The sequence below is a fragment of the Lates calcarifer genome, linkage group LG9 (genome assembly GCF_001640805.2).
Source record: "Lates calcarifer isolate ASB-BC8 linkage group LG9, TLL_Latcal_v3, whole genome shotgun sequence".
Lineage (NCBI taxonomy): Eukaryota > Metazoa > Chordata > Actinopteri > Centropomidae > Lates > Lates calcarifer.
Genome location: NC_066841.1, coordinates 17,016,409 through 17,087,552, shown reverse-complemented (window position 1 = coordinate 17,087,552; position 71,144 = coordinate 17,016,409). Strand labels below are relative to the sequence as shown.

At 40.6% G+C, this 71,144-nt stretch overlaps 4 protein-coding genes across 10 annotated transcripts; 2 read left to right on the top strand and 2 right to left on the bottom strand.

The window, feature by feature from the left end:
* Positions 1-6,370: 6,370 nt before the first annotated feature.
* Positions 6,371-7,887, bottom strand: foxd1 (forkhead box D1). The gene has a single exon (XM_018674651.2). It carries the CDS (start codon positions 7,492-7,494, stop codon positions 6,430-6,432), a length of 1,065 nt encoding a protein of 354 aa, XP_018530167.1. The 5' UTR covers positions 7,495-7,887; the 3' UTR covers positions 6,371-6,429.
* Positions 7,888-14,165: 6,278 nt separating this feature from the next.
* Positions 14,166-19,209, top strand: btf3 (basic transcription factor 3). Of its 2 annotated transcripts, none has more exons than XM_018674448.2 (6): positions 14,166-14,256; positions 16,501-16,569; positions 17,036-17,149; positions 17,233-17,434; positions 17,711-17,767; positions 18,684-19,209. In XM_018674448.2, exons 2-6 carry the CDS (start codon positions 16,501-16,503, stop codon positions 18,728-18,730), a joined length of 489 nt encoding a protein of 162 aa, XP_018529964.1. In that variant the 5' UTR covers positions 14,166-14,256; the 3' UTR covers positions 18,731-19,209. The 2 variants fall into 2 exon arrangements, with proteins under 2 accessions (XP_018529964.1, XP_018530046.1); XM_018674530.2 differs by having other exon boundaries at positions 14,183-14,319.
* Positions 19,210-19,919: 710 nt separating this feature from the next.
* ankra2 (ankyrin repeat, family A (RFXANK-like), 2) lies at positions 19,920-23,614 on the bottom strand. 2 transcript variants are annotated; one of them, XM_018674244.2, is made up of 9 exons: positions 23,504-23,614; positions 22,893-23,259; positions 22,613-22,771; positions 22,451-22,516; positions 21,843-21,940; positions 21,606-21,731; positions 21,388-21,454; positions 21,179-21,259; positions 19,920-21,066 (listed from the first exon to the last, which is right to left on the bottom strand). In XM_018674244.2, the coding sequence occupies exons 2-9, from the start codon at positions 23,191-23,193 to the stop codon at positions 21,011-21,013; spliced, it is 954 nt and encodes a 317-aa protein (XP_018529760.1). In that variant the 5' UTR covers positions 23,194-23,259; positions 23,504-23,614; the 3' UTR covers positions 19,920-21,010. The 2 variants fall into 2 exon arrangements, with proteins under 2 accessions (XP_018529760.1, XP_018529835.1); XM_018674319.2 differs by having other exon boundaries at positions 22,893-23,248; positions 23,504-23,609.
* A 5,777-nt stretch (positions 23,615-29,391) lies between these two features.
* Positions 29,392-70,126, top strand: arhgef28a (Rho guanine nucleotide exchange factor (GEF) 28a). Of its 5 annotated transcripts, none has more exons than XM_018673770.2 (36): positions 29,392-29,436; positions 32,789-32,843; positions 38,964-39,108; positions 39,205-39,582; positions 41,811-42,000; positions 42,903-43,092; positions 43,511-43,580; positions 45,027-45,073; positions 45,251-45,323; positions 48,335-48,444; positions 48,552-48,826; positions 48,913-49,096; positions 49,220-49,331; positions 49,837-49,923; positions 51,137-51,179; positions 52,347-52,448; positions 53,047-53,170; positions 54,166-54,301; positions 54,384-54,439; positions 54,560-54,620; positions 54,809-54,944; positions 55,145-55,260; positions 56,161-56,301; positions 56,496-56,746; positions 56,836-56,961; positions 57,078-57,195; positions 57,352-57,606; positions 57,711-57,787; positions 57,959-58,137; positions 58,313-58,404; positions 58,524-58,712; positions 59,309-59,547; positions 60,254-60,301; positions 61,056-61,574; positions 63,309-63,594; positions 68,060-70,126. In XM_018673770.2, the coding sequence occupies exons 2-36, from the start codon at positions 32,811-32,813 to the stop codon at positions 68,233-68,235; spliced, it is 5,364 nt and encodes a 1,787-aa protein (XP_018529286.1). In that variant the 5' UTR covers positions 29,392-29,436; positions 32,789-32,810; the 3' UTR covers positions 68,236-70,126. The 5 variants fall into 5 exon arrangements, with proteins under 5 accessions (XP_018529286.1, XP_018529210.1, XP_018529451.1 ...); XM_018673694.2 differs by lacking the exon at positions 29,392-29,436 and adding an exon at positions 29,449-29,888; XM_018673935.2 differs by lacking the exons at positions 29,392-29,436; positions 49,837-49,923 and adding an exon at positions 29,449-29,888.
* Positions 70,127-71,144: the final 1,018 nt, after the last annotated feature.

The following is a 71,144-nucleotide window of genomic DNA, read 5'->3' as shown; positions in this document are numbered from 1 at the left end:
AACCTACACCCCCACCTTACCCATTTACACACACACACACACACACACACACACACACAACACACATATGCATGCACAGGTTTACAGGTTTGGATATATCCTACTAACGCTCTGTGTTTGCTGTACAGATTGCTGGCAGTCTGTGTTTAGAAGCGGGTCCCACTCAGAGGAAATGTTTGGGTTCTGCCTTGTGTCAGCTGCAGCCGTTGGTGTGGATTACCTGTGGGTGTCACCATGATGAACGGGCTGCTCGAGCTCAATGAAGTGTTTATGACCGAAAGGCGTTGTTGCATGTAACTAATCAGGCCTGAAGCTGGTAGTCACAAGCAGTGCTTCTTTGGCAAGCCCCTCCGAACGGTAACGCAAGTGATGCTTAATGATGTGTAGGATGGAAATGGTCAGCGGATGTTGCGGTGACATCACACAGCTGCCGGACCCAGAAGTCTTTGGAGTGACTGGGACTTAATGGGACTTTCCAACTGGCTGAGATGCCCTGGCTACGTGCAGCCAATTTTTTGTTCTATTTATTGTTGTAACCTAAGTAGGAGATGTCTAGGTAACCTCTGTACTTTGTTTCAAGTGGACAGAATAATAAATTCTGCTGTAACAAATGGTTTGTTTCAAGCCGCCTGTTATTTTATCATCACATTCTGCACAAGCGTGATGGATAAGCTATGGGCCCCAGTTGTTTGTATGAGCGGATAGCATGCCAAAGCAAACACGTGCTGGGCTAAAAAAGTGAAAAATGCAGTGAAAGGCAGCAACATAATTCTGCAGCAGATCCCAGATCTGTGGGTTCACACTGAGGTGAGACAGGCAAGATGTAGAACAAATAAAAACACCCCTCAAAGTCTTCAGCTAAATAAATTATGTGCAAAGATGCGTATGTTTGCACTTCACGAAGTGGTGAAAGCTCAGTGTTTCTCCCTGGCCTGTCTGGAGTGAGGTGGCCCGGAGCCATGTTCTTTAATTCCTCTGTCAAACACCACTTCATGCATCTGTACAGCTGTTACTGTAACTGTAGGTCTCATCATGTGTACTCATCACGGCTATACGCTGACGCACTGCACTTTGATCAACACTCTGTCTCTGTGGAGCTGGATCTAAAGTGCTAAAAAGCTTTGTTCTGCTTTTTGTTAAGAAAGAAAGAAAGAAAGAAAGAAAAGAAAGAAAGAAAGAAAGAAAAAGATGTAATGGGTCAGAAAAAAGAAAGAGCAAAACGATGGCATTACAAAAGGGGAAAAGCAGAATCTATCCCAAAGCCACTCTTGTGTAGCAGGTCCTTGCAGTTCTGAGCAGCCTCTAATTAGGGTAGTATTCAGGGGTGGCATTAGTTCCCAAACTTTTTAATGGGGTGGAAAGCGGAGCTCCTTTTAGAGAGAGGGGATAAGTGTAGTGACTGTTCCATACACTGAATAGCAGATGGAGGGATTCTGCACCTCCCTGGGAGGTATTCACTCTTTTTTTTAATTCTTTTTTTTATTCCATTCCTTGTACTCTCCACTTTTCCAATTGCTCTCTTTTTCTCATGTTTCTCCTCTGTTTTCATACAGTTTACCTCCATCAGATGCTCTGAGGCATATATGCAGAATTTTTTAGCCTCAAATTGAAATAAACTGATCCAAGGGACAGAGCTGTTAAACATTGGTCTTTTTGCCAACACTGGCACATTTCACAGTGCTGTAGATCAATGTGCACTGTCCCTGTAGTACATTTAAAAAATCAATAATTCATTAATAAATTCATAGAATTGATTTAAAACTCCATCTTATTTATTTTTACATTCTTCTTGAGTGCGGATCAAACATGAAAGGAGAAAATACATTCTTGTCATTGTTTAATTTTAAAAGTAATAAATAACTTCAGAATATATTTGAAACGTGCAGATTCACATAAACATACCACTTCTAATTTGATTTTACCGTATTTTTGAGACATCTTTCCTTACCTATTTATTGCTTGTTATTTATGTTGAATTTTAAAAGTTTTCAAATTTAAGACACTGTAAATATTGACTTCTCATCTAGTATGCTGTAAAAACATTGCACCAAATGACTTTGTATGATTTTTGCTATAAATAATAATTACTATGATGATGTTGGTAATCGTTGTTAATCTCACTGTTATTCGTTATTATATAGAGCAATAAAAAACACATATAAATAATTTGGATAATCTCACTGTGTACTTCTGGTTACACTGCACCTGGGGTTATAAATAATGAACACTTTATTGAGACGTTATTAGGCCTGAAATTTTACATTTTTACTCTTACAGTGTTTTTAGTGAGAAAATAAAAGCTCACAGGTCAACCTACAGTCATTGATTATCAGTAAAAGGCTAAAAGTGCAGCTGTTGATGTTTTTATCATAGTGTTTGTAATTTTATTTCCCATCAAGTATTTCTTATTGGAGGAAAAACAAATCTTATTACAAAATCCTGTTTTACAGCCTGAGGTCATAAATAATATGAATAGCTCAAACTGTGTTGATGCTAGTTATTCAAAAAAAAAAAAAAAAAAAAAAAAAAAACTCATCAAATTAAAAGCCTGAAAAAATGAGCATAACACTAACAACACTATTTATGGTAGGTCATAAACTAAGTATATAGTTCTTTCAAATTTTTGTGTATATTTTTCAGTTTTCTTTTGTAGCTGAACATATTCTAAACCACACACAAATCCCATTTTTCATAGACGTGTCTTACTTTTCAAAACACTGGTATGACCATCACATTTATTGGCCTTAAAACACAATTCTCCTGTTAGGTCAACTGATGACTAAAGGTGAGGCCATGTTGAGACGTCTTGTTCAGTAAAGATAAAAATAACCTGTTTACTGTCATGCTGCTTAAATCAAAGTTGCTAAGTCTTTATGACTTTCTTTAAATGCCTTAACACATTTACCCAAAGGCCAGTGTCTTTTATGGGCTGAGTGTTGTGCTTTATCCCCTCTCCTCATGACCTGTGACCCAGCAGGATAAACTGCTAACTGAGCTTCAGTCATGCTCAAGGAGGCTGATGTCCACATGATCCGTGACATTTCATGAAAAGCCCCCTTTTTAACTGCAGGACTAACTTCACATTTATTCTGCTGTTTTTGCTGAGGCTCATGACAAAGCACTACATCAACCAAACTCAGAGTTAGCTGAGGTTCAGAAACTGCACTAGTCTTACTTGGTGAATTCAGCAAAATCAGATCTCTTAAACATCGCCTACTTTCATTAAAAAAACAACCCACTGACTTTTATATTGATCTATTTTATATAAATGTGGAATATTTTTGATATCTATTTCTAGTGCTATGGAAATACTGAAAAATACTGATGGATACGAGATATAATTGTAGTAGTGGTAATAATAATACATGTTCCAGGGAGTTTTTCTCAGAAGAAAAATCTGCGAATTAAATCTGCGGAGCCGTCAGACACTTTCACAAAAAAAGTAAAGATTGATGATGTTTGTTATTCCAGTTATCACAAGGTCAGAGACATTATAACGCTCTGAGATACATTTTTGACGAGCAACCGAGTAGATTTGTTTTTTTTTTTTTTAGATAGATAGATAGATAGATAGATAGATAGATAGATAGATAGATAGATAGATAGATAGATAGATAGATAGATATGATAGATTGATTGATTGATTATCATTATAGGCCGTGAATTGTTTCTTTGCGCACGCATTGCCTGTGTTTATTTTTCCTTGCGTCTTTTGTATTTTACCACGAACTCTCTGGGGGTACATTATCTCTTTTACAAGAGAGACCTGGTAGTTTAAAGTTGTTTACGCTGGGTCACGTGATAATTATTAATAATATTTTTACAGCATTCACGTGCAACGTTTAGCACAGTAACATAGGGCGTGAAAAGCACAGAGGAGAGAGGTTTTTTCATTTACTTATTTATTTTTTACCAGTAAGTGCTTTGAATGTGACATTTGAATGTTTGGTATGAGCCAATGTTTCCAAATGAAGTCTGTGAGTGATTCCAGGCCCAGAGTGTGTGTTCTGGATACATGTGTGCGTATCAGCCTTAACGACCCTCAGCTATCAGCTACTAATATTTATCAAATGGGCTATTACCAGAGCGGTTACACAGAGACAAGAAGTTAAAATAAATAAATAAATAAATAAAAAACCTGACTTTAAACTTAGCATCAAATCCTATAGAATATCACAGGACCAAGGACACACTACACCCCATAAAGGCAGTACTTCATATGTACACACATGAGATTAAAAAACCCTAACGTAGTCTATGAAAGGGTCGTGGTAGTGTTCACTGTCAAATATAACAATATTAGTGCATCAAGCTGCATTAAATACCCAGACACTATTAAAAAAATACTATAATTTACCTTTTTTAAAGTCACTATTAAAAGCAGACACAGTGTAAATCCATATGGGACACTTATTGTGATAGATGGGGGGGAAACCCGCGCGACTCCACAAATAATTACAGTAAGTCTTATTGCATTAATTATTCTCTTCCCTGTTTAGCTTTCTGGTAATTGTACACAAGTCCATACAGTACAACTGACCTCCTTCCCTGCTGCTCTTCATCTCTCCCTCTCTCTTTCCTCAGTGTGTGTGTGTCTGTCTCTCGTTGCGTGTTACATCATCACGCAATAGCTGTCCTCCCGTGGCCTAGTGAACTGGCTCCAAGCGCTGCACCAATTTAGCCATCTACTACACACACACGTTGCTTTGAATCAGGGGAGGGCAGACAACACACGCAGTCGACGGGCGCACACATCCAGTCACGGAAGCAGCGTGGCTATACAGTACATACAGGCAGCATATACACAAGTCATGGAGGATTAAATAGGAAGAGCTCCCTGACACACATCATCGCGCAGCATCACGGTAACACAGGTGCTGCAGCGTTGAGCTTCACCACCTGCTTCACAAAAGATGAGTTTTACAAATCTGCAGGTTTTTCTTTACTCCAGCTTCACATGGCAGCTTATTATCTGCAACTGGCTCTGTGCTCGTGCGTGAAAACAAGCACAGCGGCTGCCTGCACGTTACAAACGACATACTCTCTCAAACAAAGGCCAAAATAAAAGCGGGTAAACACATACACCAAAAAAAAAAAAAAAAAAAAAAAAAAAATGGTGAGTGGATTAAGGTGGTTTTAACCTCCCAAAACATCCCTGGACTCCGTGGACTTCAGGAGCAACATTTCATTTTCTCTGGGGAAAAACTGTGTCAAAATAAGAGCAGATAATGAAATATTGAATGGGGGGTGTTTTCTCAAGAGCTGGCCAGCTGTCGACATCAGCACCGGTATAATCACCGACCTGAAGCAGGCAAAAATACAGCCCGTCTCTCACCCCGCTGACACCTTCCTGTCCGCTCACCGTAATTACGAGGATGAGTGTGAGAGAGGTCAGATGGACACGCAGGCCCGGTGTGCGCATGTTCCAAAGCCTACAGCGCTGGCATCAGAGAGCGTGCAGCATCTGAACTCACTGTACATTTTGTAAACATTATGGGTGCATAAATTAAAAATTGTTTGTGGGCCGTGAGGCGCGCGCACACACGTTTCCTGATATGGAGGCAACACTTTTTTTGTCCCTCACCAATGGCCATACACTTGTTATTAGCTCATTAATACACACAGTCAGAATGTAAAGACCCCATAAAATCATAAACACCTCCAACTTAATGCTTTCTGGCAGCATTATTTGTAGTATATGTAAGTATAAAGCCTGGATTAAGTTAAGTTTAAGATTGTTGGGTTAAGTTAAGTTTAAGATTATTTAATAAACGTATTTCCAAACAAATTACCCTTTTTTGCAAAACGAAATTTATTCTTGTTTAAAACAAACTGTGTAAAAAATATCACACTTCAATTACACAATACTTGCCAAAAAATGTACAATGTTTTTATTACTGAAATAAACACACACTGCATATTATTATAAATGTATGACTTTGCTCTCTGTGTCTTTTAATACAAAGTTCAAATCAAAACTTAAAAATGTTTTGATTTCCCAAACTAATAATAATAAAAATAAAAAATAAAAATAAAAACATGGATGTGTTTGACACAAATACATTATTATCCTATTTTAAACATGTGATCATTCATAACCTGTTCATTAAGTCATTTTTTTAAATCCTGAGACGCCCTAAACAGTGACTGAAACGAATCACTTCGATGGAAAGTACAAGAAAGTTCGTGGTCAAAAAGTCTGATTCACACCGAAAAAAATGAACATAAATATATATATTTTTAAACAGCATGAATATAGGCACAAATAGTGTTTTCATGTCCATCATTCAGCTGCGTGCTATCAAATAAACATACAAAAATAATCCTACCTTCAAAGAGGGGGCGTTTTTTGTTTTTGTTGCTGTGTCTCTTTCTTTCTTTCTTTCTTTTTTTTTTTTTTTTTAAAGTTTCTTGAAAAGTTTAAGACATTTAGCAGCCGCTGGTGCCGCTCACCACTCTGCTCGGAAAGTTTTCAGCCGGGTGTAAAACAGTTCCGGGATGGACGGTCTGCGGCTGGGTGACCGCTGGAGGCCCCAGAGAGGACGGTAAGACCGGGACAAGGACCGGAGAAGTCCTGGAGGGGCTCAGTGACCCCCCTATGATACTCTCTATGGAGAAGGGAGACCGCTGCACCGGAGAGCTGGACTTCTGCGCCGGGGTTGTAGCCTGCACGCTGGCTGAGCTCAGGCTGGAGCTGAGCTGAGGGTAAAACCTACTCCTGGCTAAGTCCGTGGTGGTGGGCATCAAAGACGGTGCAGGGATAATGGTTCCCGTGTGTGAATGTGAATGCCTGGAGTGCTGATGTTGCTGTTGCTGCTGCTGCTGCTGAAAAGCAAAAAGCGCAGAGTGTGTGTGGTAGGACTGGAGCTGGATGCCGTAACCTCCGCAGCCGTACGGTCCGTACCCGTACGCGGCAGCAGCGGCGGCGGGGATAAAACTGTTGTGTTCCCGCAGCAAGTCCTGCGTCTGCTGCCGCTTGAAGCGTTTCCTCCGCCTCAGAAAGCTCCCGTTGTCAAACATATCGGCCGACTCCGGGTCCAAGGTCCAGTAGTTGCCCTTCCCAGGGTTCCCGGGCTCCCTCGGTATCTTGACGAAGCAGTCATTGAGGGATAAGTTGTGTCTGATGGAGTTCTGCCAGGCCGGGAACTTCTCCCTGTAGTACGGGAAGCGGTTGCTGATGAAGTCGCAGATCTCGCTGAGGGTGAGCCTCTTTTTCGGGCTCTGCAGGATGGCCATGGTGATTAAGGCGATGTAGGAGTAAGGGGGCTTCACCAGGGTGTTCTTGCCCGCTGGCTTGTAGGTATCCCTTGTGGTGGTGGAGCTGTCCAGGCACGGAGGAGGAGAGCCGGCCAGGAGGATCCCGTCGTGCATCTGCGCCACCTCGTCCACGTAGGAGCGCGTCTGGTTGTCCCCATCCTCCCCTTCTCCGACCACATCGATGTCGGTCTCTTCCGAAAGGATGGAGGCATCCGACATCTCTGAGCTCAGAGTCATGGCTCCACACACACGGCTGTGCCCTCTCCCGACGCCAGATGAGGAAGACGATGAGATGCACAAGCTGCCCTGCCCTCCCTCTTCAAAAACTCATATGAGGAGGGGGAGAGGAGAGGAGCACGTGTCGCCGCCGCTGAGAGATGTCCCCCCGTCCTCTCGCTATTTCCATATGTTTCCAAGGGGTTTTTTTCTTTTAATTTATCGCCGATCAACGAACGATCCCGTCGATGCCAGGGCAGAGAAATGTTGCCGGGAAACCTGCGAAAGGGCCAAACCTGAATCACAGAGGGGGTGGATCTTCTCTCGGTATTTATACCACCGCCCTGATCACATGGTGAGGAAACGTCACCCAGGCAAAATGAACAGAGAGCGAGAGAGAGAAAAAATTAAATAACAGAAAAGGTCTTTGAAAATTGACTGAGTGTTTTTTTTTTTTTTATTTGAAAAAAAAAAAGTTTGGTGTGGCCTGGGCTACATCCTTTTTAGTGGTCAATCATGGTGGCCTGTAGTCCACATATGACTAATGTGAAGCTTTTATTCCAGCCCAGAGTTTTCCACAAAAATAGATGCAGGAAGATTAAAAAAAAAAAAAAAAGGAAATGTGTAATTACTGGTATGGCCATCGCTAAGATCGAAACGGATATGTTGACAAGTTTTATTTATCTAATTATTTATTTAGGCTTAAGGGCGCACGTGCAAGTTTTGATTTTTAAACAATAGAAAACACTCGGGATAAAAACAAATAAGGTTATGGACAAATATCATTTAATACACGCTGTAAAGGATATCTATGGTATTTAATATGAATGCCCTCTCATAGAGTGCCAGGAGAGTGGTGCACCGTATCCAGGCAGCTCAGTTTGCGTGATCCGGTAGTTATCTAGATTATCCGCGAGCCATTTGTAATGGAAAAGAGTCAGCTGTTAACTCGAATCAGTCACGGGTCACGCAGAGCATGCAAGCCCCAGATATAAGGCCTCTGCCGTGCGTCTGGAGCACGGTGCTGCTGCGAGTGGGTATTTCTATGAATTTTATTTTAGTTGGTTGAAAGGATGGTATTAATATATTGAATAAGTTTCTGTAGAGCAAAAATAAATAAATACATGAATGAATAAAAAATAAAATAAAACAGCAAAAATCCCATTAAAATAAAAAGTGCCAAGTGTTAATTTTCAGTCAGTGTCAAGTGAAAGAGCAATGATTGCACTGCAGTGTGTAATGCTATTAAACACATGATAATATATATCTACTAAGCGACTGCACTGTACATTAAAGTGAACCCTGAATAAAACATGTGAAGTTCATACATTCATGTTTGTTGATTTTACAGTTCTCCATTCTTATCCTGTGTTTTATTCTGAGTTGGCAAAGTATGAATACAAATTATGTTTTATTCTATTTTACCTCAGACCATCATTTTGCTGCCGTTCAGCTTTGCTGTCAAATGTGACTGTTTCTCAGCTGGAAGACTCTTTTCCATTTTTGTCAGAGATAACAGACGTGATCCTAAATTTGGAGCAAAATAATCAAGCACAACACATTCATCTGACTATTGCACTCTGCAGACTTTAATCAGATTAAAGAGAAACAACTTTCCCAAACATTTTTACTTCACCCTCACTGGCAAAAAAAACAGAGCTTATCAGGCAGTTTTCTTAAATGCAGCTGACATAAAAGCGCATTTAGACTTATAATAAAAATCTACAGCGTCTAGCTGTACCTACCATGACTTTATTTCAAACTGATAGATGTATTCAGGTGCTGTGTGGCCATTCAGTAACTTTTCACAGGTTCCCATTTGAGTAGCTCCATCTAGTGGTGAATTTGTCTCATAATTAACGAAACACCTCTGGCCTATAACAGATAAAAACAGTTACAGTTGGAAGGTGTCACAATCAGAATTTTACACGTGACTTACCTTAAAACTAAATTTTGAGTTTTGTATATAGAGAACCTAGTTTGTCTGACTTATCACCCTTACATTAAACTAAACCAGTCTATATAAGTAATATCATAATCATAATTTATAATATAATCAATTCGCTGTTGTAAAATGAATGAGGCATTTCAGAATAAAATAAAATAAATAAGATTTTTTTGCTGACACTGATGGTAATTTAACTTGACAGTAAGTGAATGGATTACTATAGTTAATTTATTATTTATCACCTCTACGTCTTCACACTCTGAAATGTCAGACTCAGAATAATAAACTTTATATTGATTATTGGCTTTTTATTTAAAGACATTAATAGTCTCATGTAAAATCTCGACATAGAAAGTTAGACACTCTTTCCATTACGTAGCTGCCTACAGGTTTTCTTCTTTTTTTAAAATTAGGAATTAAGATGAAGTGAATGAATCAGTCTTGTTCATTAATGTAGACAAAGGAGGAATTGTTGCAACAAACGAGACTCATTCATGCTAAGACTGAAGTTTTTTAAACGAATAGTTTGCCTGATCAGTTTTAGCCACTGGCCAGAACTGATTTTTCCCTTAATGTGCGATTAAGTTTTATATTTCCTCTGTGATGGTCCAACACTCCACCGTGAATTTCTCAAATGAAAGTCCAACCTTCGCTGTGTCTCTTGTCATTTTACTCAGGTAAAGAAAAAGTTATGTCCATTAAATTGTAATATACAACCCTACATTAGTCCTTCTTCTCTAACTGCTTATTTATAATTAAAAACCGTGAATGGTGAGTGACTAACATCCGTAAATCCAAAAACTTAACATCAAACGTTGAGTTCGTGCAGAGAGCTCGTCGACTCATTAGGTCTGTGTCCTTTGTTATTTTAATCGTTGAATGATTTATCATACATTTCTTAAATCTGTCCAAAATTAAATCAAGTGTATTTCACCCTGATGAAGTTCAGACTGCAGACATGAGATCAATGTAAGCGCAGTTGGACTTTTATTCAAACGTGTGTGAATCTAACACCCCATCAGAAAAAAAGCTGCATTACATGAATGAAGACAGGGCTTTTTTCTTTTTCTTTTTTTTTAAAATTTGATCTCACACCTACAACAGCAGCACTAGTGTGTGTGTGTGGTAAACCACTTCTGAAGTGTTTCTAAAATTCCACCTCTCGCTCTCTCTGCGATCCGAGGGTGTTTCCGTGCCGTGGGGTACCAGAGAAAGCACCCTGTCTGCCGGGTCTGCCTCCTGCTCTGGCAAAAACCCCGAGTGTGACCAAAACGGTCTGAGGAGACGGCTGCTGGTGGCATGTGATTAATGTGTATCACATGCAGAAAAAGGCGAGACAAGGTAGCCTACCAGCGGCAGAGATACTGAGCCTGCAGGACCGGAGAGAGGAAAACTAAAGCCACGCGAGGAACATCACACTCAAACAGATGTAGGCTAAATAAATACATCCATTCAGATTTTTTTTTTTTTATTGCTGTGGGTCTAAATCTCCATGGTAATATAAAAAACACACAGAAAAAGCTCAACACGTGTTGCAGTTTGGATTCTTGGATTCTTCTTCTTCTGACGATGGTCTCTGAAAATCTCTAAAATATGGGAAAGCCAATCAGAGTGTCCTATTGCGCTTTAAAGCAGTGAATTCAGTCCTGTTTGCCAGTTTTCAAATGTTCGATGTCACATAACGAGACAAACTCTTCACTTACCTCCAGATCTTTACTGAAATCAACTGATTATAGGAAATCAATCGACTTGATTGTGGTTATAACAACAACGAATGAAAGTCAGTGATATGTCACCATGTGAAAGTTGTGAAGGTTTTCACCTTTGCGGGGTAGAATTGATATTTCAGCGCGGCTTTTTTCGGTATAGCTACGAGTTCATGCGTTTTACTTTCATATTGAATGAAAGTGTCCAAAAATATTCCGAGAAAAAAGTTCAACACATTTCCGAAAGCCCCTGAGGATCCTTCAACCGCGCCCAGGGGCGCTGACGCACACACCCTCAGGTTCATGATGAGTCAAGAGGGACACAAAGTATTATGGAGGTGGGGGATAGGGAACCTTTCATGAAGCTCACATCATCATTTGAATGATATCATACCTTCTAGTGATTAATACATATTTGTACTATTGTATATGTTATCTGCACTTACATCTATTGTAGATGGAGAGCGTGTTCCAGAAGGTTTACACACCTACAAGAGAAGGTATTTATTTTAATGTTTATTATAAATGTATTGCTTGAATAAGTTTCAGTGTCATATAGGATGTAAGAAGGAGAATTTTAGGTGTAGCAAATATGACTGTGATAGTACAATAAAATAAAAATAAACTAAATCCCAGACAACTCTAACCTCAACTTTCAAAGTTATTAACAATGTGGCTGCTAATGGCAGCATTGTAGTAATTTATCTGTTATTTAAGTTGGGGTTTGTTTGGCTTTTGCAGAGTATGTTTAGGGAAATAACAGAGGGTGTGAGCCTGTAGCAAACATACTGTATGTGTCTTTAAAAAAAAGTTATTTTACATTTTGTGATGCTGATGTTATGATGTCAAAGTACTTACAGGCAACAACATCAGTGACAGTCCATCACAATCAAAGAGAGACTGCTCAACACCATACAGAGAGAAATCTTCAGAGATTCATTTGCTTCTCAACTGACAGGACCCTCAGTAGACCAGAAAGGTCATAAGATAGGTTGTGTTTTGAGTAAAGAACCCCTGAGTCTTACCTATTCCTATAACTCACCTCTGCCTGCTCCATGCAACAAATTCATACCCATTCAAAGTGCTGTTGAAAGTCATTCAGGGCCAAAAACTCAGTACCTGAAAGACAAACAGACAAAACTGGTTGTGATAAAAATCCTCTCTCTCTCTCTATCTCTCTCTCTCTCTCTCTCTCTCACACACACACACACACACACACACACACACACGCATGCATCGATTAAATGACAGCGCATAGTTTCAAAACAGCTCTTGGGGTGCACTGGAAGTGGTCCCATACCAGTAGAACGATGATCTGACATGAAGAGAGTACACAAATAAAAACAGTGTTTTCCTGTTTGACCCAACAAATACAGCAGACACTGTCACTGAATGACAGCAGGTGAAAAGAACACACAAGTAAAAACAAGTGAGAGTTTTTGGTTGGAAGACCAGTCTCATATGCACATTTGGATACAATTGACATAATTTCCTTGTATATCTGCTTATATTAAAGGGAAATATAGGAAAAAAAATATGATTTGTCATCATGAAACATCACACAGGTGTGGAGTTACTGTAATGAATAGTTATTTTACCTCACAGAACATGGGAGCTGCTGAAATGCCACTGCCTAGATCAGCTACTTTAGTGCACTTTAGTGGACCTATTTTGAGGGATTTTTCCAGAGTCAATGTAGTAAACATGTTGCATAGTTGTTGTGTAAAATTAGACATCATCCTGAAAATAAAATTAAAAGATTCTAGATTAGATTTTAGATTAGTGGTCAGAGGACCACTGAATGTTGAGTCTCTCACTCCCACAGACTATCTGGTCATCCTGCCTGGAGGTCTCCACCTATTAACACCTCCCACCTATGGATAGTTCTCTTTCAGTGACCCCTCTGATTTGGAAATCACCAGGTGCAAATTATTCTGAAGAGCCTTGAGCTGAGCTTTTCAAGCAGTACTTTCTCACTCAAATCTTTCCTCCTTAACAAGGACTGATAGACCTGCACGCTTAAGCTTGGTGATAGATTTTTTATTGTAGTAAAGGTATCGATCTCATCTTTACTGAATGTCATATATGCATGGGCTATTGAACAGGCTTATCTGCCCCAACAGATAATCGTGTATGAAAAGTCATTCCCATTATTGTTTTTGATTGGAGAGTGAAAAGGCTCTGTCAAATGTACAAAGGTCCTGAAGATGTTACAACAACAAAAGCCATTAATAACACCTTAAAAGAGACAATTCAACATGTAGGCCTAATGTTCTGAATCTGTACTAAGATAATGCTTTACCAACACTAATAATCATAACATGACAACTTGCAGTACAGCCACTTTGAATGCAGCTACTGGCTAAGGAATTACATAGGAATAAGATCATAATTCTTCATCCATTACAGTGTGCTGACAAATAAGCACTGAAAATATATTAGACGTGACATCTCTGAACATTGTGCACCTGCATCTGCTTCATAGTAAAAGCCTTCCAGAAAGCAATGTACTAAGCAAGGAGGAACCACATGGAGACTTTTACAGTGAAACACCTGGATGAGGATGACATCAACAGTCTACACGGAGGTGTAGTGAGGGCAATAATAGAACTAAGTACCCAGGGCCCCAACATGGGAAGGGCCCTCAGGAAGCACTTTGCTGAATCAAAACAGAACCCCCCCCCCCCCCCCACCCCCCCATTACTTGTTGATCAGTTATTTGTTCAGGTGTGACTACGGATGTATTGGAAGAAGAAGGGGTCACACTGAGGCTGCTTGGGCAAGGCCCAAATAATATACCAGTGAGTACGCACTCACATGTTTGAGTTAGCCTGGTATGTTTGCTGCCCTGTGAATGTTAGCCTGATCAGATTTTTCAACACTTTCACCTTCTGAAAAATGAAAAAGTGAAAAATTGAAAAATTCTTACTATAAGTGTGATGTTAAATAAAGGAAAATGTATTTTAAATGTCATAAGTGTTAAGGTGGTAAAGGTTAAGGTGTTGCCTGCAAAGCTAAACTCAGGGCAGGAAAGACCCAATTCACAGTGCACTTTTTGCCGTACGTCACTTCCTTCCTCCTCTCTCGCTTCCATCTTGCTCCCCGCATGTGTCTGCTGTTAGTTTACAGGTCAGTGAGGAGCTTTAAATACCTTCTTCCCTGCACTGTTTCCCCCCGACCCAACGACAAGAGGTAAACGAAAGCCTTTTCTGACTAGATGGCTGAAATCTACCGGAGTTTGAGGCTAATTTTACTGACGGTTGTGCGTGGCAGCTGGTGACAGGGCCGTCCACTCCACAGTCTCCCAGTTAGCTCAGATGCTAGCTGAAGTTAGCCTACAAGTTCTTCCACAAAAGCTAAACCACACCTTGTGTCGGTGCGGCGGTTGGCTGATTAGTCACCAAACGTTGGGTTATACCGGTCTCACGGTAACTGTGCTGCTTTCGGCTTACTTTATTTGGCCTACCATACCCTTTTGTTGTGTGGCTTTCTTCGCTTGTTGCTCATAGCGGAGACAGAGGAGTGGAATCATTAGCCTTTAGCTAATTAAACTAACCTAGCGTGTATGGTGTGAATCTGACAGCTCCCTGCTTGCTTCTACTTACCAACTTGAACCACCGACTGCTACACCCATACTAAAACCTTCACTCCCTGCATGTGTATGTGTTTACATGTGTGTGTCGAGTAGGATTTCTCTCATTTCATATTAATTGTTTACACCTTACATATCATTAGGATGTTGTTGCCAAATATCCTAAGTATGCAGTAAGCTTTTGCGAAGTAGTAAGTAAAGTTTTACACTGATAACTAGTCAAGTTACACACTGATATAGCAGTGTTGATGCAAATGTTTTGTGAGCTGATAATATTTTAAAACAGTTTAATCACGTGGCAGTCCATACATTACCAAAGGCCGTTCATAATTTGCTTAGATTTTACTGTACACTAGCTGTGGACAGTTATACCGGGTTTCCTTTCATTTTCTAGAATAATTTACAGTCTGGTTTTTATAGGATTTGTCTCTAGACTGGCTAGATAATGCAGTTTGTGTACATGTCAGGGACCGTGTATAAAAATGTTATCTCCTACAAAGAGAATTAATTGTGCCAGACTAAGCTAATAGACTGTCTCCATCCAACTGGTATACACAAACTAATATAACTGATGCAGTTAACTAAAATATAAGTTCAGAAGACAATAAGTTCTAAATTTAATTGCGGATCTAGACATAAATACAAATTTCAGTCATATACCCAACACATATAAATATCTCAGCTACTGTGTCTGTGTCAAATTAAAGTATAAGATTTATTTTTTATAGATCAATTATTTGACACCACTTTGGAAAAGAGTGTGGAAATGTGCAAGTATCTGGGAGTTTGTTATTACAGTACCAGAGTGGTAGCAGAAGCTTTGGTTTATGAATAAAAACAAAACATTCTGTTCTGCTGGACTCAAAAATGTCAGGTGTCACACTCGAGCCACACCAGGTGTGCTTTTGTTACCTTCATTCATGTTGTCAGAAGGGTGGGATCACATACACAGCTGTTAATTCTTGAGGCAGTCCTAAAGAAAACGCATTATATCACATTTACCTCATGTCTGTCACCACGACACCATCATCTTTCTTGTTCCATAATGCTTCACACACTGACTGCACACGTGTGCTTGCTGTTGTTTTTGACCGCGTATTTCATGTTTGCAGAGCACATGAATGAACCAGGTTGCGCCAATTGTGTGTCAGTCACGCACCTGCATGCCTCATGTATGGCAGGTGCCTGAGGGTTAATTTTAAATGGAACATTTGCTAAGAAGAATCAAAGTTTTCAGAGAAACATTTCTGTATTCATCTGTTCATACATGACAGTTACTGCTGGAATGTAACACTGCAGCTCTGCACAGTCTTGGTAGAGATGATCACACTCACACTCAGTCTTTGGGGGGGCTTTGAAGGTTAATAACAAGTTATATTTAACTCAGAATTAGTCTTTGAAGAGAAATTTGGTTTAATGAACTCTTTATTATTTGCTGCTGATACTGATTTTTGTTGCATTGGAATTTGACAACTTTACCTCCCATGTTGCATGGTGTGCTTTGTATCTTGGTTTCTAAGCTTGCATTTTACTGTAGTTTGAGCTTTTACAATTCACTTTAATTAGCTCTAACATGCTCTGCTCTCTTGACCCAGTTTTAAGCCATTTCAGTCCATGTAATCTGTAGTTTGCTGTGTTGATGATCTCATTGCAGTATTACATGAGTTAATTGCTACAGAACCAAGATCAGAGAGGGAAGTAAAACCTAGAGACTACTGGTATGAAGATCAGCTGTGCTGGTGATGCTAATATAACCATATGAAATATTCTCTCTTTTCCAGATGAAAGACACAATTATGAATCAAGAAAAACTTGCTAAACTGCAGGCACAAGTCCGCATCGGCGGAAAGGTAATAAAATTACATAACAGCATTATCACACGTTACATGAAATTATCAGTTTTCCTCAAAGTACTCAATCCTCTCTATCTGGGGAGATGAAAGTAGTGAGAGTATGCTGTGCAGGTCTTAAATAGAAATTAAGTAATTAATTAATTATTAATCTGGTGACACTTTTGTTCAGACAGCACAGCTACATACAGCTTAAGCTCTGAAGCAGTTCCCAGCTTGTTTCTATGGACAACCAGCAGTTTTATCTATAGTTTTGCTTCATAGCAACAGTCATTTTTGGCAACAGTGTACTGTGTGCCAGAGAGAGAACTACAATAAATAGACTACAAACAGCCATCAGCTTTTGGGCCAAAAAAGTACTTTATCTAGCATGTATGATATATTGAATACAGGAGATGATGCATTAATAGATCATGAAGAAGTGGAGATTTAAACAGAAACATGTCTGTACGAATCGCCCCTGTAGGGTAGTGCTCGCAGAAAGAAGAAGGTCGTACATAGAACAGCAACCGCAGATGACAAGAAGCTCCAGTTCTCCTTAAAGAAACTTGGTGTCAACAATATTTCTGGTATCGAGGAGGTAGGTGTAAATCTTCATCTCAGTTTTGTCCCACTATGTTTTTAGGTCTGTTACAGTGATGTGTTGCTTTTGTCTGTTGACAGGTTAACATGTTTACAAATCAAGGAACAGTCATCCACTTCAACAATCCCAAAGTGCAGGCCTCCCTTGCAGCCAACACCTTCACCATCACTGGCCACGCTGAGACCAAGCAGCTGACTGAGATGCTGCCGGGCATCCTGAACCAGCTGGGAGCCGACAGCCTGACGAGCCTCAGGAGACTTGCTGAGGCCCTGCCCAAACAGGGTCAGTAACCCATAACATGAAAACTTATTTAAAAGTTTTAGCATGTAGCATGCCAGATTCCTGGATTCTCTGATATGGACACACACTGGCTTCCATCAGTCTTCCTATAGATTCGTATGGGTATTTTCTGTGTGGTTGGACTTAATTAGAGACATGAGTCTTGCCCTCAGGACTTCAGGGGCACAAAATGAATATGCCCTTAAGCTTGATTGTCTCTGGCAGCTAAAACATTTAACCTGCTGTTCAGGTTTCTCACAGGTCTTTCCTCTCTTACAGCTGCAGATGGAAAAGCGCCGATTGCAGCAGTAGAAGAAGAAGATGACGATGTTCCAGGTGAGTGCCAACAGTTTTGCAGCTGTCCATACAGTCTGCTCCACCATTCAAAGTAAAATATTACTTCAGTATCTCTCAGTAAAATGTGGTTGTCTTGCATCAAACTGTTTTGCAGTCTTGTTTGAAAATACTCCTTCACACTTGTCCATTATTGCAGCAGGTTTCTTTCTCTCTCGGTTAAATTACCATGGCAAGTTTGCTTTTCTTTTGGCTCGTGAAAGGGGTCATACCAAGGGGATTCATCAGTTTCTTCAGACGATGGTGCAATGCAGCCTTTCGTGTTTGAATCTCATGTTCATTGTTTATAAGATCTTAAGATTCAGTTTGCTTTTCTTTGTGAGGAAAATGGACCCAAACACATAAGGTTGCCATTACTATAATCTCAGCTTTTCCCAGGACTTCTCCCCCTGTAACCAGAGTTCTTACTAATGTAACAAACGATTACACATGTATTCAGCAATAGGAGCAGTTGAGGCCTGATGGCACAGGGTTAACAGCCATTGCCATTGTGCTGTTATTGGAGTTAAGTTTCCTTTTTGTTCTCCCACTGAAGGAACATGTTTACTCAGACCTTTTGAATTGTTTCCATTTTAACCCCCGACCTTTTGAGCCAAAACTTTGAGAGGCAGATTTCTCACATTTCACAGAGTAATTGAAGCCAACTTTTTGATGCGTTACGCCATAATTTTTACAGCTGCTTTCAGTAGTTGTGAGGGCCTCATGTGCTGAGCACATTGCAGTCTATATAGGAGTAGGAAAGATGAGCAAAGAAGTGGGGATTGCATTACACCTAGTATCATGTTTCAGATAAACACTCTTTTCCTGAATTGTGCTCTGGCACCTCTGAGAGTCATTTGTGCAGATGGACATGCCTTTCCCTACAGTCTGTTCACCGCTGAATCTTTTGTTGTTTCAGATCTGGTCGAGAATTTCGATGAGGCATCCAAGGATGAGGCTAACTAGAGGAAATGGGACTCCTGGAGTGTCAGAACTTGACAGGACCATGTGGGGGCACAAGATATTGTAATGTCTATTTTGAGAGGTGGAAAGTTAATAGTTTAAGTACCTGAGGAGATGGATAATGTGTCAACTTTTGGCTGTGAGCCTTCTGTAATATGTGCAACACCTGAACAAAATACTTGCATACTCTTAAGTGAATTATTTTTGAGTAATTTTTTAGAATAGTACTCCAAAGTATTAAAAACCCGGGTAGCAGTATTTAAGTGTAAGGTATTTTAGTACTCATTCCACCTCTTTGCCACCAGACTCTCCAAATGCTTGTTGTGCTCTGTGGTCCAGTTAGAGTGAGAGATTGTTTGTAAAATGTGGTGTTTAAGGCTCCTGCTGTACATCTGTTTCCTCTATGTTACTGAACCTTAATTCTTAGTGGCCTCACTAAAACCACCATATCTGGAATAAACCTTTGCTACTGTCATTAAAAACTGTTTTTTTTTTTCCTTTAAGTATGATTTCCACAGCTGAAATACTGTAGTTGCCGCCCTGTAATTGGCCAGCATGCTGCAAATGTGCAGGCTAATCTTTAATAAGACTGTTTACCTCATCATGCAGCTCAATTAAAAAAAACTTTGCCCAAAAGACAACTATGTCTGCACACACCGTCTGTGGTTCTGCCCCACTGGGCTGCTAACAGAAATGGTAACAAAGCATCTAATTAATTAATAACTAATTGTACAATAAAAACAGGCATAAATACATTTGTTTACAAAATAATTGTATGATTAGTAATTGATTGATGAAATAATTTGTTACTACTACTAGCAAGGCTAAGTTAAAAATTAATGCTAGCTCCTTATCATTCAATGTTATTTAACCATGCTTTTATTAAACAGTCTTGTGTGGGTCATTTTTATTTCACTTCAGCAGTTTTTCTCAAAGTGGTGCTTTTTTCCAATGGCTTTCATTCTTTAATGCCATTTTTCAATCAATACCAACCCAGCAGAGCCAGCTAAGTAAGTGGCTGTTACTTAAAATCTCAGAGACCTTGGAAATAGGACACTTTGAAATTAAAACTGCTGAAATGAAATAATGCACAGACACTGCACTTTCTGCTGCTGTTGAAAGGTCATTATTAGATTTCTACTATCTATAGCACTCAACATCTACTAAATAACCGTTTTTCCATGACTGTGACTGTTGTTTGCACTTTAAAAAGATCTTTTAATTAAATAACAGCTTCATTTCAGTGACTATTAACAGTGGTTTGACCATTTTGACTTGAAATCAGATAAATATCTGTACAGAATGATGGCTGATACTGAGGTCAATACAAGTTATTTCTTGATACACCACTTATGACTGGTATTAAACACAAGCACCATCATACAGTGGCAAACAGCACCACAATAGCCTTGTGGGACATTAAAATGAGGTGTGAGGTCTTGTAGAAGTAACAACACATCTGGACATTAGTATCACTATACAGAGAAACAAAACGGAGTTAACATCAATATGATAATTTTTATCACATTACAACACGATGTCTAAATTATTCAAATAAATAAACTGAGTACAACCAACACACAGATCTTCAGGCAACAAACAGCTTGGCAGCGTCATAAAAGCATGAAGTCTGTACCACATGCATTCCAGTCTGTAAGAACGTATTTTCAATTCATCCACTGTCAACTTCCTCAGCCTCAGAAATGTGCTCATTATGGACAGTATGAACATGAACCAATTCAACATATTACAATAAAATTCTGTTACTCTTAAAAACTGTTCATTATTACAGTTAATAAGTTAGTTTAAAAAAAAAAAAACACTTATAATGACAGCATGTAATGCAATATTCCATATTATAAGGAAGTCAAAACAGAGCTTCCATGCTTAGTTAAAGCAAAATAAAACCTGCACGGCACTGCTTATTTGGCAGCATACTACAGATGGAATGCAGTGCATGCTGGATTGTAGTGAAGTACTTGACATTTTTGTTTTTTGAAATATGTCAGTGTGTCCTGGTAAAATTTGCTACTCCACATTTGATGTGAAAAAGTGCAGGGTAAAACAGTTTGAAAGAGGAGGAGTAAAATTACAAATTAACACGGCACAAACCTTCATGTGCATCATGCCCACAAAAAAACGTTGACGTGATGCAAAAGCTGTTGAAATATCACTTAATGCAAAAGCAAAAATATTTCTGTCAGACAACAGCCTGGGTGTGCTACATGATTGTCCAGAGCCCAGTGGTGTCCCTCAAGTATTTGTCTTTTCAAGTGTCACAGTTCATTCTCTGATTCCCATCAGTAACTTCAGTAAGTGTGCTTCCATCACCTGTTGAACTAAATGAAGAAATACAGAGTATGTTATTAAACACAGCTGTGTGTCATTTAAAAGTGAATACTAGATGTGCTTTCTGTGTACACTCAGACAATATGTTTTTATTGCACATACCATTCCGGTGGCCCATAGCCACGGCCATGTCCATTGCGTTGAATCCAGAGTCTGACTCTATGGTAGGATCAGCACCACTCTCTGGAAGACATATAAAAATAACATAATTATAGTACAAGCTAACGTTTGACCCAACAATTCCTTAAACACTTCTGTTTCAGAATACTTCTGTCCACAGGTGTTACTTTCAGTAAAAGATTTGTCCTCACCTAACAAGATTTCAACACAGCGCACATGGTTCCCATGGACAGCGTACAGCAGGGGGGCTCCTCCATTCTGAAACCCACAGAGGGCAATGTCACAACAAGCCAAACAGACTTTTGATTCCAGCATTAAATGCCCAGTGCAAGGTGAGTGACATATCACACTTATACCACTTATTGCATTCTACTCAATCAGATCATGAATAAAAGCTTAGTATTCTCACCCAGTCATATTCGTTGACATCAACACCACAGTCAATGAGCATCTTCACAATATCAGTGTATCCCTTACTGCAGGCCAAAGACAATGCACTCTCCCTCCCTTTGGCCAGGAGGTTGGGGTCAGCACCCTACAGTGAAGAATGACACAGAATGATGACCCACATATACATACAGAGGGCATGCTCTAATGTAATAAATCCATGAGATCTGAATGATACAGGAAGTTTGTTTTATCATACATTTTGGAGCAGAAACTCTACAACAGCGATTTGTCCATGTGCAGCTGCCCACATCAGAGGGGTAAAGCCCTCCTCATCTTGGAGATTGATCACAGTCTCTGTTAATATGAGAGATAAAAAGCAGAACAGCATGGTCACCACATATAAATACATCATTTATTATCAATAGCTCCTTATCATTTTCAGGTTGAGGGGCGCTAGAATGTATCCCAGCAGACACCGGGAGAGACTCAACAACAATTACAATATCATTAGTATGAAGAGGATGGTACTCTTCTACTTCACACATGTAGTGATATAAAAAAATCATTAGACCATATATTGACTGTATTATTACATAGTATAACTCTCAAAAGACATTCCAGTTCAGGCAACATAAACGTAAGGATTATGATTGTAAAATCTATGTCTTTGGTCTTTGTAGGTCTAACAAAACAAGATGTTTTCAGACATCACCTATTTTTTAAACTATTTTCTGGCATTTTATAGACTAATTACGTAGGAAATAATTATTAGTTGCAGCCAGAAAAACAGTGGTTTTGAGTGTTGTGTCAGATTACTTCACCACTGCATTACAATGAAAAATGATACCTGGAAGAACTGCCTACCTTGTTCAATCCTGCTGGCCAGAAACACCATTTCTCCTTGGGCTGCCAGCTGATGGATGGACAAAGCTGAGAGGAAATAAATGCATATGATGATTGAAACCTTTATTGGATTCATGTTAGAAACACTTTAACAAATGAAGTTAATACAACTATGACACTTACAATGCACTAGCAGAGGTGTGGAAGAAACCTCATTGCCACGGTGTTTATTGGTGAGTGTGGTGGACTGTTTGATGGGGGAGAAATGTTTGGTGGTGGATGGTGTGTAAACATGGCGCACTTGTATCCCAGGAGAGGGGGAGGTCTGGATATTGCACTCAGCTGAAAGTGAGAGAAACATTTTGGGCTCACATCAGTTATAGCCTTGTACATTAGACATTCTCACAGGATAACCAGATGATCACTTTGAAAACAGATAAACAGTGTTCCACTTCTTCCTTACCTTTGAATAAAACAGAAGCCACCTCCAGGTCAGAATTCACCTGGTCCTGGATGTTCTTGCTGTCCTCTTCGTTGAGCGACTTCACAAATCTTGAGCAAACATTCATGTCAAAGCGGTTGGGCAAGATGAATTTGATGCCCATGGCCACATTTTGGGTGCCTGTGTCATCTGGACTCGCACCCACCGACTGCTCAGTCTTGATGGCACCCAAGTCGGGCATTACACAGATCCCCTCCATGTCCTCAGAGACCAGCGGACACTCTGCTGTCCCATCCGAGGCTGACACGGTAGCGCCGTCCATCCTCTCGTCACTCACTGAGCCGTCACACTGAGATTAAACTGAGGCCACTGCACGCCTGAAATGAGACTATTTATTTCAAAATTACAAACAGATACAGAACAACCCTTTGTCTAATTTTCCATTACAATGAACGTTATTTGAATCACATTCTTAAATACCCAACGACTCTCTTAGCAATCGGTTAGCATGCTAGCTATTGTTATCGTAACCTTCCGTTAGTCACACTAACTGGCTGCGGCTTAGACATTTAGACAGAGAAACACATAAACGTCAACAAAGATAATTTTTCTGAAATGAAAACATATCTCACTCGATAAGGCATTGTTTTTGTTGAATATCCTCATGCACTCGTCTCTCTCCTTACGGGTGTTTTGCTAAATTTGAGCATGCGCAATTGGTCGCGTCCACAACTGTGTGCATTCACTATTAACTTCCCCCTTTTTGTTTTTAGTTCCGGAGCCTTTACATCGCTACGATAGTACTCTCATTTAATTATTAATGAAGAAATGTAGACCGAGGACCTGATATATAATCTTGATACAGCGTAGATTTGTACACCACCCACCTATCTTTGTAGTTTTTGAAAAACACACAATTTAATAATATCAGGATGTGATGCTGCAGTCTCACTAGTGTGGATTCAACTGAATGAAAACAAATGTTACATGCATTATATGTAGAAATCATCAAGAAACATTACATTACATTAGATGTTTTATAGGCTATTTTCAGGGACTTATTAAGGTAATCTTTGAAATCCATGGCTGCCGTAACATCTTCGACTGGCAGGCTAAACAGTATGAGACTGGTAATATTTATTCACAGTGTGAGTATTTATATTATTTTTAAAATTATATTACACACACACACACACACACACACACACACACACACACACAAAGCTTTCAACACATGACTAGAGTCAGTGTCCCCTGAAGGAGTTTATCACAGTGTTCAAACTATCATATATCATATATAACAATATACTTTAAATTGGATGTTTAACTTTTAACTTTGACTTTTGATCTAGTTGCTTCCATGTTTGTTTGTCAGATGAGAAGACAGAGGAATTCACATGTTAAATTCTGGTATTAATATGTCCTAAAAGTTGAAGAAAGAGGAAGAGAAACAAGCTTAATTGATAAATCTTTCATGATATTATGCCTGACAACATGCCCTGGTGTCTAAATGTGGTCAAGGATATGAATATTGTATGCTTATTAATTCAAGGGTACTATGTGAGTTTCCAGTTTTAAACCTCACCATGCACACTAAATCTGCCCAGTCCGTCTGCATTATAGATGCTTACCTTTCTGACAGTCTTTGTACATTCCTTTCTGTCTTTAAACATTCAACAGATCAGACTCAACACTGATGTGAGTATTCCTTTCAGAGACACAGGAGTTGTTCCTTATGATATATAAAAAAAGAGTAATGAATATGGATCAATGTATTGTTTGGGGTTGCTACAGTGCACATTTTGTGTTGATGTCAGAATCAGAAGCTTGTATTTACTTCACCATCCACAGTGAACAGCAGCAGTTCATATTTGTATTTGTGTCTGGTGCATGACATGGCAAAGCTGAAGGTACCTTTCCCTGCCAGATGCAAAGGTTATGTTTGTCTTTGCTAGCAGATGCAAGCACTACATGCATGGGGTGTTAACAGACCTGCCAGATGGAAGGCCCTCAGGGTGAAAGAAAGGCTGATCCACCCAGTGTGCTAAAATGAGGAGACAATGTAACAAAAATTCAGTGCCTTCCCTTCCTGGGATGTTGGCAGCCCTGCCAGATGCAAAGGCTTCTGGGAAAAGGGTCAATTCATCGACTCTGCTGACATGACGAAATGATGGCGATGGGGTCCGGTGCAAAACGTTACCTGGTCACTGCAGCCACCCTGCCAGATGTTTTGGTGTGGTGATGTCTTTGATAGCTGTGGTGTGGTAGTGATGAAGGGCAAATGTGAACTCTTGTGGATGACTCTGGTATTTCAAGAAGGTAAGATGACTTTTGTATGTAGAGATACATGATGTGAATGATCTTCCTCTGCTGACGGTCAGAAACTCCTGCAGCACCTGATGAGTCTAAATACTGATGAACATGTACGGCCAGGCCACTGAAGTTCACACCATCCTGCCGCAGAGCACAAATCTGAAAATTGACTATGTTAACATAATTGTATTGCATCAAACGTCTTGCAGTCTATACATGCAATATTTTCCTGTATTTACAGAGAAAATGCACAATGTCCAGACCCTTTAATTTACAGGTCACCAATTACATAGTAATATCAAGAAAAAAAAGAAAAGCAAAATAATAAGTAAACTCAAATTAATGGGACATATACAGATCTTGTAGATTTGGTATCAGAACTGTGTTGTAATGAGCAGTTATTTGATTGTCGAATTAATAGTTATTTGCACTTGGTACAGTTTTCCACCAATGCCTTCATTCATATTTGGATATGAGCATATTCCCTAGGTTAAATTCAAAGGTGCAGTTCACTTCTTGGTAGTTAATTTGGACATTTGCTACTTATATAGTATAAAAGATTAAATCAGTCAGGTTTGCGTTGGAGGTAGTTAACTATATCCAACACTGTGGAACATGGACTGGCAAGAATTGTTTCATCAAAATGAGAAGTAACAGATATATAAGATAAATTAAAGCTCTAATTAGAATACATTTGGTAATATCAGCAAACTATCACATAAATCCTCTCTTTTATCACTAACTGACTCCATCCAGTATTTTTGAATCTGGCAGATTACCATCACCATTAAAGTTAATTTGGCTGTGTATAAAGAATTGCCAATTGTGTGCCTACCTGTTTCCTCAGACTGTTAATGGCCAGATGTTCCAAATAATATTCAAATAATCAAACCCTATCTTTGACAAGAGGCTTGCATAAGTTCAACAAAGCAGAAAGACTTTGAGCTTGTTTGATTTTCTTTCAGATCAGTTTACCGCATTAATGACGAGGAATTACAAATTCATTCCAGAACTGGTTATTATCTTCACAGCATGGTCAAAGTTACAACATATTAATCTGATTTGGAGGTTACCACAAATATTTCCTTGGAATCTGTCAAATCTTTTCATCGAGGGGCAAAAACATGGCATTAGTATTGTTACTTAATTGTTGTGAATTAAGAGGTGAGGTTTCAATAAACAAAAAGGATCTATCTATAACCTAGAAAGTTATTTTCCCCTCTCAAGTTTTTTGACTTCCTCTGTTTGTTTTGATGTGAGTGTCTAAGGCCTGAAAAGCTGCAAAGTAGAGATTTCCTAATGGTGTGATTAGGCTTTGCAGGATAAACAGTGCTCAAGTCCCTGGAGTATTTATCCCAATCACTAGTCAAGTAAATAAAATGTTTAGCAGGGTTTTTTGTAGGCTGTCTGTATGTCTACATAAAGAACTATGCCCTGTGTCTAAATATCTGTCTTTTACCTGTATGATGTTTTATTTCAGTGATGTTTACAGTTCGTGTTCCACAAAGTAAGAGTAAAATCCTGGCTTCTGCTGCTCCAATTGTGACCATAAAAAAAAGAAAGAGGTCAAGTGAAGCTTTTGAGGGTGAGTTTACTCAAATAAAAAATGACCACACAGCAGTTCATGAACTGTTGATCTTAGACTGTGTATGGAATGTCTTTTCAGAAAAAAAAGAGCTGATTGAAACAGTTTGATGATGGCTGTCCTTTTGTTTTCTGGGTAACAGTGTTTTGTTTACATCACGTACATTAGTGGTTTTGTTTCTTGCTGTTTGTTACGCCATCACACCACCAGGCAGTGCAAAAAAGAGACAGACGTCTGTCCTGAGGCCTCTTTGTGTGCAGCTTTTATGGTTGTTTACTTGTTTGTTTGTTTGTTTGTTTGTTTCAATCTCTCACAAGGAGGTCATGGGTCGCGGCCCTTCCACGATGCTGCTTTGGTGACACCAGGGGGTCTTGAGAATAAATGCTTCCAGGTCAGTTGCAATGAAGAAGTTGCCTTGTTCTGTCGTGATAAAGATCACACGCAACTCTGGTCTCGGCTGCCTCGTTCTGACAGCATGTGTGCCGTGAATCCCACAGTGTGCTGCTCTCGCCATCTACAGGACACTTGGATCAGACACACAGAAATGCACCAGTTTCCTTATAACTTAGCTTTTGTAGATTTGTGGTGAATTTTGGAGCATACTTAGAAAAACAAACATGAGATTAAAAATGAATCATGGGGAATGTTATCTGGAAAACCTCCACAAGATGGCACGACTATAAGCTCACTCGCTTTTTACTTACTTTTATACTTTTGCCAACAGATGGCACCAGAGTCTAATAGAGTACACACTACAGTGCAGGGTTTTAGGGTTTTGTTCTTCTCCCAAATGGCCTATAATCCTTTCATCTCCCCAATTAAGCAAGACAACACTGTCCTGGAGGAAACCGTTAAATTAAGTCAGATTACTGACTGTGTTAAAAGTACGACAGTATTATTGTAGCCTGTCAGCTCTGACATCTCTTAAGATGTTTAATCTGTTGCTCATTATTCAGTGGGATAAGTCCGGGAGCAGGAAGGGTGGGAAAGTCGTCCTGTGGCTTCCTGTTAATGTCACATGTCTGTGTGAATGTCTGTGTCTTCTGTGTATCATTATGGTTGCAATCCAACTGAGAGCTGGAAGATTCTCATCCAACTGAGGAGCATTAGGAAGTGAAGTATCCCATGCAAATTTAACACTGGTATTAAACAGTGCTGCCTTTTCCCCCTCCTCCAAGTCATTTATACTTCACTGTTCACTCTTTGTTTGAATTAAAAGCCTTCACTCTGGTTAGAATTCAGTTAGGAAACAAACACACTTGTAATCCTAAAATAAAATGTCTATATTATAGGTTACAAAATATCACATTTACTGCTGTAGTGATATAACATGAGTTATGAAAACACTTAATACACCTGTTATCAGGGGATTTTTGACTGCTGCTGAGCAGTACCACAGTCACATTTATATTATGCTGATACAGTCTGTAATAGTTGAATAGCTGCATAGTTAAAGTGAGCCAGCATATAGGATAATAGTAAATGTTAAAACACAGTTTAGGCTGTAACAACAAAACCTCTGTACTGTACTGATCAGGGGTTGATTTTATTTCTAATGAATTTCTGCCTCATTTCTAACAGGAAGAATGGATTGTTTATTATCTTTCAAAAGTTATATAGTTTCACTCAAAAATTGTTGAGAGATTGTTTAGAGTTTCAGGTGGGCTATTTCTTGTTTACACTTTCAGTGTAAAGACAATAGAGAAGCTAAGATTTCTACAGTAAAACATGTATTCAAAATCAAGCTGAGCAATGTTACTAGATGCACCTGGTGTCCAGCAACTAACTACTGGCCCCAAACCTTAAATGAGCCCCTCGCTGATGTTATTCATGAAATTCAGTTAATTTGCATCAGGGTTATCTCCAGTGTTAATAAAGTAGTGGGCATTTAGAGATTAGGAGGTTCAAATGAAAGACTTTATTGAACTGAATTGTGTAAAATGTAGGATCTAGCATTTTTAAAGGTGCAATACGAAATTGTTGAAGTACCACGTAAATAAAAAGGTCTGTGAGACAGGTGAACTTCTGAGGTATGTATTATTTTGGACACTTTACACTCAGAAAAAACAGTGGTGGAAATAGGTTGGTTATACCACAGTGTAAAAATACTTTGTTACAAGTAAAGCTACTTAAATCTTTGTCAGTTTTTGTGTTTGTTAAGTTACTGTGCAGAAGTATAATCAGCAAAAAGTCAAAAGTATTCAATAAGCAGAACATAAGTCTGTTCTATACTGTATTGGTTTATTTGTTCTTGTTGTTGTATTTGTTATTGATGTATTAATATGTAAGCAGCATTTTGATGTAGCAGTAGGTTGATGTGGAGCTTATTTTATATACATTATTGTTTAATCCATATATTTTATTTGTTGACCAGATTGTTTTGTTTAAAATTCAAATTTACTAATGACAAAATCTGTGAAATAAAAGTGGTGGAGTCTAAGTATTACGAAGACGGGAACAGTCAAGTAAAGTGAAGTAAAAGTGCCTCAAATTTTATTATAGTCTCCTTTAAACACAGTTTCCACTGCAGCAAAATGCGACGCAGTCAACACGCATCTGAGCGCAAGGGAAAGTGACATCACTCCAACTTGTCTCTGATTGGAGGAAATTGAAATTGTAACTGACCTGTGCTACAACTGAACCTGTGTTTCCCTACAACACCACAAGGTACAGTAAGCTTATCCTATACACATATATAAAGCAGTCAGTGTCACTACAAACGCGCTATATACAGAGGACGTTAAGTTATAGAGGTGATACCGGTGATACTATCACATTATAAGGCTGTTCCTGCCTCCCATGCTGCCGTGCATCCCGGTGTGTGTGTGTGTGAGTGAGTGTGAGGGGGCCGGACCAGAGGAGCAGGCTGCAGAGAGGAGAAACCACTCTAGCGACACCTGCAAACAAAACTCCCAACCGACTACCTCCTGGAGCGAGGAGGTGGGTGAAGCTGAGACGCGACAGTTACGCGAAATAAGGGTGTGAAGTGTGTTTACTTAGTTAGTAAACGGAAAACCGAGAAACAGATCAACTTTTTTTTCCAAGCTAAAAAAGTCGTGGTGTACATCTGCGGCAGATCGGACCGAGTGCGGAGCTGAGAGAGAGAGAAACGACATCAGGTAATGAGGCTGATAACTGGGAAACTCGAGCTTAAAATAGACTGTGGTGAACGCTATTACAGAGCGACACTCTGCAGTGAGATTGTCGTGATAATGTTTATTGTATATATTTACACTGCGGGGTGTGTGTCGTTTCATTGTTTTAAGGATCATAACAAATACTGGTGCGTTCACAGGTAAAACGTAAAAAGTCGTGGCATGTTGAGCTTCAGTGGCTGCACTCATTGTTAATTCAAACTCTTTCAACACACACACACGCACACGCTGTGTCACTATTGTGATCAGTTCAGAACTTTATTTTGCTCTGATGCATTCACTGACCGGATTCGATTGTTTTATGCAGGAGTTTCACTTCCCAGTGAAAGCAGTGAAGGTCATTTATTGTTCCTGCAGGATGTGCTTGAGTGCTGATAATGTGTCTCCAAAGCCTGTTTTCACTTGTTTGTGTGAGGTTATCGACCAGTCCGCCCAGTGTCTTAGCAGCGAGATTATTTTCCATTATTGAAAAGGTGTCTGGAGTTTGTTTACACTGTACCGACTACTAACTAATCCATAATAATTGCTGCTCTTTGTGTTACTGCCACTGTATGATCATTAAGAGGTCTGTAGGAAACACGTTTTTACACTTTTTACACTCACACTGGCACTGTTGAGAGACCCTGATGTGGTAAATGTGTTAGTTTCATCACTGCATTGAGCACATTCTTAGGAGAGGTAATGAGTAATGCGGGTCCTAAATGAAACTCCATGTTCCAGTAAGAATGTGCAGTAAACTAAAGTGAAGCTGAAGGAAGAAAAATACACATTTTCATTTGGCCTGATAAGTGATTGGCAGCAGCTTGTCATGTGAAGGGAATTAAATTACTCAATCATGCATCACCTGAAAAAAAAAAAAAAAATCTAAGGACAACAGGATCAGCTTGCTCATGTCTGAAAATATTTGCATCACATGTATAGAAGTCAAGATGAGTTTCCCAAATGCTTTTTGACGGCGTGCGTTCTCTTGTTATGTGTAATCTCTTTTCTCACGCTCTGTTCTGGTGTGCGTGGCCACCAGCCAGGTCAGGTTTCTCATTCACACTGAACATGTCAGAGGCTAAAGTCAGGCTGAGGACAATGACTGACACAAATTCTGCGACAGACTAGAAAAACTGGACTCCAAACCACAGATTTTAGATACATTCTTAAAAACACTGAGTCTTATTTTGGTTTACTGAGCATGTTAGGTTTATTCTTGCCCACAGGTGATTCAGAGGTTGTTTTTGAGCACAGGAGGCTCAAGTCCAGGAGGATCTCAATTCTTTCTACATGTGTCTTTAAACCTTACATAAATAAAAGCGAACCAGAATATGAATGTTTTGTTGACCTAATGGGGTGCAACCTGCAAACCGAGGACGATGTTTACTCTGCTATATGACCTGCAAACCCTCTCTAGTTCCACATTACAGTAGTGTAGCTTCATTGATATGAGAAGGATTATAAACAGAGCTAGACGCCCAGGCCTGTGGCGCTGCACTCTTCTATTGATAAGATGTCCTTTGGGCACAATATTACAGTACACAGATGTAATAGTGATATTATTGTTAGATAAACCCTAAGGACATCAGTTAGTGTGTTACAGTATAATGTGACTGGTGCTGCTATAGACACTGAATCCTGTTCTTGTTGTTGGTTTGCTGTGTCACTTCACAGGTTCATTTTCATAAAATAACATGATATAACCTGCGGTTTGACGCAGATTCAGAGGACACTGCCTCCTACCTTTACAGTTATGATTTTAGATTCATTTATTTTATGCACAGTAAGTTTGAATGTTAAGCTGAAGTGATTTTTAGTTGATTATTTGATTAGTTGACTGACAGGAAATTAATGAAACCATTTTGATAACTGAGTAATTTCACTTCTCCAGTTTGAGGATCTTCTGCTTTTCTTTACTTAATATCATCACAACCAGAATATCTTTGACATTTTTTGACAAAGCTATCAAAGACTTTTTATTTGGTCTCAAGCCACATTTTTACAACACACTTATTTGATCTTGGTCGTTGCTATTTTAACTGGAGGATTTTAGTCATGAGATGTTTGATGTCAGTGATGGAAATTTCGTGATGATGAACAACTCCCATGACACCAGGCTACTTCACAACATAACCATACTGTCTTTTGCCATTGTTTTGATTGAGAAATGCATAGCGGCAGAAAATTACATATTGTGCCTTTAATAGACCAAATTATTAATCAATTAATGGAGAAATACTTGTCAAATGAAAATAATTGCTAGTTGCAGCCCTGTTTAGGATCTGAAAGAGGAAAGACAGTTATTCATTACAGAGAGCAGGATGTATATGCACAGACAAATGCCTGACAAACTGTTTTGACTTGTCTCAGTGGCACCTGCCCATGCAGATGAGTGTCTAGACAAAGTGCAGCCTGCAGACTGAGCTGACACCGCTGTGCAGCTTTGAAGTCATGCACTATTCACAGCTGAGAGTGAAGTCACAGAGGATCAGGTGTGTGCAGGTGATACAGTTACTCTTTCCTCCCTCGCTGGATTCGGCCTGTAGACTCTGACACTGTCGTAGCTTCATCCATACTGGCTGATCTCTGTGACCTGAAGGCTGTAAGCAGGGCATCACATGTACAGGAGTGTATACATCCTACATCTATCACCTGAAAATGACCTCAGATGTCAGTGTGTTTATTACAACACCTGACAACATGTATCGCATCATTTTAGACGATGATGATTATGTAGTAAAACATTTGGCACTATATTTCCAAAATATATGTTTCCAAATTTACGCAAATAGTGACACCTGTGGATGAAAAAATAATGAAAGCACAAAAAGTTTGGTTGTTATTATCCAGGCATTGTAGTAACATGATGATTTCCTCTCCAGGCATCTGGTGGATGTGGAAAAAATGGAGGTGGACAGAAGAGAGGCGCCTCTATATGTAAGTGCCTGCATGTTTTGCTTCAGTCTGTGATTCTTGCAGTCTTGCAGAAGGGGTCTGTTTCTGTGTTTCTGGGAGCGGTTGGGGCCGACGCATGAACTCTGAGTGCTCCTCTGGATCACTCTCCCACATTTAGACCCCAATTCTGTTTTTTGTTCTCACCAGAATTAGAGCACTCTAGTCTTTCCCCCCTGCCATCCCCTTACCTTACTCTCCCAGTACAGAGTCTCCTGTCTGTGCAGTGGTTGACTGGCAAGCCTTGTGTCGCAGGTGAAACCCAAGCCAGGAGGGTTTCAGTCCCTGGGGAAGCCAGGCCTTACACAGCCTGTTCACCAACTGACAAGGCCCCCCTGAAAGCATGGCTTCCACATTGAGCATGGGAGCCACAATAAGAGAATATGCCCATTTTATTTCTTGGCTTTTAAGGGCTAACGCAAGCTCAGTTTTATGAATTAAATGAATACACATTTTTCTTTTGGAAAGCATGTTAAAGTGCACCATGTGTAGGTGTGTCTAAATTATTATTTTTAATAGTAGAACTTTGTTTCTTGCTGCTACTTTCCTTTCTTTCATTTGCCTTCCTTTCCCCCTTCAATCCTCTGTATTCCCAATCTTTGTCTCTCTCTCGCTCTCTCTCTCTCTCCCTCTCTCTCTCTCTCTCTCTCTCTTCCTCTCTCACCCCTATTCTCCCGTCTGCGTGGAAGCCTGGGTGGGCCAGTCGCTGAAGCGTTGCCAGATTTCTGGTAAGCAGAGTGTCTGCTTGTTTTGCTGTGTCACCAGTTTCAGGCAGGGGGTGGAAGGCTTACTCCAAAACCTTTCGCTTTGCCCCTACTCGCTCATAGAGGCTGATTGAGGACCGCTCTGAAAAACCCTGGCATGTGAATCATTACGGGCCCTCGCACTTACACATACACCTCTCCATTAAGAGGAAGTGGTGTCTCCACCCTCTAAGGTCAGAGCTCAACAGGAGCAACTCTCACTGCTGAATGAGATCCAGATTTCAATGCTGGGCTTTGTGTAGGCAATCCATGGCACACTGCTGTGATATAAAGGCTGTTATTGTAAAACGCCTAGTAAAGTTTTATGGTGCGCCTCCACACAAGAACATAGTGTCAGACCCATAGTAGATACTGTTAGGCCAGATCAATGGGTAAATGGTTGAACTGGATTGCATGCAGAAAGTGTGGGAGTTCCTGTGTTTACAGAGGTTTTTATTAAGATCCTGTGCAGGTGTGTATGTGTATGAATGAAACTGATTTCCCAGCAAGAAGATTGTACGCTCAAGTTGGCTGGATGAACTGTGAGAAGTCCAAATCAGAATGATGAACAATGAAGATGTCTTAACCTGCTCAATGGGAACAGGCGGAGCCATGTGTTACTTGTTTGGAAAACCGCTCGCCCTGGCTCTATTCCTGCAAAAGTTTCACACACTTGCCCCGCCCCCAGCTGTACTTTTTTTCTCCATTTTATCATGTATTAGATTTAAATCTCTGAATTTAAACCTGACTCGTAGCTAGGTACTAGATAGATTGTAAGATAACTCTGTTATTCTGACAGTAGCCAAACTGACATTGACTGACAGTAAATGACATTTGATCTGTCACTCTTTAATGCAGCCCAATGAGCCTATATAAAACATAATGGTCTCATCTAAAAAAACAAACCAAAAAAACCCCACAAATTTTCAGGGGGAGAAATCACAAGCAACTGCGCTGCATTGACAAGAGTTCGAATCGGAAGAGGTGTCATGGTTCCCAGAGGATGTGTCCTGATGACTTCAGTGTTTTCCTAACTTTTCATCTATTCAACCACCAGCAGGTTTCCGTTTTTTTTAGAGTATGTTTGGGCATTTTTGTATTTATTTGATTGCAGACTATACATAGGCAGACAGGAAACAACGGGGGGTACGACATACAATAAGGTCCCCTCCTGGAATGGAACCATGAATGTTGTGGTTAACCATGCAGCTGTGAAGATGCCACTTGGTTTTGACTGAGTCAGATGTCTTAACAGCCATTGTATGGATTATCTCAGAGGATGAATTATAATGACTTTGGTCATGTCCTGAATTTCATCAAATACCAAATACAGATCAGTATATTTGCGTTTAGTGTCAATAAATGAATTATTCTGCTAATATGCTTAACTAAGATGACAAACATGGTAGACATTGTAGCTGCTAAACATCAGCATGTTTGCTATTGTGAGCATGTTAGCAAGTGTTTCACTTAGAGCACCACTGTGCCTAAGTACAGCCTCACAGAGCTGCTAGCATGGCTGTAGACTGTGTTTCCGTAGCTGTTATCTCAGTACAGCCCAACTTCATGTTCCCAAATGGACATAGATTAGCTATTTCCTTGTTGTACCATGTTTGTTCAGTTGCCAGTTCGGTCTGATGGTGATAGTTATCACATTCTCTTTGAGCTAGCAGGCATCTCTGCGGTTTATGATTTATTTTTCTCCTATAAGTGCTGTGATGATTGTGTTTGCCATGCTTTTCACATGTTGAACCAATAGAAAACCTCGCCCTGCTGGCCATTTATTGATAAGCCGGTCAATCATAAATAGTAGAAAAAAACTTAAACAGTGTGCTCTTATTAAAGAAGCTGTGTCAAATATTGCAGACATAAAATATAAACATTAATCTTCATAATTATTTATTTCAGCAAACATGTTACTGAAAACAACAAAATCTGTGTATTTCTGGTATTATTATGTAACACTGGGTCCATACTTGGCACCACAGTTCTTTGAAGTGAAAAGTTTATGACACAGTGCCAGTTTTACTGACAGCCTTTTCTAACATGTAGACTAGTTATTAGTATCTCATTTGCACAGCAGATTAAATCGGAGGTATGTGTTTCAGCTGAGTATGAGAACAGACCTACAGTACAGCACTAGCTGTCACCCTCAAGACTCCGATGAGATTCTGCTCCACTGGTTTTCTTTTAGCTCAGCCCCTGTGTCACTGTGGTATAGTCACTATGAAACATTCTTGTACACTTTTGAGTTTGAAAAATGCTTTGCTCAACACATTGGCTTGTCCTGAATGTTTATGAAATGGACTGAGCATGTGGGATTTTGGTAGAATGGTCCAGGCATGTGCCTTTTCTCAGCCCTCTGGTGGTTTCTGATCAAAGCCAAACCACCATGTTATAATGATTTACAGTGACTGTAACAGAAGCCTTTTTTGTTATGTTTATGTTATTTTCTATTATATTTTTCAGTAGACTTCGTCGTAATGAGACAAAATTAAATTTATGTCAGCTTCTTAACTGAAATACTACTCTGTGATAGGCTGTTAATATTTAAAACAAAACATACTCTGTCCCCGCTGATGTCAGACTCTCACTAAGAGAAGTGGCTGTTATTGGAGCTGTTTTTGTTGTTGTAGTGATCTTACTCCCCTGACGTCACCTACGTGTTGCTCTCAAGAGATCATGGCAAAGAGCTATAGAGCTGGCGATTGCTGGTTTCCTGGAGACCACAGGCAGCAGATCTGATGTTGTTTTTCCTCAGTGATCAGACGTCAACATGTGGAAATTACAAAATCAGGTCACCATTATATCATTGGAAGTATTAACCAAAATACCCACCAATCATTATCATGTTAAGGAAATCATATGCAGCACAGTTACCTTTTAGATTTGAATTAAGCCACTATTCTTATGTAAAAACCTCCTCATGTTCCATAATTAACACATTATGTTTGACCTGAAAACTGCCCATATGTGAGGCATGATGTAAAACCACAAGGTGTTGAATATTTCATTGTCACTGGATAAGGCTGTGTCATGATAACACCCAGGGGAAAAGGCCATAGATCACATCAGTCTGACATCTTATCATCACTTCACCACCCGGCCGTCCTCCTTCCTCTTCCCTAAGGCACCGGAGATACAGTTATGATCAAGCAAATTCTCTCTGATCAAATTGTGTCGGTGTAAAGCAATATTATCTGAGGCTGCTGCAGATTGTTGGGACAGTTAAGTGGGAACTCTAGCCTCTGTGGAGAAGTGAAAACAAAATCAAAAGATATTAGAAAGAAGTGTTCACATATGTTCCTGTGTTTCTGATAGACATTTAAATATAATGGCTGGAAGACAAAATAATAAAAATAAAAAAATAAAATACCAAAGGCAGAGGATGGATAAAGCTTCTTGATGTTAACATGATTTATCAGTGACAATAAATAGATTAATTGACATGATCTGTGTCCAAATCTATGATCAGAACAAAGTCCCTTAAGTGCTTTAGATTAATTATTTTATTTATTCTGAAAACATAAAGAAGTTCTGTCAATTATTTTTCTACTCTTCTGGATGATTGATGCCCTGTGTGTGGCTAGCCTTGTAAGACATCAGGATGGCTGCACAAACCGTAGTCCATCTTATCTTTTTGCTGTGTGGAAAAACAATCAGCGATAACATTAACAGTGCTAAGTGTGCACTAAGTGGTACTGCAGCTAACCACTTAGTGTGCACAACAAGCTGAGAAACTGCAGCTTGAGTCCTCTGTTATCAGTCTGCAGCACTAGCCTGCTAACACATGAGGTCAGCTGCATTTCTACCTCTGAACTACTCTAGATGGGACTCCAGTAACAACTCTTGAAAGCTGCCATGACTGGTGTTAAATAACCTAATGCAATAACATAGCATGTAATAGCAAACCTCATATTTTCTTTTTATTTATGTAGAAATAAAGTACCAGCAAAATTCCCATCAACCTCAGCCATACTACTAAGTTCTACTTTCTAGTTCTATATATACCTCAATGGCCAAATCTAGAAGACTTAACCTTTTAGCAGCGAAAAACAAAATGTTTTCAGTGAGCTCTTAGCGTGGATATGGATTCCTAGTCTTGTTTAAATACTAATACTAAATAGATTATGTTTAATCCATTCAAAGTCTAAACTGTAATTGTCAACTCTGTGCTTCAGTCTCTTGTATTTAACGAGCTGCAGGAACGTTACAGGAATTAAGACTCTGAACGATGGCAATGCATGTAGCAGACACAAGCTGCAGTCGCTACCAGCTGGCTTGAGAAGAAACGGCTGCATTCTTTAAATGTTGAGATGATGTAGGCACTAAAAATAAATTTAAACAAGATGGATGCCTTAGCCTAAAGTAGTAACAATAAGGATGAATTAAGGATGGCCCATAAATCTCAAGATAAAACCCTCAGCTGAGCAAAATAAAACAGAAGATAAGATATTGCACAAGCAGGGAACTTCAAGTATGTAAGATACACTCTGAGCTAACCCTCTTGTAAAGGTTAGTCTCTGGAGGAAAATGATACTGAGGAGGTATGTGGTTTCTGTTGTTTGGTCATCTATATTAGTATTGAGGATAACAAAACTTTTACTTTGTTTTGTTAGTGAATAAGAGACAGTACATTCAGCTTGTTGTGTTGGTAACTGAACACTTTTACATCCCTGCATAAACGCTTAGATGCTGCAGCATCATATCATATGCAATGTGAGTGATAGAAAAAGCAGGGAGAGAAAATCTTGTTGATTTTTGTCTGTTTTGTGGGTGTGTGTGTGTTTATGTACACACTATCCAGATACTACAATGTGAATCCCAGTCTTCCCCAATCTAAAACCTGATTTCCAGCTTATGAGTGTTATGAGGGTCTTTGAAGTGACGCAAAAAAGAGTAGAGTTTATATATAGGTCAAACAAACAAAAAAAAACCAAAAAACAAGGTCAATGATGTAACAGAAATAATGAATCTCATTATGAAGGTGGATCATGAAGTAGACGCTCAGCAGGGTGCAGCTCTCTCCCATTGTGAGAAAATGACTGGTGTCTTTCTTCCTTCTTCTTTTTTCCCTGCTGCCCCATTTTCCTCCTTCTGTCCAGTACAAAGAGTACTGTGAACTTTGTGAAACTGACTGAAGTAGATTAGAAGGTGTCAGCAAAGAAATTTTCCTTCTAAAGAGAGCTGCTTCACCAAACTCTGCTACTGATTTCCACCTTAAATTGGATCCACTTGAATGTAATAATTAAATAATACTGACATTGGGCAATAAAATATGCCTTGGTTTTGTTAAGAATCGTTGACTTTGATTGTCATGTAAAGGAAATAAAATGGATGAATTTTCTTCTTCTCCTCTCAGGGACAGGTGGAGGCCAATATAGGGTTGCAAGCAAGTACTCCTGAGGATGCAGAGTTTTATGTTGTTGTACAAGGTTCAAGACTTTCACATGTGACTACAGCAAAAAGAAGAGATGATGGGCTGACTCTTTGCTTCACAGTTCCTGGTAGGTCCATCAGTCAACTCCATACCACTCAGGTTTCACTTTATTCCTACCATTGCCTCACTAACGCCAAAGATCTGTTATGATTTTCTCCCATAGGCCATGACCTGGTGGAAGTTGTCTCTGTCACATCCTACTTTTACAAAGAAGACCAAGTCAAGTTGTGTGAGGGTGAAGCAGCTCTTGAATACCTCAGGGACGTTGCCCAGGAAGCAGCAGAGTATCTGAGTGCGCACAGGGACCAGCTCTGCCCTCAGAGCTACCAAGAGGTCCTGAAGAGGTTTCCCATGTGGGCATGGGCAGCTGATGAGGGGCTCTCTGCTGGAGGGTCAGACCGTGATGAGGAGGATGTGCAACTCAGCAAAAGTAGATGCGATGAAGCAGGTCTCAGGCAGCTGGATGAGAGGATCACGCAGGCTATGGCCAACATGGATTACCCTCAACAGTGGAAAAACACTGACAGTCAGTCAAGAGAAGGTAATGAAATAGGAAGTGAGAGTGGAGGTCACGAGCTGCAGTCTGTAGATTATTATTTGCCGGAAGTAATTTTGTAGACACTTCAGTAGTGCCTGCCCTGTCATTGATGCTTTCTGGCACATTTAAAGCACAGATGTACCTTCATGCTGTGCTGTATAAATCATTTACTCCTTAAAAAACCAAACTGGTCTAAATCAAACAAAGCACATTCAGTTCAAGTACGTTTATTGTAGTCTCTCATAAGAATTAAGAATGCGAGCCTCAAATCCTAGTGGCCTCATCCACTTATGTCCTGGTTTGTACTCTGCTACTTCCTGGATCATCCACAGAGGTGAAATGTCAGGGATTCCCCTCCACTCAGCAGATAATGAGGAAACCTCTTGGATGAGTTGGAAATTGTCTGCAATTCTTACATATGTTTTTTGTTGTTTTTGCTGTTCTGTACATGCTGAAGCAAACAGCTAGAAAGTTAATGTTAGATACTTCTTTCAGATAATTGTTATCAAAGTGTAAATGTTGGTAAAACAGCTTTCAGTTTTATGATATCAAGAATAGATAGAAGAAACTCTAAAGTTTAATTTAATTTAATAAGCAGCATACAAACAAGTTCTCCAGGTTAACATCATTGCTGTGGTGTTCTGCTGTTTAGTTTCAGATGATATCTGACTGCACAGCCCAACTCTTTTATCACATGATGTGCAGGAACCAGCCAGTCAGTCGGGCAGAGGCCGATGTGCTCCAAAGACGGAGCAATTACTGCCATTATTCCTCTTCTGCCAGATTAGAGTTGTCTTGCAGACCTCCGTGTCTATTAAATCAACTCCTACAATCCTCCTCTGCACCGCACTCCCACTCCTTTACACTACAGCTGTGTCAGAGTTGTTTCTGGCATCTGGCCTTGTTGTTCATGATGTTTGATTTTTTTAAAGCATTATTCAAAATTGAAACACTGACAGTAACTGTAACTACAGTATATATTGAACATAGGTTTATTTTCAATGAGATTTCAAGAAGATTAAAACATCACATGCCATAGTATGGAAAACCTTAATATGCAGCCAATGCAGGTGGTACAGATACTTTATTTCCTCCTTGTACTGTAACTCCAGACTGATTTGTATTCAGCATGGGCAGAAAAAGGAAATGAGTCCAGAGACAGACTGGAGCCCACAACAAATGCTCATGTTTTGTTCAGCCTCCTGCTGAATGCCCTGTAGAGACTGAGTGTCTTCTCATTGCACAGCCGTATAAATGTACGTGGCTTGTCCAGAGGAAGCAAACGTCCATGCAAAACACGGGCGTGGTACAAATGCAAAGTAGCTGCCAGCCCCTTGTCCCCCACTGCCCTGTTTACTGGTTGATTTGACAATGACATAGTTGTTTGTTGAACTTTGCATGTTCAGTATTCACTCCTCTCGGTCACTCGAAAACTGGGTCACAATTAGCGGTGCCATTTTGGAGGGTGATGGGGTGTTTCAGGTCATCTCAGTGCTCCAGCAAAATAATTGGAGGGAAAAAAGAGACTAAGAGTTGAATTCTTATTCACGGTGTTTCTAGGTCTGAAAGATAGTACCATGGCAACCTTCACCCACTCACCCACACTTAAGGGATTGCCCAAAGATGGAGCACCACTGGTCCTCTTTAAAACTGTCTTTTATACTGTGCTTACAGAACAACAGGCATGTGAATGGAGGATTTTACTAAATAGTGATTAACCTGCCATAAACATGCCGATCTGTTGTAGAAAGGGTTTGTGAAAGCATCATTCAGAGTCACGCCGCATCAGGATTGTTTATATACCCCTACACTTATTGTTTATACTCCAGTGAACATGAGGCAAGAGGCAGCAGGTTTCACAGCAGGTGTTGAGTGAAATATCCAGTTCTTCCAGGTAGTAATATTATTGATTAATGGTGAACCCTACACAACCCAGAGCCTTTCATTCCTGCAAGTGCACAGTGTGCTCCTGTTGTACATACCATACATATGTAGCAGGTGATTTATACATCTGCACAGAGAAGGTTTATAGAGAGGTTAACATAAGGAAAGAAGGGATTGATTATTGTTCTGGTGAACTATGAGAACAGTATGTTCAGGAAGTTCATCCAAGACATGGAACTGCTGTATGTTCATTTACTTTAAGCTGTTACCTAGATGCTTGTTAGTGTTATTCAACAAGATTTTTGTATATCTCTGCTTATCTCCCATTTCTTTCTACCTTTTTGTAGCTGCTGAGATTCAGCCCAAAGAAACCCTGCTTCACCTGGCGGTGCGTTTGGGTTTGGTCCATCTCTCCCGTTTCTTAATTCACCAGCCGAGAGGTCAAAGGGCGTTGACCTTACCCAATCAGGATGGAGACACACCCCTTCAGCTGGCTCAGAAGGATGGACAGCACGCCATGTTCAGAGTGCTGGCAGCGTAAGGCTATTATGTTACAGTATCTGTTGTCCAATCCTGATGCAAAACAATGACAATACCACTGTAATACTCAGGAACATACATCACATAACATGTTTTTAGTTTCTCAAACAAACACCTTTAATTGCTTCCAGGAGCCCTTTTAAAGGGCGCTCCCTTAACTGTTTAAGGAGTTTAAAGGCTGTCTGGAACCTTTTTATTTGTACACAAATGACGCTCATGCTATTAGCCCCTTATTATATTATAAGCTGCTAGAAACAGCACATGGTCTAAGACCAGTAAGTCATGACTCAGACATTATTATCAGCTCAGGGCCGCCTGCCACTTCTTCAGAAGACCACACCTACGAACATCAAGCATAAACTTCCTTTTTATGAGCTGATCAGAGTCACGTCCATGTAAATTTGCTGGCCTTTATATGTATACTAGCACATATACCACAAAAACCCTCTCAGCCAGCCAAGGAAAACATGAAACTCACAGCTAAAACCATCATCTCAAGCAGCAAGAGAAAATACCAGTGTTTACAGATTTCACAGTAGAGTTGCCTCAGGTGTGATAAGAGGCTGTATTTCAAAATGTGACAGCTGTCATTCATGGGTAACAGGAGCAGTGTGTAGTTAAATAAGCTGAAATGTGCGCAGAATGTTTAGTTAAACACAGAAAAAATGTCTTACTCAACATTTCCACCTTCAGAGATAAAGTTGTCAGTGGAGACCAAACATACAAATGATATAACAGTGAGAGGACATCATGACTAATTAAGACTTCAGTAAAGGCTTATTCATAGGGGAGGCTCTTATCTGTTCTCAATAAATTCACTTTATTGACAACAACCTCATTTCCGATAATCTTTATTCTAAAACAGTGGTGCGTTCACTGTCTTTTTCTCTCCTCATCAGTCCTCCAGGTCCTGTCGTCGGCTCCGCCCCAGGTGTGTGTACCGTGTGGTCCGACAGCTCCTGCATGCTGAGATTTTGTCCCGGGACAAACTCTCTGACCCTGACTGTGCGACAGGCTCCTGGCAGCTGCCCTCAGGACGCCATCATGCTCCTACGAGACAGACTGGTAGATCACAGCATCCTCAAACTGGTAAGAGCAGATGATGGGGATTTAAAATCTTTATTATAGTCATATCTGTTGCTGCATATGGGACAGAAATGACTAATAAATATTCCCATGCATCTCTGTGCATGACGTAATGTCCCGCTGCTGTCAAGATAAGGCCATTTGTGCCGGTTTTGCTCAGACTTGTGTAAACAGCAAACCCTTGACTCTCACACCCTTTAACATGCAATTTGACATTTTGATAAGAGTTGAGTAAGTTACAGTAAACACAACGCTGCAGCTATTGCAGCTAGTAAATCAAAGGGCAAGACAGGATAGCATGAAAAGGTCAGGTCAGGATGTAGTGATATAAGCATGTGCATAATTTTTCACATGAGCTATTAGCTATTGTTTGCTAATTTTCAATATGACTGTGTTGACGTGATATCTGCTTTTATTCCAGATCAGTATGCTCAGAGTTGATACCGAGGTGGACAAGAGAAGCAGAGATGAAGCCTTTTCTAATGATGAAGGTAAGGTTACTTACTTACTTTAAAAAAATAACATATTAGTACAAGTACCTCAATTTGTATTCAAATACAGTAACTGCAAGTAAATACTTGTAATCAGTTGCAGTCGAGTGTCTAGTTTACCCACGATACACCTACACCAGAGAGCTGAGCTTAATCCAGACACGTGCGTGTTCTCCCTCATGTGCCACACGTTGTCCGTCACAGCTGTGTAACATGAGCTGTGAAAAAAACACAAAGCCAGACACGCACACATACACACACAGTCACAGATATTTATGAGCGTAAAGACTGCATGAATGTAATAGTGTAGCACTGAAATTGTTAGTTAATGGATAGAATAGAACAACAGTGGCAATAATCAGTTAATCTTTTGATGCATTTATGAAGCAGTCTCTCTGTGCTGCTGCTTCTCTCTCTGTTTTATATCTCTCTGGATTTAACATATTTGGATTTTGGACTATTGTCAACCAAAACCAGCAATTTAAAGATGTCTCCTTGAGCTGTGGGAAATTGACATGGCCCTTTTGTTTTGACTGTTTTCTGACATTTTGGAGACTAAATGATTATTTGATTAATCAAAAATAATAATCAACAGATTACCCAATAATGGAAGTAATTATTAGTTACAGCTCCTAGCATTGCCATCACACTGGTCTCTGCTTGCACCAACAGTTCATATATTTGCCGTCTGTCTGTGTGTGGCGGCATGTGAGTGCAGAGACTTCACTGAGGAGCGGTGGAAAACGAACCACCGCAGATTCAGTTGAGCAAACATTTGTACGGTCAAACATCCATCACTTACAACCTAAAGAGGCTAAGAAAACACTCCCGACAGACACCATAAAAGGCACGCTCTCCTCTACACGTGTGTTTGCTCTTCCTTTGAGATTACATAGAAAACTCAGGGGGCACATTGTTTTTTTTTTTTTTTTTTTTTTTTCCTGGCGTGACATGCTCAGGCTGGCATGTAACCACACGCAAAGAAAAAAAAAATCCTTTCAGATCTAAAGTGCATCTACCACCTCTTTTATTTTTCTCTGTCTTTCTCTCTCTCACACACACACACACACACACACACATTTGGTAGCTCTCACTTAACCTGGGGGCCACTGTTTTTTGGTAACCATAGAGATGGCAGATGGCAGTATCGACTCATAAAGAGAAGCAGGAAGTGTACCTCAGTATTGACCTTAACCCTGTCCAGACTTCAGCGGTCGTCCATTAATCCTCTCGAAATAACAGCCTCACAGTGGGGAGTATGTGCTCTTCCTCTGGACCTGCTGCTTTGGATGAGCACAACATGTCATTGGCCAGTTTTCCATTCTTGGATAGTAGAGTCATATCCAGAGGAGGACCTGGTGTTGTGCTGTCCACACGACTCTTCTTGGGAGGAGGAGTTTGCGTGACATGCATCAACTTTTAGTTGAATATTTTTATTTTGCACAGGCATTAGCAAGGAGCTGCGAGTGGAAGAGCACGTGCTGGTGGACAACGTGAGTATACTTACAAATATATGTGTTAGTCCGTGGTACAGAGTGCATTGTGTGCTCTAAATGTTCATAGGTTTGCTTCTCAAGTCCATTGCTAGTTCTCTCAAGTACACACTGCTTTAATTTTCCTAAGAGCCATGCTTCCTTTGTGTGTGTGTTTTTTTTTTGGTTTGTTAAAAGGTTTTTGAGGAACAGCTTGTTCTGTCTTTGGATGATGACGATGACGAAGAAGAGTACCCATCCCCATTATCTGGTAATTGTCTCTTCTCTTCTCTTCTCTTCTCTTCTCTTCTCTTCTCTTCTCTTCTCTTCTCTTCTCTTCTCTCTTCTCTCAGTCTATCAAGGTCAATCTATTTATCCACCTCAAAGATTTACGTAAGATGACGGATTTATTTGCTCAACGTTTTGACTCGACAAACTCAACAGCAGCTTGTCCAGACCAAAATACTGTTTCCATTTTAATATTATGGCAATGATACTCTGGCATCTGTCTTAAATGATGAATGGGTAATCCATAAAAAACACAACAACATATTTGTGGCTGTACAGAGCAGCAGGGTGTGGGAACAATGCATAACAATCTGGTTGAGAAGCCCTGACTGGAATCCTTCCTCTTGTGGTGCTGGCACAATATGCAGAGCTCTGTTTTGAATCACATCATAGGAAATCAATGCACTTACTGTCTCACAGATACAGACAGGGATGCACTTTTATCTGGGGTTGAGGAGCAGTTTTCTTTGATTAAATGGATGTGTTATCCTCCTGGAGTCGGTCTTTAGGCGGTGCAGGTTGGGTCTTTTGCTGCTTGGCCTCCACAATGACTCAGTCTGAGAGCCCAGGAATCTGCTCTGTCACTGGAACAAAGACAGGAATGGGGTCAGGCTTGTCCCACTCAAACTCTGTCTGAGCCGGGGAGATGCCCCGCTCTGGCTCTGTCGCCCTGCCATCCATCCATCCCCCCTGCCCCCCTCTGATTCCCCTGGGTCAGACACTGGAGCTGTGTACTTGAAGTGAGAGGGGGAATGTTAACAAGCTCAAATGTCGAAGGCTTACAAAAGCTGACATTTTAGGTGAACCACATACATTAACCTTGAATTCTCTTTAAACACGCGCGTGCACACAAGATTGTACAAGCTTAGCCAGCGCAAACACCCGCTGGCTTGTAAAAACTGTAGAGGAGGATGCTCAAATGGTTCAGGTGTTGCCACGGTTACAGTGAATGCTAATTTCCTGTGTGTTGTTGTGGAAGAACAGAGAGTTTGCTGTAAACTCTGAAGAGACTCTGGTGCTGCTGAGTGGAGCCTGTAAACTTTGTGACCATAAACTGGAGTATGTTTGCGAGTGTGTGTATAATAATTTGTCTTTGTGAAGTAGTGATGAGTGACAACGCAAGGGCGGTGATCCCAGTGTTTCCCACTTGATCAGATTGAAGATTTCTTCTGTGTTGCTCAAGTCGTCAAACTCAGTGCTGAGCTGAATGCTTTAGTTGTGATGACAGGGTCTTGAGGCTGCTGTGGTACAAAGTTGTCAGAGTTATTATTTTTTCCAACTCTGTCAAAATGACCGTGAAGGTTTCTCTAGTTTCACTGACATAACTCAGCAGTGTCAGTTATTGTTGGAACTAGCCGGTCTGACAATTAGTCTACCAGCTGAGACCGGTGCCGCCTCAATCTGTCACTGGCCTTTAAATTACGCCGTCCGTGTGGAAAGCTGCTTGGGCAAAATGAAAGCAGATGGACAGAGACATGTAGAGAAGACAAGGTAAAAGCAATGAATGGATGTAAGAATTTCACCTAGTGTTGTATGTTTGAGGTCCATGCTAATGTCTGCGCTGTGTGAGAGCAGCAGAGAGGAAATGCCTCTGTGATGCCCAGGATTTCCCTTACATTAGTGCGGGCTCGGCCGATCCAGACATCAAAGTCTGGGTGGAAAGAGCACAGAGTGCTATGAAAATGGCATCTCATCAAGAGGTAATTTTCCACATTGTTGTAGTAAAAATACCATCCACCACTCAGGGATATGTAGTCATGTCAACAATGGTACAAAGTACATATACACACACACTACTTGTATTTCCACTCACTGCACTTTTTTAACTAACTAACTTAACTCACTACAGAACATGTAATCATCTTTACTAAGCATTCTAATGGATGGAGTGTAAGCAGGGCTGCAACCAATGATAATGTTCATTATTGATAAATCTGACAATTGTTATGTTTTGATTTCCCACAGACCGAGGTGACATATTCACATTTCTTCTTTTCTTTAAAACTTTTAAAGTTTACTGTATGTGACGGACATTTTTGCTTAATCATTTGATTATCAGAATACTTTTCTATTGCCTAATTGATTATTCAGCTAATTGCTGCAGCTCAAAAGGAGCTGAAATTAGCTCCCCCTCGACCAGCTACCATACAACATTAAAAGTTATTGGACAAATTGTGACTGATGATTGAGCTGTGTTGTTCTTGGAGCCACACAGCTAACATGGGTAAAAATGAAGAAGATGGAAGATTTTTCAGTGACAGTGATAAAAACACAACCAATCTGTGGTCTTTATTTCTGAATATCACAAAGAATGGGTGCAAACAAACATCATCAAGCAGAGGTAGCACACAAAAGAGTAGGACTCAGTGCAAGACAACAATCTTTTTTCTCAGAGAATAGGCAGCCTGTTGGTAAGGATGATATGTGGAGGTTTCGATGAAAACAAACCTTTAAAGGTCAAACGGGGAGGAGGTATGCAGTGTCATCATATTTTCCTTTCTTCACTCTAAGCCTTGACATTTAAGCAATGAAAGATCAATGAATTATGGTGAAAAATGATCCTAAATGACCAGAATAAAGCATAACAGAAGGCTTATCAGAACTGAAGTAAATATGACTTAACAGTCTTATATTATGACATGTTTGCTAATCTCTTTTATCTATTGATTTGTTTGTTATTTCATTTGGATGCCTGCTGAAGGTTTCTTTGAGTTCTTTGTTGTCTGGTGTCAGACAATGAAATATATTGATGGTTAAAATATTTGGTTATTTCTTTATACACAGAGCTCTCTGTGTTTAGACAAACGTTTAGGTATCTGGCTGATGGTGGGATGAATTATAAGTAGCTTAATCAAAAGTGGCTGTGACAGTAAATCATTCAGCAAGATGAAAACAAATATCGTGGTACATCTGCTAGAACTGTAAGGAAGGGGAAACAAGTTATTTTAAACTATACTGAAGTTATCCTGGGATTGAACTGTATGTTTATCACAGTAAATGGGCATCCCATGAAGTCCAGTGGAGTCCAGTTCACCCAGCATGCTATAGACCCTCTGCTCTCCATGATCAACAGCAACGATCAGACGGTCACACAGCAGCCACAGGTTGTGCCTCCTCCACTCTCCTCAAACACAGAATTATCTTTTCTTGCTTTTTCATTTATTAAATCTTTCATCTGTGCTTTCTGCTGTTTGGTGTGTCTTTGACTCAGGCGGACAGTGTTGACCTCAAGTACAGCGTCACTGGAGTGACAAGGGACAGCACGGGGACAGACAGCAGTTTATGGGACACGGTGGACTCGCAAGATCTCCTGCTAGCCACCGACACTCCTCCGCCCTGTTCAGAGGAAAACTTCTTCCCCCACTCTGAGCCCTGCTCTCCGCCTCCCTCACCCGCTGACCAGGCCCTCGCCAGGCTGAACCGTCCCACCTCATTTGAGCCGACCAATGAGAGATACAGTCCGCCCATGGACACCTGCGACCTCAGGTATTAAATATTGTAGAGAGTTTCTCAGAAGGCTTGTTGAGTTGCGGGTGTCTCTGTGTGTAACTGGTCACATTTTATCACTGCAGCCCCAGTCTAGTGGCCCTGGAAGTGGACAGTGAAGAGGACAGTGCCGAGCCAAAGTCTCCGCTGTCCCCACTCTCGTTAGATGTTGAGAAAAGTGAAGACAAAAGGGAAGCCTTTTGTCCGTCGCCCGACCTTACTTGCACTCGCAGCCAGTCTGCCTCTTCAGCATGTGAACCCACCACAAAAGTAACATACCATCTGAGCTGTCACACACTTTCAGCAGATATTTCCACTTCTCCTTATATCACGAGAAGCATTATTTGAAGTCTTATGATTTTGTTTTGGGTGTTGTTTTTTGTCCTTGTTTAGGATTTGGGTGACCAGGGGATTCGACTGCGTTCCTATTCCTACTCCTCCCCCAAAATCAGTCTGCGACCTGCTCGTTTTGCCCGGGATAATCACACATCAGATATTAGCCCTGGTCAGTAACGCTTGGACTGTTAACTGCCTCATATAGTTACAAATTTAGTCTAATATATAACTAATAACTAATAATGTTTCCATGAACTAACTTACTGGGGCAGCCTCACGCATGGATTGTTTTTAAACCCTGTTAAATTTAAACTGGCTTTAAACTGTAGATAGATTCTCTACTAATATAAAGTACAGTCAACTCCCTGTGAATATGTGTGATTGCAGTGGTTAAACATTTTTTGAGACAAGCTTATTTGCTTGCATCCTTACATCCCTCATACTCAAGAGAGTAAATAAGCATATTTTAACAAAATGTCAAACTATTCCTTCAACATTTTTTCAAATAGAAAGGGATCCTGCTTTTTCTTTTTTCAAATATTCACAATCAGCCAACATCACTGCATGAAACAGTGATTTGAAAGCTCTCAGTGTGGAGTTAACTGTACGTGGTAATAGTTTACGCCCTCTATAGTAGATATGTGAGCAGCCCTCTGTCCCACTGTGCCCTGTAGATGCCGTGCTCCACAGTGTCAGCCACAGCCGATCTCTCCTTCAGGCCCTCTCTCTGTCTAAATCTCTGTCTCTGCTCCACCCTGGTAGTAAGTACTGGACACCTGCAGCCGTCACACTGCACCAAGGCCCTGTATAGTCGGCACGTCGCTGTCAGTGTCAGTGCTTGTGTGTGTGTGTGTGTGTGTGTGGTTGGGGAGTCAAGGTTATTATTGTAAAGTGAGTCAGCTGCTGAAAATGAAATCTTTAAAACATCAACATTTTAAAGTGGTTATTTCAGTATTTACATTTTTTACAACTGATCACGTGACTATGTTTGCACAGCACGCGTGAACTAAAGATGTTTTGCCTGATCCAGACAGAAACCTGATCCTGGAGGTTTGTTTTGATCCCATGTGTGGAGAGAACAGCGCTTTCTATCATAACTGCCAGCTGTTGTTCGAATTTACGAGCATTAATCCAGCATTATTTGAAAACACAGATGGTGTACCCGGCTGAACATGAAATTAAATATATATTGATATCAAGTGCTATTTTTCCCCTCACTATCGTAAATGTAAAATCTGGCAATATTTGTGTGAGAAACAGCTCATGCTGGAGTGCAAAACCACAGAAAACAACTAAAAATGAATTTGAATTAGAATGGGGAATTGAAACTATAATCTAGGAACTACACTGAAATCATGAAACTGTAATAACCTTGGCATGTGTTTGCATGAGCGTCTGAGCAGATCTGTGTCTGTGTATGGCTTGCCTGATTGTGGCACACCCTGACTGTAATCAGAATGGCAGTGGGAGTGAAAAGAGAAATCAGATTGGCTGTGATGAAATGAAAAGACAACTGATTGCTTTGCAGCCCCGCTGAGACGTATGAGGAGTCTCGGAAGGGTCAGCACTTTGTGTCCGTTTGTGCTGCAGCTTTTATATGTATTGTTTTGTCCTGGTTACGTACTTGATGATCATCTCTTGTCGCTTTGCATATCAATTGCGGTTGTATTCAGATGCTTTTATATAAACCTATTCAGATGGTGAACAGCTCCTCTGGCATGTAAATGAAACCTGACAGGCTTTTTCCATATATTCACTCTGAAAATGTCTGATGTTAAGAATGAAGCTCCCAAATTTTATTCCCTAGTCTGACCACAAGTTATTTTTTCTGCTGCCTGACTTTATCTCAGAGGGGGTCCTGTTGTGATTTTTATGAATATTTGGAGCAACATGTGCTTTTCCTGTCAGTTTTAATTATGATGTCAGGTTCTTGAGCAAAGTTTAATAACTTCTTCTCATACTTTATCTCCACAGAGCAAAGAGCCTCCAGTATTTCAGAGCAGTCACATGAGAAAAGGTATTTATCCCTTATATCTGATTTACATGAGTCTTATTATTTTACACTATGTTGCCCTTTTTGAGTTTCAGTGTTTCTATGTCCTAATGTTAAATGACTCAGCCTTTCACTCAATGAGGCTTTCGCTCTTAATTAAAATGACGCTGTATTTCAGTGCATATGTAATCCCCAGTGCCAAGAGCAACATACGTGCGTAACCATGACAACTAGGTTGATAGGTGACAGCGGGCACTGTGTGAAGTTTGCTGACGTCTTTTATGAGGCTCTTTTGTCCTTCTGAAGCAGAGCTGGGTTTTATGTGTGTTACCAGTGTTTTGATCCCCTCTTTTTTTTTTTAGTGACAACAGAGGTAGCGACGCACAGATATCTGTATGATCCTGAACTACTTCCAGGCCTGTTTGTTGTCATGCACATTGTCTTTGCTCTGTTTTTCACTTGTGGCTTACAGTGTCATCTCGCCCCTGTGTGGCTTATTTTCAGATATGACCAGCATCATGGATACATGTTAACCATGTTTATGTGGCCTCTGTCTGCTCTAAGAGGAGTGGCACTGTTTTTTTTTTAAAAAAGGACATCCTTTCCACTTCCTGGTCCTCTCAGCCTATTTTCACCACTGTTCCATTAGAGATGAAGCCAATGGATATTTCCTCTGCCACCTCATGTATAAATACCCTAATTGAACTACCATGCCTCAGTATCTCCCCCTAGTGGAAGATACCAAACACACTCAGGGATGTGAGAAAGTGTAAAGGGCTGTGACAGTGAGCATTAAATTAATTAATTGGCAGCTATTTTGATAATGAGTAAAAAATTTGAGTAATATCTCAAGCAAAAGACCAAAACGTGATGGTCCCAGGTTCTCAAATGTGAGAATTTAGCTGCTTTTCTTGGACTTAAATCATGACAAATTGAACATTTGTGAGTTTAGGACTGTTTGTCAGATTTAAAAAAACATGCTTAACAACATAACTATATACTGTAGAATATTTTGATGGACATTTTCAGAGTTTTCTGATGTTATGTAAACCAAACAATTAATCAGTTAATCAATAATGAAAATAAGATGTAGCTACAGGCCTCTTGTGAAGTGAACTACCAGGCTTGCACCTTTGCATTTGATTGTAGCAACACTTCTGTGTGTTCGTGTGTGTGCACTGTTCTTTACAGGGAGATTAGGTTCCGTAAACGTGCCCAGTCTGCTGATGACGAGGGCAGCATGGAGCTGGCAGAGTCCCTCCAGCATCTCACACTGTCTGAGTTCCTCAAAGAGTATGTGTCTGTGTGTGTGTGGGGGGGGGTGTTGAGCTCCTTTCGCCTGATTAAGCCTGAACCGCCCAATATAAACCAACTAACCTTAAAAAGCCTATTGCTTTACTTACAGTATGACACATTTACCACCTACAGTAATAAACCACAATAAACTCCTCTCCTCTCCTCTCCTCTTAAGCTGTATTGTCTTTTAACAGTGCGCAGCAAAGTCTGTCATTGTCATTTTGCATGTCTCTAACATTCTACTAATTCTAATTTACTTTCACAGCACAGGGTTGCAGAGAATGAAGGCAATGTTTGACTAACAAAAGTTTCAATTTTGACTGCTTTCCCTAACATTTATTTTACCAGAGACTACACACTGCAAGATCAGATGAAATGATTATATGTTGGATGAACTACTGTATGTTGTATAACAGTCATATGCTTGTGTACTGATAAGCATATAAGAATATACAGCTGTACGTTTCACACTCCTATGGACCCTCTGCCTGCACCTACACAAGCCTGTCATACCTGCTTTTGTTGCCTTGTTTTAATTATAGAACACAAATGCAATGTAATGAATTGTACTGACATTATTTTAACCTTTAAACAGAATTGAAGAAGAGGAGTTGGATAAGTACAACATCCCCACCAAGGTGGAGTCAGAGAAGTACAAAGTCATTCGAACCTTCAGTTTTCTCAAGAGCAGGATGTCCAGTACACGCAACAAAACCAAGGTAAACAGTCCACACCTCTATTGCACTCCAGGTTGAAATTAAAAGGTTATTCATACATGATAAACAGGTTTCATTTATGATAAAGTGAAAGTACTGTTGTTTTTTTTTATCAGCTCATCTTGTCTGTCAAACTGTTTGTGTTTGAGATGCAAATCATTGATCATAATCATATCTCACAAAGTCATATTTATTGGGATTTTCATGAGCATTACATCTACACTGCATTTCCTGCAATAGATGAAAAGGTATGCAAAAGTTATGATACAAACTATAAACGGGAAAACCAGATAAATATTTTGAACGGCTAGATTTGGCCCGCATGCCACTATTTGCCTTCCTCTGCAGTACAGTCAAGCTGGCTTTACATGCTACACTAGTCTCTCTTTCCAGTTTAATAGCTTAAAAACACAATGGAGAATTTCCATTGAAGTGTGACATCTGAAGATGCAGGTGTGCACATGCTGGCTGGTTGAATTTGATATAACCATAGAAGTGTTTTTGGTATTGAACATTAAAACAGTTTTGTAAAGACCATAATACCAGGTCTCAGGTATGGAATGTGTGACTGTCTCTCTGCACCCTGGGGGACAGAACCAGGAAACGTTTCTGGGAATAACTCAAGGTCATAGTGACAGACCAAACATGGTGTCCAGCCTCTTTCCTTTTAATGATTAATCCCCTGTTGTTGAGTCAGCACAGAGACTGGAAGCTCTCTCCGACCTGCATCTGTTGTTTATGCCATGCTTCATTTCCTTGTCAGTGGACTTTCTTACAGTTTGGAAAAAGGCGGGGATTCCTTCCAGGCTCATTTATCTACTTTCACATGGGAGAGGCTACTCTGGAAACTTGACAAAGATCTTTACCCTCGGTGTATAGAAATATGACTTAAAGGCCAGCTTTGGCTTTGAGCTCATAGGTGTTGTTGTCAGTCACGCTTTATTTCTGTCTGTGCGGCCTCTTTGTTTACACCAATGTCTCTGATATGGTTTTCAAAGGGGAAGGGGAAGGAAAGAGAAGCCAAGGATAGGCAGCTGAATGGACATCGGTTTGCAACAGGGTCCTGTTTAGGCCCCAATGTGTGTGTGGTGTGTGACAAAGCGGTATCTGGAAAGGACCTGCTGCATTGCCCCAGTAAGTAAAATTTTTACTGCAAGAAGTTTACATTCATATTTTTTGTTAAATATTCGCATGCATAAAAAATGTTCTTTCTTAGGTTGTACTGCCATCATCCATAAGGGCTGTAAAGAATCTGCTCCCCCATGTTTGAAGGTGAGCGTTGTCCTGAAGTGTTAGGGGAAAGATGGTTTTAGCTGCTCGTCTCTATTGGAGCCTGTCCTTGAATCAGTTGTTTATACGCTCTAACCATCCTCTCTCATTTGTACTACTTAGAAACTTCAGGATAAATATGCCGTTGCCATGGTGAAGAACAGGACAGCATCTCTCCCACAGAGTGAGTTTACAAGATGAGGGTCAACGATCATGAACAGTTTTGTTTTGGGGCTCTTTTAACCATGTTGTGCATGAAATGTCCTGTTTGTAACATTTCTTTGCGGTTGCACTGGGTATGTTAGTGTCATGCAGGCTAATGTGGGGTTATTGTCGTATAGGGTAATTCTCTTTCGAAATCTTTCCCCACAGATTTCACAGTGAGAGACAGTCCTCCTCAGTGTGTGGTCCCCATCTCTACCTCTCTACCTGTCATGGCCCCAAAGGAGAAAAAGGACACTATGACCCAGTCATGCTCTCTCTCTGGAAGTTTCCCCAGCACTGACAGGTCATTCAACTCTCAGGCTTGCTAAATCACATAATATGATATGGTGATACTGATAGAAGTACTGGCTTTTTATTTTTATTTTTTTTGGTATTATTTGTGTTGTATTTTCGTTATACTTAACTGTACAGTGACAATAAAGCCTATTCTATTCTATTCTATTCTTCTATAATAATGTTCGTTTGATCTTCTCTTGGAAGCAGTCGGCTCAGTGAGAGTTCAGAGACAGAGTCTGATGCCATGAAGACAAGCAGCCATTCAGAAGAGCAGCTGCTGACTCCGATGTCCTCCACCTCCACAGACTCATCATTTGGAGAAGGTATAAGATGAATCTTCTTAGGTTTTCACACACTTGCATGGAAGAATACTCAAAAAGAAACAGATTGGTTTCCAAGTTTCCCATGGGTTTTATGTCCTCATGCACCCAAACACCCCTGTATTCCAACTTCCTGTTGTGATCAGCATAGCTCAGAAGATTGTCCAGTAATAGGAGGTAATGGAAACAAAAGGGAGAAAATGCAATGCCATGCGTCACAGTCCCTCCAAGTACTGTAAGTTACAAAACAGGAAATGGATGGAAAAACAAAGTGCTGTGTTGTGTATTTTAAAAAGTGACTTTCACCTACATTATGATTTACATTATAATACAATAAAAAACAAATATAAATGTATGTAGAAAAATTAGTCTTAGCACTGGGGACAAATGTGTTCTTAAACTGTTCATCATTTTGGGACGGAGCCAGTTGATAAGCATGTCTCTACATGCATGTCATGATAGAAACACTGTCAGTGAATTTAAAGTTGCTAAAATCAAATCCACATGATGCTGAAATATTCAGCGTAAAAATATTTACTTAAATAATGTCAGATAAAACAGTGATGAGCTATTGCATGTTTTGTAAGAATCACATTTCCTACTTTGAAATTCCATGAGAACACTGTGAAAACAAAATGGGCGTCCAGGTTTTCCACCAGCACTTAAACACAGCATGAATCTGGTGATCAGAGACTGTGAAAAGAGTCAAAATTCCTCATACTAATGTGACTCAATCCACATGTGTCAAGTGATCACAAAAAGGTTTTGATAATCAGTTCTGGGGATGAAACAGTAATTTGAGATGGGTGCAAGTAAAGAGCCCTGTGTCTTTTCAGTACAAGTTGAACTCTGATTAATGAAATTTAGATTTAGATTTTTTTTTGTCCTTTTTTTAACCCATAGACTGTGTGGACGCGTTTATCCAAAGTGACATCTCGGCCGATGCTGTGGATTACGAGGCGGAGTCGTGGAGTCTGGCAGTAGAGCACAAGTTCTGCAAGAGGCAGGAAAAACGATCTGTCAAGAGGCAGGATGTTATCTATGGTAAGCAGATGTCAGGATTGTGAAAGACGACCACTGGAATGTGTCGTTTTCTGCCAGTGTCAGTGTTTCATACACATGATTGCTGTAATCGCTTATAATCATTTTAAGATTGCTCTGATTCACAGACTCAGCTTTTTGGAGAGATATAACAAGATACATGCGTGTTTTTAAGTGACACACACCTCTGATTGCAGAGCTGATGCAGACTGAGCTTCACCACCTGCAGACGCTACACATCATGGCGGAGGTTTTCCGGCGAGGTATGAGGGAGGAAGTTCAGCTAGATACAGAAGCGGTGAAGCGGGTCTTCCCCTGTCTGGATCAGCTGCTCTTATTCCACCACGCCTTCTTCGCCACCATGAAGGAGCGGCGACGCGGCTCGGCCCAGCCCCAGGGACACAGGAACTACCTCATCCAGAGAATAGGAGACGTCCTGCTCCAACAGGTTGGTCCTCTGAGACCGCCCGTCTCTCAGGTGTAACTGATGGAAACTGGTGCAGATATGAATCACAGTGTGTGTGTATCCTTCTGCAGTTTTCAGATGAGAACGGCGAGAAAATGAAGCAGGTGTATGGAGAATTCTGCAGTCGTCATAATGAGGCGGTCAGCTTCTTCAAAGAGCTCCAGCAGCATAACAAGAGATTTCAGAACTTCATTAAGGTACTTGACATTTCCAGATCATCTTTTTTTCGAGTTTCAACCAATTCTAAAATAAAAGCATCACTGCCATACTTCTCAGGGAGATGTAACATAACTTGTGATGCTACTTTTTCAAGCAACAAGGTAATAATTCCTTGGTGAGACGGAGGGAGATCCCAGAGTGCATCTTGCTGGTAACCCAAAGGATTACGAAGTACCCAGTGCTGCTGGAGAGGATCCTCCAGTATACTCAAGGTAAGTTATCTACTGCCATCTGCTGGCAAAATTGGTCACTAAAGCCAGACTCCTGTCAAAACAGCACAAGTCACAGTATTTCAGTGGTAAATATACCATAAAAATATCATAGCGCATCCTTCAGTCTTCATGTGTTTGTCCTTCCTTGTCCCTCAGAAGAGACGGAGGAGCATGCAGATCTTTCAAAAGCCCTGGCTCAGATCCGGGAGGTGATAGCAGCCGTGGACTCACGGGTCAGTGAATATGAGCGGCATCAGAGATTACAGGAAGTGTGGAACCGCATGGAGAATCGCAGCTCGGCCAAGCTCAAGAACGGACACACCTTCCGCAAGCAGGACATGATGGGGCCGGGACAGATGCTCAAACACCAGGGCCTGCTCCTGTGGAAGACTGCCACTGGTCGACTGAAAGGTGAGAGACTGTTTTATTAATGTGTAATTTTTCCTTTTTTAACATGCAATGGAAATAAACTGGTGACGTGACAGTTTTTTTCCCTGTTTATATTAATTCCACAGATGTCCTGGCGCTCCTTCTAACAGACACACTCATCTTCCTACAAGAAAAAGACCAGAAGTATACATTTGCCACTGTGGTACGCTCACATTAATTGCATCGGGTTGATCTCAAAGAGACGAATACCCAGCTATAACAGTGATCAGAATGTTACACCCTATTACCTGTTTGCTTAAAGTGAATTATTTTATCTTGGGTCATTATCAGCTTATGCTAAGTAATATATTTCCTCGCTTTTAATGTGCTTCAGGACCAGAAACCTCCAGTCATCGCACTGCAGAAGTTAATAGTGCGAGAAGTAGCAAATGAAGAGAGAGGGATGTTTTTGATCAGCGCGTCATCCGCCGGCCCTGAGATGTACGAGGTTCACACGTCATCTAAAGAGGAACGGAACACTTGGATGAGGCTCATTAGAGAGGCTGTGGAGAGGTTTGTATTTGTCTTGTTTTATATATATATATGTGTATGTGTGTGTGTGTGTGTGTGTGTGTGTGTGTGTGTAAATGGAGGAAAAAGAGAATACTGAGAGCTGAATATTACATATGAAGATTTAACCATTTGCCTGCAGTTTTTCTGACCTTCTTTTTGTGTTGCCTCTGCTCAGCTGTCCAGAGGAAGAAGAAGAGTACACAAGTGAATCTGAAGAGGAGAAGCGAGCTGCTGAGGCTCGCATTCACAAGATCCATAAGTTACAAGGTACTTGGCAATGTGACTTTATTCATTACATTTTTTTCCTCATAATCTTGAATATTTATTACTCCTGAGTGAATACTTCATTTTGCTTAATCCTTGAACAATGTGAACTTGTTTATCAGAGAGTCTGACGAGCCAGGACCAGCAGATCTGCTCCAGCCTGGAGGAGAAGCTGCAGATTTACACGGAGCTCTCTGCTCTGAGTGGGAGGGCGACAGACACGTCGGCGGTCGAACCGCGACTGCTCGTCCAGCCGCATTCAGAGGAGCCGCCCCAGGCCGCCGTGCTGCTGGCTGCAGCTCTGCAAGAGGGTGAGACATTTGACATATATGGTACACTGCATAAACAAACAGGTTTAAAGTGTGGTATTGTTTTTTTTGACAACATAAACAAAAATGTGAGATTGAAATTATTATCATTATCAAAAATGTGTGTGATTGATATTGTGGTTTATTTATTGTAATAAATAATATATTTATTAATAGTATTTTTTCCAGTACTTATAGTTAATGTAATTGTCTTAAGATAAAGTTTCTCAGTCTCTCCATTAATTAAATTTCATTGACAATTGCAGTCCATCCATGCAGTCCATATTTTAAAGAGATATTCATCATGTGGGATAAATTTATCTGGGATTTTTTGCTCAGGTACAATGTAACAACAGAGCAATCGACTTTTATTCAAAATAACTTAATAATCTCTTAAATAAAGGATGAACCCTGAAAATATGAAAATTGTCATTTATTACACTGACTGGTACTGTCTATGAGAACCCCTCTATAGAAATTTCCATTTTGGAATCACAAAATAAAACAAACAAAACTCAAACCCACAAAATTAAAAAAAAAAAAACCTTAAGCACTTGAGCCAAGCCCAGTTACACACTTTTGTTGTTTTTGTTTTCCAGCTGAAAACCTTAAAGCCACGTTGTCGTCCAAGGCCCGCTCTCCATCCAGTCACAGCCCGGACTCGGACACAGACTCTGTGTTTCCTGTCAGCCCTGCTGCACTTGTAGAGCCCCCCTCCGATTCTTCGGAGCCCTCACCTGAAAACCCTGAGGCCAGTGAGGGGAGTTGGACTGAGGCGGTAGTCCTTCAGTCCCCGACTCACTTGCAAAAAATGGACACAGATGACATTGATATTAAGGTACAGCACAGATCCTTGATGTATAAAATGTATTTAGCGTATAGCAATCCCTGCTTGACCTCGTGATAGAAATTGAAAATTAAATAGGTTGTTTGAGTTAAATATTGATGCAGTAATATGATGTAATGTTTTCCCCATTACTGTAGTTGTGATGGTAGAGATACAGTGGTATTGCAGAGGTATTATAGGTCATTACAGCCTCTTACAGCCTGCATCTTTCCATTTCTTCACAGATGTGTGGCTCAAGATTGCCAGCAGTTGTTTTAATAATTCAGCACAGTCTATTAGAATTTCATTTCAGTCTTAATGTGATGAATCATTGATAAGCTCATAATAAAGGAAGAAGTCCATTTATCCCCCAAAGGTATTGTGTCATTAAAAATAGATATGGAGACTCATTCCAGTTACCGTGCCACAGTTGTGCTACCGTTTGCACCTTTTTGTGAACTGTGAGGTAAATGACTCTGATAAGAGAGAATCATTTTCTTATCAACAGCTGAGAGATAATTCAACCCTAAGCAGTCTGGGAGGATATCATGTAGCCTCAAGGGGGCGCAAATGCTTCATGAATACAACTTTAAATTCTGGCTCCACTGCCATGAGAGGGAAATATTCTGAGTTCCCGTTAAACACATACATTTGATTAAATGAAGATTGAATTGATTAAGTTAATCAGCATGTTGTGTGTGATTTTGTCCATTAACAGGTTGCTCAAAGTGTCCAAAGCCTGACCCAGTTACTCTACAGTCTGCAGGTGGGTGGATTACTCAGTATACAGTTATACAACCACCAGCTACTTTTTGCCTCTCTTGCAGCCCTCATCTGTATTATCATCCAGTCAGCAAGTCAACAAACAAACAAAGGCCCCTATGTACTCGCTATGAACAGACACATGCTATGTTAGCATCATACTGGGTTGAGATGAAGGCTTTAGAGTGCCTGCACACTCCAGTTTCAGTAAACAGAGCTCCAGTTTCAGTAAACTCAGCTGTTTGAAGCCAAAGGTACCGAGCTACAGGAGAGAGGATCTAACTGATCTTTTTTCTGCCGAGAGGCATAGGATGGTCTTTTGTGTCACTATGCACCCACTCCTCTTTGGTATAAAATGTAAATTTGTGTAGAGAGAACGTGTGCAGGTGCGTGTGTGTAGATTTGCATGAGGATATGTGTGAGCGCACCCTTGCCTATCTGTGTAGGCTTGAGAGTTTTGATCACAATGGCATTTTCATATTCAAAGTTCTGTATCCCCTTCTTGCCTATGATCCTGAAAACCACATTTCTGCCAGTGGCGGTTGGATCATTTCACCGTGTAAAGAAATGCTGTTCCATTAACGCATAAAATGTCAGGGCACCCTGCAGAGCCTGATTGTAATTTCTGTCATATTTTGCCATTCAAATCACCTTATCTTACGACCTGTTGTGAGGATGTACCTGTTGTATTTAAAGTGTTGGTTGAGCCTTTGCATTTTCACCAACCCCATCTCTGTGCCCTTCCCTCTCCGTGCCAGGCTGCGGTGACCATCCAGGACAGCTGCTACGAGGTCCAGAGGCTCCTCCTCCGAGAGACCGGACGCCCCTCTCCACGCGCTCAGAGACTTCACCTCCCGAGCGTCCGCGGCAACACCCTGCAAGAGCAGGAGAAGCAGCGCAACCTGGAGAAGCAGAAGGAGGAGGTGGCGGCGGCTCAGCGGCTCCAGGACCGACTGCGCCTGGAGAAGGAGCGCTGGGAGCGGGAGTGCCAGGCCAGGGAGAGCCAGCAGGGGGAGCAGGAAAGCAGGCTGGAGGAGAGGGAGAGGCAGTGCCACCTGGAGGCCGAGAGGCTGAGGCGGGAGAGGGAAGAGCTGGACGAGCAACTGGAGGAGTACCAGCAGAGCCTGGAGCGGCTCAGGGAGGGCCAGAGGAGCGTGGAGAGGGAGCGCGAGCGCCTGGAGAACCAACAAAAGCTTCTTGAGACCTGGAGGCACAGCCGGCAGAGGAGCCTGCCCACTGTGATTCCTCACATGGTCATACCTCTAGATGGTCAGCAGGTAGGGGGGATGATCACAACTGACACAAGAGACAACTGTTTCTTCAGACTACAGATTTTAAAATAACCTTTACATGTAGTCTGATTGGTTGAGAGCTCGGTAATCCTTCTGACAAAAGCTCTTGACCCTGATACCAGTGTGATGTAGATATGCAGTGTTTGTGGAGTATTTCTTGGCTAAAGTCATTAATGAGAAGCGTTTCTCAGACAGCGATCATCCTGAGTTATGTTGGTTCACTCATTTACACAGAGCAGCTCAATCCCCTCTTGATGTACGACCTGCGATAATGAGAGCAATTTCAGCATCATTTGTCTTAGTGCTCCAGCAGCTCTACTCACCAATAAACATCTTAATGATTGATGATAATTAAACCGTTGCAAATAAAAGCTCCGACAAAATAATTAAAACCAGAGGCGCACGGCCCGAGAAACCAATCAATCGTGTCCGAGAGGACTTAAATTATCGACACTTTGTTTGAAAAGCACTACAGTGAAATGCCCCACCACCCCTCATCCCCCGCAGCTGGAAGGCATGGAGGATAAAGGGTGTACTGTTCCCCGCGCCCTTTAACTCTCACATGGTGCTTCACATGGAAAAGCAGCGGTGGTGAAAAGAATATAGCACATTTAGCCTCTGCAGGGTACGGCTTTGTGCTGCTCAGTTCAGCAGGTGTGACTGTTCAAAAGACGCACACAGAGCACTTGAGCAGACAGACAAATGAGCAGACTCCTGTTACAATCTCCCCCCCCCCTCATTAATTTACACACCACCTTTGGGCTTTTACAGGCCAGACGCAATGAGGCTTTTCTGGCTTTTTGCGGACTTATTTATTTCTGTTCATCTGTTTTAGTCAGTGAGGAGGCCACGTTAATAGCAGTGGTCTGACAAAGGCGTGCAGAGGCAGTGGAGGTCCTAATGTTCCCCCTGCTAATGTTTTAGCCAGAGGCAGCAGTTCACAGGGTCAGAGACAGATCGAATGACGTACACACACTCACACACTCTCTAGCTCTCAAGTCCTTTCTAATTAGCTGTGCTGCTTCAGCTCGGCAGTGGAAAGGCCATGTTGATGTGAAGATGGGAGGAGGAGACAGGGGGTATTAGGAGAGGATAGGAGGAGAGTCTGTCACACCTTTCACCAGACATTAAAGGGTCGGTTCACACATTTTTCCCACTTACCTCTTGCTGCACCTAGCTGTGCATTTTTAGTTCTATTTCCCTAAGGTTTGAGATGTCCTTCTCTAAAAGTGTTGCCCTGACACCTATCCAATGTGCCTTTCCATTGCTCAGGATAATCCACATAACACCAGTCTAGATTTTATGGGAACTGCTTTCCACAGAAGAAACGGTCCCTACAAAAATAGAATAAGTAATTTTTCAATGCTGTGAGCACCATAAACAAAATTCCATTCATTTCCTTTATATTGGAGGTGGAGGCAGATAAAATCAAAATGACTGATAGAAAAACAAGAGTGGGTAAGTGGGCAAAAAAGAAATTTTGTAATTTGGGTGAACTGCCCTTTTAAATGAATTTTAATGATAGTTTTGGTGAAACTGATATGAAGTAAGTTATATAATGTACCTCCTGATCCCTGATGCAAATCCATCAGTGTAATTCAAAGGTGCACTGTTGAAAGGTTTCACAGGTGTAGAAACCACTCAGAATTTATGTCTCATCTCTCAGCTCTGTTGCTGAATGTGACTGCGACTGTGACATTTGCTTGCTCGCTCCCTCAGGACCCACCACCAAGTCAGTCAAGAGACCATGCAGGTAACGGCTCCATGTTTGTGAATGAGGCAGCGTTCGCCAGCACCAGCATCAATAACCGTCACGTCCACCACAAAAGAAATGACCCCAGCGCACACAACTGTCTCAACACCCTGCTGGCCAGATCCAACAGCAGACAGCCCCCCGCAGCTAAGACCCCCCATAATCCACACTCAGACTCCCAAGGATGGGTGATGGGGACAGGGCACCTCTACAGCCCTGCAGGAAGGCTGGGGCTGCAGCACACACCCAGTGGTGAGAATTTCTAAGTTCATGTTTTATCATCTGTAAAATGTCAGAAATTAGGAGGTTAAGGTTTCTGAAATCCAAGGTGACATCTTCAGATATCTTGTTTTGTCCTACCAACAGTCCATAATTCAAGCCATTGTGTAAGACTCTGTGTCCCAACCTTGTTGGCTTGTGACTAAAATAAAGCAGTATTCACCTATCAATGACAGGTGTCTGTCCATAAGTCATAATCATTTATATATCAGTATCAGACTCAATTGATAAAAAAGAATACTTTTACTGAGCAGATCTCTGGAGACCACTGCCTCGATTGGTTGTGTTGTTTGTGTCATTGTGTGACTTGTGTGGTGAAAGAAGTATTCAAGTCCTCCACATAAGTAAAAGCATAACACAGTAACACAAACAAAGTAATCAATCAAGGCAGCAGTATTCCAGCAACTCCTTTGTTCTCCTCTACAGTTACTGTTTTTATCAGTGGAGTCTGGTAGCAATGTAGCAATGTTTGGACATACTTTGGAGTGAAGAGTTGCCCTTTGGATTACATCGCAGCAGCACTTCACAGTTGCTGGTACACCAGATTTTCGTCCTTATCAATCATTTACACCCAAAAACATGGGAACATAAGGCCCAGGTTCAGAAACACCAGTGTTATCCTTCAACTGCATTAATTTCCATATTAATAGGTAAAAGCTTTTGTTTTGTTTTAAAACTATTATCTTTGCTCTCAGATACCATCTGTGATTGGAAGTAAGATGGCATGGAAATATCCACTTATGAATGCATCAAGTGGCTCGGTAACTCATTTTCATTAGTGGTTATGTTTAATATCCTGTATCTTAGTGGTAATGGTACAGTACCACTCAGCTCAAGTGGCTCCTGCATGGAACAGAAGTGCGCTGTTATCATCCTGTGTCTGCTGCTCAACGCAATTGAGAAATCTGCTACCTGTGAGAATGTAAACAAACTCTCTGCCTGCACTGGTTTCATCCATAATGTGAGAGCATACCACACACACACACACACACACACACACACACACTCTGCTGTCAAGGCTGTATCCCTGGTGAGGCCTTGTCTGTCCTTCCTCTCAGTTAATCAGTGTCTCCTGACAAAGAAACCACCCCCTCCTCCTCACCACCTCCACCTGCACCAACAGCGAGGGCCCTCGCCTGCCAAAGGAAAAGAAAATCAATGGTTCCTCTATCTATTGACTGGCAGGGCAGACAACAGCATGTGAATCACAGTTCACAGGCGATGGCTGACTGATTGGGACATCGATCTAAAAAAAATCTTTACAAAACTCATTACAGCATGACTTGTCATCGCATCAGGTGAATGTGGGGGGACTGAGAGATGTAGACGAGTATTAATCTGTGTTTCACTCGGGGAGGTGTCAGCTACATTCTCACATTCGCCCGTCCCCGTTCCTAATCCATTCATGCACGCGCTCATTTTGATATTCACGGCAGGCGGAGAAAATAACAGGTTACATGTGACTTGTCCCTTAGCCCTCAGTGTTAACTGCACCTCATGCTGGTATTGTTAACCAGCCATTGCACAATCTCCTCCTCATTGATCAGCTTATTAACCTTTCCTCATTATTGAGCACACACAGGCCCCAGTGAAACCTGAGTCACTTGTTAACAAGCCGGGGGTGTATACTTCGCCACAGTCTACAATGCAGGGCGCGTTCCATCTGACATCTACCCACAATGCATTGCTCAATGGATCCAATGATGGCCTGCAATGAAATAATCTTAGACACTAGATAAAATTCCCAATCCACATAATTTCCTGTCAGATATAAACCTCTATAAGGAGTCATCTTAGTATTTTACATGCAATCCAGATTTTTAAAAGCTCCTCCACAACCACATGGTGGATCACACACTGTCTGGTATGTGGAGGAACTTGGTGTCTCTTTTTTCCTGTTAAGAAAAGGAATCTCTTTCAGATGCAAATTCTCCATTGTGCTGCAAGTCACATGAATCAAAAATACTATCTCACTTACCTCTCATCCTCACCTGAGCATTTGAAGATTTTTTTCTCATGCGCACACACACACACACACACACACACACACACACACACACTTTTTTCATTCAGTGGATTTCCATAATTTGTTCCTGCACAGTGTAATCTTGGGGAACCAGTTGGATGGAATTTTCTGAAATGACGCCTCATCTGATGACTCGTATCAGGTTTTTGTTGCTCACCTTTTCATACAAAGGATGAGAGCATCGTGAGTAGGCTGAGGAAGAAAAGAGATGAAACTGGTGTTCTCTACAGTATGCAGATGAATTCATACCTTGTATAATGTGCTGCATTATGCACAAACCTGCTTTGTGACTATGTGAGAAAGCGTCATGCTGCACTAATCATTATTTTACTCAACTCTCACTTTTAGCTTTTTTATCCCACCAGGGCAAGAAATTTGCCTTTGTCTGGCCAATCATGACAATAAACACAGGAAAAGCCATATATGCAGTAAAAAAAAAAATAAGACATTCCACATCACATATCACACATACATCAGTATAAGTGCAAATGTTGAAACAACTTAATGAAATCTCCCAGCATGGGGACATTTTAGTTGTTATAACAAGCCTTACCAACTTGCTTTTATTTGCCAGTATCAGGTCATCAAATCAGACCCATACATTAAACACAGATGTTATTGGGTTTCTCACTGTGACATTGAAATTGTCTGAGCAGTTTGTTGTCAGTGTACAGTACTGTATGTTCCCAGATACGTTGCCTGATACTGGGACACTGATTTTACAAGTCAGTGTCTATTTACAGGTGTTGGGGAATCGTACTGCAAATGTGAAAAAGTTGTATAAAGTCTTTTGTGGGTCTAGATAGAGCTGTGTCAAAATCTGTTGAACTGCCTCAAGTCACGTCTCTTGAGCCATTGTCAGTTGGGTCTGAAGACTTTAAGTTTAGAATTTAAAAAATCTGTTTGGATATGTTTAGTTCAAAAGAATTGTACGTATCACACCTCTGCAGTAGTAGCCAGTAGTAGTTTGAGGCTACATTAGTAGCTATCAGCACAACATATCCAGATCTTTGACCTGAAGTGTCCATCATGAGGAATATACACCTCTTGGCTTCTGTTTCAGTTCAGTGAGTGGAACTCTGGAATACCTGCAGAGGTAGCTGTTGCTCACTGTTAAGTTACATTTTGTTGCTTTAAAATTAGGTCCTATATTTTATCAACATTGTTTAGCAGGAAGTTAGATTTAGACCGTTCTTCCTACATGGATCCCTGAGCAGAATAATCAGAGTTTCCTTAAAAAACAGACCAACTAAAGCCATATCACCAGCCAAGCATTACTATCCAGCACTTGCATTTCATTGGTGTACACAGAAAAAGACTCATTCAGAGTGGGGGGCTGCATTCAATACAGTCATTAGTGTTTATGTCTTTTTTTCTAAACTCTTCAAATGTTATGCAGCCCTAGCATTTTCATCTTTTATTGCTTTCTTTAAATGTCATCCATTTGCGGTCTGTGTTGTAACATATTAATAATGCTAAAATCTTGGAGAAAGCTCTTTTACAGAGACTGCGTGTTTTTATCATCTGGCTGCTCACTGATGTCTCATCTATCAGAGGCCAGGCCTATATGGTGGCTAACAGAGCCACTCTAACAGACTCTTATATAATTAATCAAACAGAGACACTTTCCTACAGGGACACAATGAGGCAATTTATAGTTCATGCCATCTGTTACCATGACAGCGCACCTGCCCTAATGCTAGACAACACGAGCCACGCACACAAATGGAAGAATGCAAACACCACACACACACACGGACACATTATCAACTAGATACCACCCACAAAAACACATTGTCTTTCATATCTTAATTAATTGAATAATGATGTTATTGATCCTCTAAGGGATATACGCTTATTATGAGAAAAAGTATGCCTGAAGCTGCAGATATAATATTTTGCTCAAACAAACCTCACACACATCTTGGTTGTTCATCCCTCCTCATTTCTAGTCCCTGGTTTCCTCATCTGCTCTTGTCAGCCATCAAGTGTGCGGAGGCAGGTGTTATCGAATCCGGACCATGACGATTGATTAGGTTGACAAAGATAATGATAAAAGTGACATCTCTGAGTAGAGACGGGGAATGATGGATATCTTGAAAATCTTTTCGTTTTCACTTTCCCTCTCATGCTCCAGTGCAGGAGAGAGCAGCAGGGCTGAGCTGCAGCAGCTGTGGCTGATCTATATGCTGTTAGTGATGAGAAGAGTGGGCTAAACAATTAGACTGAGCTCATTAAACAGTGGCTACATAGCCCATCCTGGTGATTATTAATCAGTGGTTACTAAATGATGAAGTCTCTTTAGTTTTAATTTGGTCAGTGTATTATCAGTGTCAGTTGCTGCATTGCTGCATTTCCTCCACAGTATAATAATGTGGTTTTTTGTTTTTGTTTTTTTATGCGTCCATTCAGATCATAACACTCACAGCTACATCAGGGAGACCTGGTCGTCAACAGCAAGTGGAACTGATCCGTACCCAGAGTTCCCGCATCCCAGTGACCCTCGGCTGGACCTCAGTGCACTGGTTTCCTTGGAGACTGACAGCGGTGGGGAGGAGGGCAGGGAGGAAACCATTGTGTACCTCTGAATATTGATAAATAACAGACTCTAAAAAGTCATCCCAGCATTTGGAGGAAGATAAAGACATTCACGAAGTACCAGAAAACAGGACTGGGTCGGGGTGGCTGAAAGCAGAGAGTGTTTGCCTGTAAAAAAAAAAAAAAAAAGGGTGGGGGGGGGGGTGTATATTTTGTCTTTTTTGTGAAGTGGAGAGTTACTGGAAACACGGAGAGAGAAACTGAGATAAAGAAACTGAGGCTGTTTCAGGCTCAGTCTCACATGTGTCATGCACCTTAGCTTGAGGCAGCACTGGGTGTTCAGTGTCTCCTCATTTTCTGTTTGTGTGTGTGTGTGTGTGTGTGTGTGTGTGTGTGTGTGTGTGTGTGTGTGTGTGTGTCTGTGTGTCTGTGTGTCTGTGTGTGTGTGTGTGTGTGTGTTTGTGTGTGTGGTCTTTATTGTCTGCCTGGGTCCTTGCAGCCACACCTTTCCCCCTATTTTCTTCCTGCTGTCCCTCCCTTACTGCCTTCCTTCCTCAGGTCCCACATATCTCATCTCTCCTGCTCTATATTTATTAAATTTACCACAGAGGGAGAGAAAGCATATACCCAATATCAGAGATGGGATTTTCATAAAGTGATGGCAGAAGAATGACAGAAAATAAAAAACAATAGACTATGAGTCTACAGCCGAGCATCTCAGGCTGCATCTCTCTAGCGGGTGATTGTCTTGCCATGGAGAAAACCCCTCTTTCATTTATCAGACAGGCTGTGTTTATGTACAAGCCGAGCATAACGTGAGGCACACAACATTACTATTGAAAGATGAGGTGCGACAGTGTCAGTACCACATTTTTCCAACCCACTGCCTGTAGCCATCATCCATTTCTTTTTATCTGAAGCATGTTTTTCTTGTTAGGCAGAAATAAGCGCAGATGTGGGTTTAAAAAAGATGTTGCAGCTGTGCTAATATGTCAGTTTTATCAGAGCGTAGCTATTCCACCACAAAAAGCCTGAGAAAGCATCTTCTGAGCACATCTGTTCCTGCAAAATGTACAAGGAAGTTATGGTACAGGAAGATGAACTCAGGAAAAATGGAATGGGCCAAACTAATTTAAACACATTGTAATTATGTTACAACAATTCTAATCATAATCTCTGATGACATTTTTGGTTTTGTTCTTCTGTTTCGGCTTCATTTTTAGACATGCAGTTATCATGCTAACACTAAACTAAGCTGATGAACATGGTAAAAATTGTATCTACTAAACATCAGCATGGTAGCATTGCCACTGAGACCATGTTAGCATGCTGACATTAGCATTTAGGTCAAAGTGCAATTGTGTGTCAGTACAGGCTCACAGAGCCGCTAGCATGGCTGTAAACTGTACACTGTCTGTTGTTTTTTATTTTCTGTCTTTCTTCTGTCATTATTTTATGAAAATCCCTTCTTTACCATATCTTAGTTGTAAAGGGTGGAAGATGTTACCCTGAAATTACCTTTGCAAGCAGACAGTTGCCCTGTACCTGAGGCTTAACACTAAACTACTACACTTGAAGATTCATGTTGTAAATTTACTTATTATCTCTCGCATTTTTGTGTAAAGAGGTCCCTGTGCCAATCCTGTACTTTAGGTGTCTCTCTATAAAAAATTAATTGGTTTAATTACTGTTGTAGTCTCTTAATGGGACAATAAGGCAGTGGCAGTATTTCGATGTGATTTTAGTACCATGTATATATGTTTGTGCTTTTATTTATTTATTACAGTACAAAAAAGTTTTTAAAGTTCTACAGTGCTTTGTGAAGGGTTGTGTTGTATAAAAGTGTACCTGTGTAAACTGATGAACAGGTGTGTTTTCTTGTTGCATTCTCGTGTGTTATATTTCCAGACAGCTGTATTGATAAAAATTTCTTTTATTGAACTCGAAATAGCGCTTTGTTTCTCTTTAGGCTATTACATGGGGCTTAGTGAGGATGTCAATACAATAAAAGAGCAGACTGGTTGAAACACAAACACAATGTTCAGCTCGAGTACAAATATCACTTCTGTTTTTATGTCCTTGCTCTGCATGTGAAGCAGTGTCAACAGATGTGTGAGCCGAGCTGCACGTTCAGTCGCCAGCAGTGACAGGTGGTAGACCAGGTGCATGAATGTCAGTGATTTCCTGTCCGACTGCACCTCTGAAGTGCAATCACAAAAACCACATCAGTGGTGGATGAAAGCGATATGTTGTGTAGCAACAGACAGCCTTGTAGCTAAACTGGGTGGCCAGTTGTGAACACAGTAAGACTATAAAGATTCCTAACAATCAAAGCGTTAAAACGTTAAAAATAAAAACAGACTCCTCAGTTGCAGCTCCCAGGCTCTCCTCCCTGACAGCAGTAATGTAATTCATATGCTCCACCTGTGTGTTGTGTGTAGCATGTTGCTCCTTCCCTTTTCGACAGAAGAGCAGATGCCTGAGATCAACAGGGTCTCTGCTCTACCCCCAATATGCACCTTATTATTTCACCAAGGTGCAAACACCCACTCTATTTCTTGTTAGATACTTTTTTTATAGCTAATTACATTTTGCATAATTAACTGTAATTAATCTAATTAATCTTAACCATCTACAAGCCATCAAAATGTGCCAACCTTTTCTGATGATTTTGAATACCTAATGTCTATTATTTGTGTTGATTCTGACTGTATATTCCTCAGGGATATTAATATTCATTTTGATAATTCCAAATGCAGTGGTGTTTTTAACAGGAACCAATAGACAGGGTAGAACCAAAGAAGTCAGAGAGAATGCATTTAATTTTTCATAAATTCTACCTAAAACCTGTGTGCTTGTGTTTTTCTTCTTCTTTATGTGTGAAAGGACAGATTTTAGAGTATGTATATTTCTTTTTATCAAACAGAACTAAATGTCTTAAACCCAGAACAGAAGCCTC

Excerpts from the sequence above, each read along its gene's own strand:
- foxd1 (XM_018674651.2), bottom strand. The coding sequence starts at position 7,494 with ATGACTCTGAGCTCAGAGATGTCGGATGCCTCCATCCTTTCGGAAGAG.
- arhgef28a (XM_018673770.2), top strand. The coding sequence starts at position 32,811 with ATGGAGGTGGACAGAAGAGAGGCGCCTCTATAT. Across the intron at positions 54,945-55,144 it reads AGTTTCCCCAGCACTGACAG|TCGGCTCAGTGAGAGTTCAG; the intron begins GTCATTCAACTC and ends TCTTGGAAGCAG. Across the intron at positions 60,302-61,055 it reads AGTTACTCTACAGTCTGCAG|GCTGCGGTGACCATCCAGGA; the intron begins GTGGGTGGATTA and ends TCTCCGTGCCAG.
- btf3 (XM_018674448.2), top strand. The coding sequence starts at position 16,501 with ATGAAAGACACAATTATGAATCAAGAAAAACTTGCTAAACTGCAGGCA. Across the intron at positions 17,150-17,232 it reads ATATTTCTGGTATCGAGGAG|GTTAACATGTTTACAAATCA; the intron begins GTAGGTGTAAAT and ends GTCTGTTGACAG. Across the intron at positions 17,435-17,710 it reads TGAGGCCCTGCCCAAACAGG|CTGCAGATGGAAAAGCGCCG; the intron begins GTCAGTAACCCA and ends CCTCTCTTACAG.
- ankra2 (XM_018674244.2), bottom strand. The coding sequence starts at position 23,193 with ATGGACGGCGCTACCGTGTCAGCCTCGGATGGGACAGCAGAGTGTCCG. Across the intron at positions 22,772-22,892 it reads GGCTTCTGTTTTATTCAAAG|CTGAGTGCAATATCCAGACC; the intron begins GTAAGGAAGAAG and ends TCTCACTTTCAG. Across the intron at positions 21,455-21,605 it reads ATGTCAACGAATATGACTGG|AATGGAGGAGCCCCCCTGCT; the intron begins GTGAGAATACTA and ends TGTGGGTTTCAG.